Source organism: Lissotriton helveticus, chromosome 1_2 (assembly GCF_964261635.1).
Source record: "Lissotriton helveticus chromosome 1_2, aLisHel1.1, whole genome shotgun sequence".
NCBI lineage: Eukaryota > Metazoa > Chordata > Amphibia > Caudata > Salamandridae > Lissotriton > Lissotriton helveticus.
This window is the reverse complement of record NC_136058.1, coordinates 22,264,539-22,336,627: the sequence shown is the minus strand read 5'-3', so window position 1 is coordinate 22,336,627 and position 72,089 is coordinate 22,264,539.

Sequence of the window (72,089 nt, the reverse complement as noted above, 5' to 3'; positions counted from 1 at the left end):
ACAAGGTCTCTGGGTAAATGCTAAGGATAATAACGCCCAAAGGAAACCTAGAGGCTGGTTCTCCTCAGCATGTAGTAAAGTACATAAACAATTAAAATTGGCCTTACATATGCAAACCAGAAATCCGTCCTTGATAAGGTTTTTACGTAAGGAGTACAAAAAGGCACAGAAAGATCAGAAATGGCTGTTCAGAAAGGAAGCTTGGACAGCCATTATGGATGCCTCAGAAACCAAGGATATGACGGCCTTTTGGAGGGCAGTGAATGCTCCCTTTTTTAAGGATAACACAAAGGCTTGTCTGGAGATAGCCGTCACTGAGGATAAATGGGTCAAGCACTTTGTAGCACTTTAATCCCCAGTTGTAACTGTAAATGATCCAGTATGCGAGCCGATGTGTAAGGGGAAGGGTACAGTTGGATTGGACCTCAACTTCTCCTTGGAGGAAGTAACTAAGGGTATTAATTCAAGTCTAGGAGGCAAGGCACCAGGCCCTGATGGTGTTCCTGTGGATATTTTCAAGAGGAATACCCTGTTTTGGGCACCTCTGCTCTCCAGAACTTTTAATGCCGCATGTTCCACAGGTTTGCTGGGAACTTGGTACACGTCGATTATTGTCCCGATTTTTAAAAAGGGAGACGGAGCGAACTGTGCTTGCTATCGGCCCATATCTCTGCTCGACTCTACAATAAAAATAATTGGCAGAGTCCTACTAGATAGATTACATTTTTGGGCAGAGGAACACCATATTATTAGTGATCTTCAATATGGTTTCCGTGAAGGGATCGGCACCACCAAGCAGGCACTAAATGTATCAATTTTGATCGAGAAATATACCAGGGCAAAGGGTGGAAGACTTTTTAAAACTTTTTTAGACTTGCCATCTGCCTTTGATTTTGTAAATCACGAGAAACTATGGGATATTTTAATCAAATTAAGTGTGGATGTAAACATTATTAATTTTTTGAGGGAACTGTATAATGGGGCCAGTGCAATGGTTAGAGACGGAAAAAATGGGGAGTGTACAAGAAAGTTTAGTGTTACGTGGGGTGTGAGGCAAGGCTGCGTCCTTGCCCCATTTTTATTCTCTATTTACATAAATAACCTGGAGGCAACATTACTACAGGATTGTAATGATATGCCCATTGCCACAGCCCGTAGCATACCAGCTCTCATTTACGCAGATGATGCCGTTCTTATGGCACGAACTCCCATTGCCATGCAGACTATGATTTCTTCTTTTAGTTCATTCATGGCTAAACTTGATTTACAAATAAACTGTACTAAGACTTTTGCTATGAACTGTGGCGCTCACACTACTTACAAGAAAAAAACTATGTTCATAGAGTCAACCCCCTTACAACATACCCCAACCTTTGTTTACCTTGGGGTTATGTTTGATCAAACGGGTAAATGGAGTACAGCGATCCAAGCCAGAAATTTATTATTTTCTAAATCCACAATGGCCCTTAGGTACTTTAGCAAGAAGATGGGCAAAACGCCAGTTAAAGAGCTCTTATATATTTATAGAGCAAGTTGTGTCACGGTAGCTTTATATGGGGCAGGAATATGGGGTGATTCAAACGTTAGTAGCTTACAAATCACTGAAAATGTTTTCCTACAATATCTTGTAGCTCTCCCCAAGAGTATCTCTAGTTACACCTGCCATTTAGAATTGGGTATCCCTCATCTGGAGGATCTACTTAAAGTACAACCGATTCTTCTATGGCATCGTGTTTGGACTAATGAGAAGTGCCATCTAAATCGCGTCATTTTGGGGCATGTATTGAAATTAGATGGGTGGAAAAAGATAAAATGGTTGTGCTACATTAAGACGTTTTGTGACAATATTAAGCACCCGGAATTTTTCAGTGATCCGCTTTCAATGTTACATACCTCTAGGAAAGTATTGAAACATCTAAGCTTAAACTTTTTAGAGAATCAAAGAGAAAAAACTGAATTTTCTAAAAAGACTGTAACTGCCCATCTAATGATAGTCAAATCAAGGATAATCCAGCCTTACCTAAATCTACAAATGAAAAAACAAGAAAGGTTTTTGTTGATTAGATTTAGATTTGGTATTTTGTTCAGACTGATGAGCTTTCCTGCTGTAAATGATTGGTCCAGGAAAATGTGTAAATGTCAATGTGACAACATCTCTGTACAATCGGATATACATATTCTCTTTTTTTGTAAGTTCTATGTTGTATCCAGGAAAAGATGGATCATGCCTATTTTAAAATATATGAACTTGAGACAGTGTCGCCCTGTTTTTCTTGCTATACAACTCTTGGAGGACATTTTTTCAGTGGCCTCTGTTGCGGCTTTTTTTAAAAGTACTTTCTATTTACGTAAGAAAATGATTATATGAAATTTCTGGCATATGTTGTTATTGTGTAAATTGTTTCTTTTTAACATTATTAGTCACGATGATGTATTGTTTACTGATGTACTTTTATGGTTATTCATAATTATAACCGAATAAAGTCTTTGAACTGAACTGAACTGTGGGGAGAACACCAATCAAGAAAACAGTGTTCTCATGATTTCCCATGGAGGTTATAGAAGGTGCTCCAGAAGCTAAAATTGGAACATATTTTCTGTAAATTCACAATATGTTTCTTAGCCATATGAGAACAAAGTCTGACATTCTCAGTAATACATGTACTTCCAACAGGAGCAGCCTGTCTGTTGATTCCTGTGTGTCCTACTGCAGCTTCCCAGTGAGTTCTAAGGAACAACTAGAGAGCTAACAGTCTTAGTTATGGCAAAAGTATGGCACACCTGAAGTCATCTTGATTGACTCAAACTGGTAAAACATAAAACATTTAATTTAGAAAGGAACAAAATGAGCGGTTTCATTTTGACTTAAAAACTATGTTAGTGCTGTAGAAAGAAAAATTAGTACACATTTTGAGCGAGTCCTCTTCTATTTCTTTAAAACATTCTGAAATGTAGACTGAAACATGCACTTAACACCAGCAGCAAAAGGCCAGTTAGCTCCCTGGTTATCAGCAGTTTTCTGATGAGCAACTAGATTACTAACAATCTACATTTATGCTAAATGTGTGCCACATCTGACTGCCATCTTGATGGAGTTGAAGTGGAAAATTGAAAGCATTTTCTACTGAGGATACCACAGTAAAGGAGGAGGTTACGGAGCTTCATAAAAAATGAATCATCCAATGATGGCCACCAGAGAGAAAAGAGCCCAATTGAAGCATACATGTCTCCCAAATGTAGCCCACATACAGCCCAATGTCTGAAGTGTGCAAAACACCCACACAAATTGGGCTTTTTTATAAAAGTGCATTGAAGGGTTAACACATACTAACCATTCAGCAATTGAGTGACAAAAAAAGCAAGCATTAAAAATGCAATAGGTCCTTTCATTAAGTTAAAGCCATTTGTTTTGCTATACAATACCATTAGCAAAGCAAATTGCTTTAACTTAATCAAAGGCGAGGCCTATTGCATTTTTAATGCTTGTTTTAGCTGCTATTTGCAAACAGTGGGTGGGAGATGGCAGCCAGCAGTGCTGCCTTCACTCATCCATAACATCATGTTAGGTGCTTATTGGGGTTCTGGCAGAAAACATCATAATAGCTTACATTTTGTGTACTTTGAAATCACCCAACCCAAAAGGTGCACCATAGTCAAAGTGGCGTCTCTTGTCAGGCTTTGGCGTTTCTTGTCAGGTGGTTGGACCCCTCCCGCCCTCCCAGACTACTTAAGGGGCGGAGAGTCTCTTGCTCGCAAATTCATTTGTTTTCACCTTTTCCCCTGAGGCGGAAGCCGGGGGCTCTTTGCCAACCCTTGTGCTCTGATTTCGCGCTATTGATTACAAACAGCGTCTTTTTAAAAATTGTAGATATTTTAAATAGCCAGTTTTTATAATTATTGCCCTCACCTCGGCGCGAGAGTAGCGTCGCCTCGAGGTTCCACACAGGCTCCTCAAGTCCACAGCGCGGTGTCTCACGCGCTGACACATCACTCCACCCACCTCAGCAGCCATCTTGAGCGAGGTAAGGGTGGCGGTGTAGTGGTTGGACCCCTCCCGCCCTCCCAGACTACTAAGGGGCGGAGAGTCTCTTGCTCGCAAATTCATTTGTTTTCACTTTCTCCCCTGAGGCGGAAGCCGGGGGCTCTTTGCCAACCCTTGTGCTCTGATTTCGCGCTATTGATTACAAACAGCGTCTTTTTAAAAATTGTAGATATTTTAAATAGCCAGTTTTTATAATTATTGCCCTCACCTCGGCGCGAGAGTAGCGTCGCCTCGAGGTTCCACACAGGCTCCTCAAGTCCACAGCGCTGTGTCTCACGTGCTGACACATCACTCCACCCACCTCAGCAGCCATCTTGAGCGAGGTAAGGGTGGCGGTGTAGTGGTTGGACCCCTCCCACCCTCCTCCCACTTCCCCATGTATAAGTGCACTAGACCATCCCGCCCGCGCAGCGGGCGGGCGCAGCGGGCGCGCCGACGGCACGCCAAAGGCAAGCCCGTCTGCGCCCGTCCGCGCCGGGACCGGGCCGAGGGCCATACCCCCTGGTCGATTGTCCAGCACTTATGACCTCCCCTACTCGCGTACGACCCTATTAGAACTTAGACCACCGTCCGATTCAAACTGCCCAAGATTAGATCCCTCAAATACCTCACATGACCTTAGTGCGCCTTGCCCACACTGCAGCAATTCTATCCCTCTACATACATCTACCGCTCATCTTAATCAGTTGACCTTTATCAAAAGATCAATCATTTTTAATAGCACTCATTAACGCCCGTTCATTATGCAAACATAGCCAGGAAGTAGCCGACCTTATTATTGATAATAAGCTCGATATTCTTTTTGTTACCGAAACCTGGACTGACGAGTCATCAGAGCCAGACTTGGTCACCGCGGTACCTAGCGGTTATATAGCCTATCGGCAAGATAGAGCAAGGAAAAAAGGAGGTGGTCTAGCCATCATAGCCAGAGACTGCTTCACTGTCAGAACCACTCCTATTCCTTCTACCTTCTGCGAAGCATTGCAGTTTAGAATAAAGCTCTGCTCCCTTTTCAATTTCAAGGGAGAACTGATGTACCGCCCTCCAGGGACAAAGACTGGTTTCCTCGCTAACATTAGTACAATGTTGGAAACTTTAGCGACAGAAAACACATTAACAGTCTTAGGTGATCTGAATTTCCACTTAGACCAGGTTGACCAAACCGATACAGTCGCCCTTATATCGGACATGGAAAGACTGGGGTTAAAACAATTAGTCGCCACTGCTACGCACTCAGCAGGCCACACTTTAGACGCCATATTCTCTAATGTAGACGGTCTCCAAATAACGGACATTCTTCCAATGCCGTGGACCGATCATTATGCCATATTTGGTAAAATTACCACTAACACCCTTCAAAATAAGAAACCCGCCACAATAGACCAAGTCCCCTTCAAAGATTGGAAGAATATAAACTTAACAGAGCTGAAAACACAGTTGGACAATACCTGTCCAGTGGTGTCCACCGATCCTAATGAGGCTACACAACAATTCCATACCTGGCTTGCTCAGGCAACCGAGCATACCGTTCCCATTAAAACTTTGTCCAGGAACAGATCAAAACCGACTGCCCCATGGTACTCCGACGAGCTAAGACAGCAAAAACAAATTAATAGGAACCTGGAAAGGTGTTGGAGAAAAACCTATGATATGGCTAGCAAGAAAGTTTATAAAGATGCTCTGGCACTTTATAAATCCATGATTATGAAAGCAAAAAAATTATTCTACACAAATCAAATTGATCATGCTAAAAATTCTAGTAAGCGTCTATACAAAATTACTAAGACACTGGCAGGAAACGCCCCCGACCTTATTCCTCCTCCTTCACAAGCACTATGCGAGGCCTTGGCGAAATTCTTTTTCACTAAGGTGGACGATATTTTTCAAGCTTTTGCTTCCAAACCACCTACGACGAACATGGCTCCACCTTGCCCACATCTGACTAATGCTTTTACCAGTTTCCACACACTTACAGGTGACCACATAAAAACCATAGTCTCTACTATCAAAACAGGTTCTGCCCTTGACCCTTGCCCTTTTTCAGTTCTACCACCAGTCTTGGAATCTATTATACCAGTGTTGACACAAGTCTGCAACTCCATCCTGTCCTCAGGGAAGTACCTGAATTTGTTAAAAAAAACCCTACTGAAACCCCTTCTAAAAAAACACTGCCTAGATAAAAATGAACTAAAAAACTATAGGCCAATTGCGAGTCTACCGTTTTTAGCCAAAGTGGCCGAAAAGGCAATGAATTCCCAACTTTCAGACTACATTGAGAAACACCGATTGTTGGACGATTCACAGTACGGCTTTCGGAGATATCACGGGACTGAAACTGCCCTTATCAAGGCAGCCGATGATGTCAGGGCCATACGGGATCAAGGTGGGACGGCAATCCTAGTGTTGCTGGATTTATCAGCCGCTTTCGACACGGTTGACCATAATATTTTGGTCGATCGTGTCGGAAAGCTAGGCATTAGTCACTCTGCCAGAGACCTGCTCGCCTCCTTTCTCGCTGAGAGAACCTAAACGGTCACCCTCTGACCGTTCCAATCTGCTCAACTCACGCTGCCATGCGGTGTCCCCCAAGGCTCATCCCTTAGTCCGACACTATTCAATATCTTTGTGTCGGATCTCGCCAATGTCATCAGAGCATACGGGATGAGCCTAACATCTTATGCGGACGACACGCAGTTGGTACTGGCCATTAAGGGTGATGGAGGACAGGCAGCTCAAAACTTCAAAAACAGAATGATCGAAATAGGAGAATGGATGGCTACAAACTACCTTAAACTTAACTCAGAAAAGACTGAGGTAGTCATCTTTGGACCTTTTCTCCCAGTATGGCCTTCATGTTGGTGGCCACCGGCCTTTGGTTCACCCCCCACTCCAACTTCAAAGGTTAGGAACCTGGGAGTCATTTTTGACGAAGGTCTTAGCTTCATGGACCATGCAAACAAAGTTGCGACAACGGCCCACTACAAACTAAAAATGATTAGGAAGATTAGCCCCTTTCTTCCGGAGGCATTAATCAAAACATTGGTTAGCTCCTTAGTCCTGTCTTCCTTAGACTATTGTAATGGTCTATTCCTTGATGCTCAGGCCAGGGTCATAAAAAAGTTACAGTCCATACAGAATGCAGCGGCACGCCTGCTCTCTGGAACAGCTAAGTTTCAATCTATCTCAGAAACAATAAGACACTATCACTGGCTTACCATCAAAAACAGAATAAAGTTCAAGTACTTATGTATAGTCTACAAGGCACTTAACAACCAAGGACCGTATACTCTTAAGGATCAATTGAAACCTTATATTCCCCGCAGACATCTTCGATCCTCCTCTTTGCACCAACTAGTTATTCCACGATCGAAGACAGTGTCTTGGGGCGACCGCCGTTTTCTAGTGGCTGCCCCTAAACTATGGAACACTCTTCCTCAATACATCAAGACGAGCTCATCACTCCTCCAGTTTCGGAAACTTGTAAAGACATGGCTGTTCAATCAATGAGATCTTTAGCATAAGTAAGAAACATATGAACTGTTTAGCGCCGAGATGCCTTAGGGTATTCGTCGCGCTCTACAAATGTCAAAAATAAAATAAATAAAATAAATAAATAAACCTAAGAGGAAGGCAGCCACGTGCTTGCTTTTGCACTGCATCTCAGCTCTCTCTGTGCACCTTAGAAATCTCATCTTGGTGTGAGTATGTTGGACTTAAAATGTAGTTCAGCAACATCTCTGTACTTTATTTCAATATTTTCTTCAAAATACCACCAAATGAAGAAGGAATCATCTAGAAAAGCACTTCATTACAAATGCTTTTCAAATCTGCCCCTGATCTTGCTGTTTTTTCCTGGTATTGGGCAAAAATTGTTGCAATGTACTGCTAGCTTTCTATTTTAATATAGCGGCTACACACGCAGCACTGGGTGTGTTGCCCTGTCACACTGGAAGTCCTCGGAGTGAAATTCGGAGAGGAGCAAGTGCACCAGTGAGGCCACCAGCACCATTGAGGGAAACTACGCAACAATCAAAGGCACTTACTCACTGAAAGTGCAGTACGAGGGGGGGGGGAGACCTGCAAATGTGTTTGATGAGATACATATTCCGGTGCTCTCGGCTGGAGTAAGGGTTCATTGTTTAATATTTTGCATTGGCTTTAGTCGGTGTTTCATCACAGGAATGAACCGGTAGACAGTTTACACAGATGGCGAGGGCCGAGAGTCATGTGGGTTGTGTCAGGCGTGCATGCTGATGGATCATGTTGGAATAGGGTTTAATAAAACAGCTCCCTGTTTAGGCTAATGATCTCCCCACCCCAAGTAGTTAATCCGTGACATCAGGTGTAAAGGCTTAATTTTACAACAGACAATCAAGCTTAAAACGTCTATTTCTAATTGTGAGCACTGAAGTCTTCATTAAAGGGCTTATGGAATTATTGAGTGAGTTGTTCGGAGTACCATTACATGATATAACACAACAGCAAGTGTTAGCATTTAGGTCGTTGGACCTGGCTTTTTCTGGTTAAGTTCTCTTCAAAAGAGGGTGTGCAAGCTGTGCAGTAGGCAAGTATTAAACATACTAGAGTGTCACGTGCCACGTGACTGGGAATGATTCCAACCTTACTGCAAGCATATCCATTGTCAGTCTTTGCACTGAATGAATTGCGATTCTCCTATTAACATGACCAGAGAATCTGAATTTCATTAAAGACACGGAGGCTAACATTATGCATTAATCTTTTAATGCCACTCACAACAGCCGCTTACATCACAAAGGAATAATAAGAACAAGATGACATCATGACAACAATATAAGCCGTGTGCTGGAGCAGAGCTGCCTCTTTTAAATGCAGATGAACGAAGATAAGACCAGACAGGCTGCAACTTGGAAAGGCGATGAAGAATGGCTTGAAATCCTTCGTAGAGGGAGAAGGAAGCTTAGGAAGTCGTTAATTTGAATTATCTGCAAACAAAAAGAAGAACATCAAAAAACTGAACTGTAGAGGAACGGAGAGAATCATAAACTTAGCAATTACATTTGAAGTAGAAAATTCGATTTCGGAGTAGAATACACATTAAAAACTCAAAAGTTAATAATGTTAAATTGACCAGAATATCCTCCATCTAAGGGAGGGAAGGGGGGGATAATGTTAGCCTCCGTGTCTTTAATGAAATCCAGATTCTCTGGTCATGTTAATAGGAGAATCGCAATTTCATTACAAGACAGGAGGCTACATTATGCATGTTGGTAGCCCTGAAGAACAGCATCTGAAACATGTTCTATGGGTTTGCAGTAATGATGCGCAAAGGTAGAAGCATTAGACCAGTCTGCACAGTTTAGAATTACATTCAACTTACCACCGGACCAAAAGGATTTGCTGGACATAGCACTCCTTAGAGAGTGAGCTTGGAATTTAGAAAGATCAATACCAGCAAGGCTCATGGCCAACTTGACCCATCTAGCAATAGAGCAGGATGAGATGGGTTTAAATGGTTTGACATAGCAGATAAGAAGTTGATTAGTATCAGATGGGCGAAGGTCTTTCATTCTAGAGTCATATTCTTTCATGCAATTTACTACACAAAGTTTTTTACAAAAATCAAAACGAGGATAGAAAATAAAATCAGACACAGTCTTAGTTCTTCTGTGTATTTCAAACTTAACTCCAAACATATCATAACATCTATGAGATATATCTAGAGCTTTGACGTCGGAGACCCTGCGACAAGAAATGAGACATAAGAGAGAAGCAAGTTTAATAGAAAGACATTTTCTGTTAAGAAGGGAGTTATCAGGCCAGGAACAAAAGAGGTCAAGCAACAGTTTTACATCCCACACAGAATGATATTTAGGCCTGGGGGTCTTTTAAGTCTGATACTTTTAAGGACTCTACAAATAATAACATTCTTACCTACCGTCTTACCGTTGACAATAGAGTGTCCTGCGGAAATTATAACAGTTAATAGATCTATAGGAGAGGCCACTGTCGAAAAGTTCCACTAGGAAATTGACTATATTAATGATAGGAGCTTCCACGAGATCCAAGCACCAACTAGACCATTTTTTCCAGATGTTATTATATCTGTAGTGTGTTCCCGGAGCCCAAGATTCACCGAGGAGAGTGAGAGCAGATGTCGAAAGTCCAGACAATTGGTTAGATTGTCTGACACTTTCCAGGCAAGAAGGTTCAGGTTCCCTGAAAGAACCAGGTGGTGATCTTCTCCGTTGACATTTAGGAGGAGTCCTTGAGAGACCGGAATCAAGAGGGGAACGTCGCAAGAAAGTTCCAGAGCTGTGGGGAACCAAGCTTGAGACGGCCAGGAGGGGGTTATCAGGACGAGAGAGCACTGTTCCTGTCTCACTTTCTGCAGAACCCTCTGGATCATAGCAAAGGGGGGAAAGGCGTAGGGGTGGAGAGGAGCCCATGTTTGGAGGAAAGCGTTGACTGCGAGAGCACACGAGTCTGGCATCCAACTGAAATATTGTGGAAGTTGGGAGGACAAACGGCTTGCAAAAAGGTCCACATCGAAAGGACCCCAAAGGTGAGCTAGAGAATTGAAGATGGGCGTATTGAGTTTCCAATCGCTGAAATCTACTAGAAATCTCGAGTTCCAATCCGCTGAGAGATTGGATTTCCCGGGGAGGTATTCTGCCCTCAGGGAGATCTTGTGTTCTAGACAGAACATCCAGAGTTTCTTGGCCAGATCTGATAGGTCGGTAGATTTCGTACCGCCGAGGCGGTCTCATATAGACTGCGGAGACGTTGTCCATTTTCAGGAGAACGGATCTGCCCTGAAGACAATGTCTGAAGCTCATCAAGGCATAGAGCCCGGCCGTCATTTCAAGGAAATTTATATGGTGGGAAGCCTCCGAAGGGGTCCAAACGCCACCAGTGTCCTGATCGAGGAGACGAGCACCCCAGCCATGAAGGCTGGCGTCGGATTCTAGAACGAAGTCTGGAGTTGAACCAAAGATAGCTCTTCCGTTCCAGGCGTCCAAATTGTCCAGCCACCAAGAAAGTACCAATCTGGCTTGTACATCCAGAGAAACTTGGTCTCCGTACCAAAGTCCGGATCTGAGTGCTTTGGCTTTCACTCTTTGAAGAGCACGGTAGTTCAGAGGACCAGGGAAGATAGCTTGGATCGAGGAAGAAAGAAGACCAAGGAGCCTGGCTAACTCTCTGAGGGAGAGAGACTGATGTTTGAGAACAAATCTGATCTCTTTCTGAATTTTGGCAATCTTCTTGTTGGGGAGTAGGAGGAGGCACCTGGACGTGTCCATGGTGAAGCCCAGGAACTCCAGAGAATTGGAGGGTAAGAGGATGGATTTTTCCCTGTTTATAATGAAGCCAAGGCTTTCTATGAGGTTCATGGAGGTTTGTAGATCTTCTAGGAACATACCTTTTTCTATTGAGGCTTATGCTGCAGCCCTTTTTTGGGCAGCAGTAAAAGCAGCAATAGAAAAAGACATGTTTATAACATCCTGCACAGTGGTCATATTGTAATTGGGCTGTTGGGACTGCCAACTCCTTGTCAGTCCTGTCCCCAAAACGATGGGGGTTAGTCGCTCATCCAACCAACATCGTAATGAGGCCCTATGTATCTAACCTTCTAATAAACGAATTTATATGTTAGCTAAAGTAAGGCTATGTAAAAATCAAAAAATCTGTAGTAGCGAGAGAAATATTATTTGTACAACATTATCCCCTGGAAATTAAACAAGTATGTTAAAAGAGATCAAGTTCAGTCAATGCACTGTATTCTATGTGTGATTATTCTTCATAATTCTACTAAAAAATAAATTATAAACAAGTATTTCAAACATTCATTGCAGAAGTAGAAACCTTTTGCAGAGTTATGTGAAACTTATATTTAATAAAGAAAACATGATCATTGAAAGGTCAAGAAATTCAATATTGTATGCATTCTTCGGCACACCTTGTCAAACTACTTGTCAAGCAATGCTGTTTTAAACATTTTGAGGCCTAGTGCGAATACGTATGGCTACCTACTACAATTATACACAGTTTAATTACAATTTTGGTTTATGCACATCTGTATGCTAATATTGCATATGTATTCTAAGCAATGTTCCCTCTAATTATTTTCCTCTGTGTGCGGCAGAGGAAGGTCTCTGTGCGCTGCAGCCAAAGCTATGTGCGCCTAGAACCTGACCGCGCGTGTAGACCAGGGCTTTGAGTGGGATGAAAATACTGGGGGATCTTTCAAAGGGGCGTAAACGATGCAATTAAGGGTGTGGCTTAAAAGCAATTAACATAAAAATATGTGCATCGCATAGTGTGCCACCCTACTGATATTTTGCTCCTTCTCTCATTGCACCCAGATATATAATACAAGTAACATTACACCTACAAGATGCCAAGACTATTGGCTTCGTCAATGGTTGTTACATGCATCAAGTTGTATATAATATTGAAAATGCTTCCGCTCTTGTGGTTGGGGTTGTGGCTTAATACTCGAGCTGTTGATTTAGGAGATGGGTTTTTAGTCTCGGGTCAGCCTAACATCCTGTGATTCTGGGCAAATCAATTAATCTCCCCATGCATACAAAAAATATATAATAATAAATCATGTAAAATGCTCTAAAACATTTGGATTGAGTTTGCACTATATAAAAACTTGCTGCATTTCTTTTCTAAATGTGGGGTAGAAACCATAACAGATGGAGAAAGAATGAGTAAAATGGAGGGAAAGAGAAAGGGAGGGCAGAAAGGAAGAATGAAATATAGGAAATATGAAAAGAAGGAGAAACTGCAACAAGGAGAGGTCAATAAAAGGATGGATACAAGGGTGAAAGGTTTGAGAGATGGAAGTAAAGTTATATTTGCATGGGTGGGTGCATGTAAGAATGGATTGAAGGATGAATGTTTGGATAGATCGATGGAAACCTGGATGGAAGGGTGAAAGGATGGGTGGTTGATAAAAGGTGGGTGAAATGATGGATGGATGGGTGGGTGGATGGATGGATGGATGGATGCAATGGTAAAGGAAGGATGGATGGATTAGATGAAAAGACAGATGAATGGGAGCATGAATAGACAGATGAAATGGACCCTGGATGAAAGGCTTAAAGGGTGGAGAGATTAATAGATAGGAGGGATGAAAGGACCTCTTTTAGGGAGGACAGACCTTACTAGCTTCACTCTCCTGTAGGAATTTGAGGTACGGGTCGAATTTGGGGGGAGAGGGGGTTTAGTTTGCTATTTGCCCACAATACGTCTTCGACAACAGCTAAAGGCGGTCTATGGGCGAGACCTGGAAAGGCCTGGCTAGGGATGTGGCCTAAGGGCTAAAGCTGCTGACTTTAGCACCGGGGAAACAGGTTTGAATCCCAGCCTTGGCTCACCATCCTGTGATTCTGGGCAAAATCACTTAATCTCCCGGTGCCTAAAAAATAATGTGTAATATCTGGTTCTCTTGGAAAGTGCTCTTATGACCCTGGGCCATGCCTGTGCAAAAGAAAACAGCAAAAAATGAAAAAATAGCATAAACCCCTAGAGTCAAGTTAGAGCCAATCAGATAATAATAATTGAATACACTCCCTCTACAATTGTGTACTATGGGACTCATTAGCCAATTAATGCCAACTCTACAAGGCACTCTGAAAGAACAAACTCAACTAAGGGTTAAATAAAAGTTACCTGCTGCTATACTGCACGCTACGGATGCTGTATTACACATGGATAAATGATCGTGATGATCTGGTAAAACTCAGGTATCACAGAAGCTACATTAGAGATTTTTAAGTAATGCCATAGAAGGTGACACGGTGAGTGAGAATGTTCCTCTCCAGCAAACCCTATAAGTGAGTCAAATATGCCTGCAATTTTCAAAAAAAATTCAGGCTCCAAACGTACCCATGAGTCATTCAGTTTCAAAGGCCCAAATTAAGAGACTACAAAGCCATGTTAATATTATTCTAAAGGTCCCGTCAAGCTGTAAATCAATGTTTCCAAGAACACACCCTTGCTGTGCTATGAAAGGGAAGATCTGCTGTTGCTCTACCACCCTGTTGTTTAAAGGGGTTAGCCCCTGTGACAACCCCCATGCAGAATCTGTAATAGTTTTTGCGATGCACACAGGAAAGCTGGGTACTGGCCACCCAGTTGAAAATTAGCCCAGATGCTTAGAGTAGAGAGGGAAGCCCATTTTTCTTTATTTTTTAGAGTGACTGGGATGTTCACGAAAATGATGTGCATACGTTTCTTCAATATCGATCTTTGGACTGAGAGCCTCTATTCCCGCAGCCTCAGCCTTAGAGTCGCCGACGCAGCTATCAGTGAAGTGGGTGCCATTCTGCTCCATCATACATACTGTAGCTTCCCACTCAGCTCCAGCAGTCCTTGCTCCCGATTTAGGACTATCTGCAAGAGTGCACAATAGTTACTCCCTCAACCCATTCCCCCCTCCACCCCCCCAATGCTGCCCACAACAGCAAACCCGGACCCACTAGATTGATTCCAATATTTCCGTTAGGGTGCACAATCTGCCTCTGCTTCAACACTGGCCTACGAGCCACCTAGCAGAGTTTGTGTAACAACCTGCACTAGATGTGTTGCCGTGGCTCAAAAATACTGATGGCCCGGATCTCAATAAGCCCCACTAATCAAGAACTTACCAGGTGCTACAGCGTTAGGTCCAAGCAACCATCAACGACCCAGAATATGCTTATTCATGTTGTGTCCAAGAGCAGAATTCACAACGACAAACTAGACCAGGCTGCCACAGGGGCAAACATTTTCTTACAGAGACTTTTGTACAATTCAATTTCTAAAAACTTCAGGTATGAAACAGTAGACAACTACACAATTATAATAAAATAAATGGGACCAACTACCAGTTACAGTTTACATTCAGAGCCTTTACGCTCAGACCCAAATGTCTGGACCTCCAAGCACTTATTTGCTTCCATTCTTCGATCTGTAAAGCACAGACATGTTTAATACCCCCCCCCCCCCCCTCGAAAGGGCAAACCTTACAAGACACATCGGGGAACATGCTTATTGTTAAAGTGGCATTGGGGAAGACACATTTATTACGACAAACTAAACTATGTTGCCACAAAAGCAAACAGTTGTTTTCCTTCAAGTACATTTGTACAATTCTGTATACATACACACACAAACTAATATAAAGTATTGATGGTACATTCGAAAACTGCACAACTGAAAGAAAATAAATTGCCAATATAAAGTTTACACACTGGAATAATTGTGTGGACCTACAAGTACTTGATTGCTTCCATTCTTCAGATCTGTACCTACAGGTCTAAAAAATTCCCCCTAAAAGGGGCATAAACTTCTAGTAACCAGCTAACCTTGCTACTAGAGAGAACATGCGTTTGAGTAAAGATTAGCCACTTTTTGGGGGTAAAACCTAGGAAAAGTTAATTTCTTCCAGGACACTGGTAGTTAATAGGTAATCACTCAAACGGTGCAGGAAGCATGCTTTGCCACAATGGACCAAAAGTAAACGTGTTACTCAACCTGGAGGAGAGTGAAGACAAAAGAAAAAAAATAACTTTTACAGCCCTTCTCTTCCCTCCCGGAGCAGATTGAATATGCCTATACAACACAAGACTACTTCTTAAAGAGTAAAATGAAAAAAAAAGGGAAAAAAAAGTAATCAAAAACTGTCTCTGGAGAACCAGATAGAGTTCTTGGGCAGGTCAGACCAGACGTTGCAGAAATGGGCTTCAGGCAAGGCTGCAAGCGAGTTTGAGCTCCTGTTTGTAAGAAAGTAAAGTCGGGCACATCATCTGTTTCCATTCAATTGAGAAGTCTTGGTTGGTAAGAATCAAGCTGAAAAAAGGCTAGGAACAGAATTGCCCACATATCGTTTTAGCAATGCTATATTGGTTAACACTCAAAACCACCTATAACGTAGCACAACTAGGAATAACTGAAACGAGGCATCTACTCACAGTACACGGAGCTCTCAGGGACGAGATGCCACGAATGAGATTCAACGCTCCTCTTGCAAATAACCTGAATGGTTGCTACCATTTGGAACGCCAAACCAAAGACTCACTGTCACAAGCCCATTTTACCACCCACCAGAGACACTGGAATTGTGCAGTGGAGATCAAATTATGTGTTGTGCAAATGAAGCAAGTGTGCTTCACACGTCGTGCTTTCAAACTTGCTTTATTTCTTTTCTAAATACAGCGCTGCTGGGTGCTGATTATGGGCAATTGTGAAAATATTCCTGTTAATTGCAGCGCATGACGGGTGCTGTGATTAACGGGAATACTTTCACAAAGGCCCACAATCAGCACCCAGTCGCGCTGTATTTAGAAAAGAAATGCAGCAAGTCTGAAAGCCCGATGTGTGCTTTACACGTCCTGCTTTCAAACGTGCTTCATTTCTTTTCTAAATACAGCGCTGCTGGGTGCTGATTGTGGGCCAATGTGAAAATATTCCTGTTAATTGCAGCGCATGACGAGCGCTGTGATTAACGGGAATACTTTCCCAAAGACCTCAGGCAACAGGTAAATTGCTGTCTTTTGCCTCTCGCATTTTAAAAGCGGGCGGCGGCGAGAACGTTTGCGCGCTTTGCACAGGACACTGCGCGCTCGGTGCCTTAAAGGTGCGCGGGCCCGCAGCCGCGCAGGTTAGCGGGAACCCTGATTCTAAGTATATTAATTTGTGTTTTGCTAAAAAACTCTTCTTTGAGGATATGAGGTAATAAGGGTGTTTTAGGGTTTAGGGGTGGGTAAGGGCAGTGGGACGTAGCAGTGCTTTTAGGGATAAGGGGTGTGTAGGGATATGGAATGGTAAAGTTAATTTGAAAAAAGGGGGGGGCTGCCCCTAATTTATATACTAGTAGGTAGGTTTAGTTAGGACCATGTTTCTTTTGCAAAAACGTTTTTTTGGCTTCCTATATCTTTGGCATCGGCAAATCTTTACAACATTTGCCCAGTTGTCAAGAAAAAAGGTAGCTACAAATAGGATTTCCCATGTTAAATCCCTTGGAGCTTTGAACACCATTACAGCCCAAATCGCTGGACAGAAGAACACCAAATTTAGAAGGAATGCAGATTTTGGTTTTCAAATCACGCTTTCGGTTATTTGGTGTAAATCTGTTCAGTAGTTGTTGAGAAATGTAAGGGAAAGCAAATAAGGATATCTGGGCAGAGCCTAAGCAAAGATCTCATGGTGAGATCTGGTTGGCTGTCAGCACTTCAACCAGAAAGTGCTGGAAGCCATTTGGGCACAATATATATGATAGCACAACATTGAAATGCATTGTACTGAATGGCAGGTTTTGAGGATCACGAAAAGGAGAAATCATTTGTTGATGGTATCATACTTATTTTAGGAATTATGGTGTGTTTTCTATGGTGATTTACCCTGTGAAAAAGTCTTCTGTGGGGAGGACGCTTTTCCTTAGTGCTCACGCTGGGATCCAGTGCTGCTGAAACTTTCCCTGTTCTTGCCGCTGCTGCTCGCAGAACCCGCTTCGCGGGTCCCGCTTCGTGTGGGGGCTTTGATCATCATCAACATCAGTGAAGCCTGCTTGTGGAGTCTGTCGCCCCTCGCCTGAGGCTGTGACTGTGGGTTTTTGTATTGTGCAGGGCTGCGAGCGAGTTGCGGGCGCAGGACTCCAAGTCCCAGGAGCGCCCGCCAGACCCAATTGCTAGCACCTGGGCCGCTCTCCCTGCATGCTCCTCCCCACCATCGTACTTTAAAAACCTTTGCCCCTGGATGTTTTGTTGGGATGCTTTTCCTTAGTGCTCACGCTGGGATCCAGTGCTGCTGAAACTTTCCCTGTTCTTGCCGCTGCTGCTCGCGGAACCCGCTTTGCGGGTCCCGCTTCGTGTGGGGGCTTTGATCATCATCAACATCAGTGAAGCCTGCTTGTGGAGTCTGTCGCCCCTCGCCTGAGGCTGTGACTGTGGGTGTTTGTATTGTGCAGGGCTGCGAGCGAGTTGCGGGCGCAGGAATCCAAGTCCCAGGAGCGCCCGCCAGACTCAATTGCTAGCACCTGGGCCGCTCTCTTTGCATGCTCCTCCCCTCTCACACTGAACATATAAATATAACCATCTAGTCCCGCTGCGCGGGAGCGACCGGGAGAAGCCCGGGACAAGGGCGGGACCGTCAGTGGCCGAAGGTGGCTAGGCTCGGCCATCCCTCTAACTACCACTGTATTTGCCCCGGACTGTAGCTTTTTACCTTGACTTATATGATAGTAAGCCATGATAAATTATTATTATCTGATTGTTAGTACGTTTAACCTGGTTCCTACTTGTATTACTCCCTCATTGTTTGGATTTTATCTTACAACTAAATATATTATTTTTAACTTAGGATTCCTGTTTTAAATCCCCTTCCTAATAGTGTAGGTGTATCCATACTCGGCCCACTCGATAAATACTTTGCTAGAGCCACAAGAGATATTGATAGGGAGATAGCGTTAGCAGAGAGGCGGGCTGAGCGCCGTCTCTCTATTGAGTTTCTCAAGAAACAGGTACCCCTTAATCCTGAGAAGGCCGCTATGAGCATATTAGCACATAACACAACGTACTCCGATACTGATGCGGAATTGTTTAACACAGAAAACATTCCATTAATTTTTCAAGATATTCCGCCAGTATTAGAAGGTATGGAAGTAGCCGTGGACTGTAATAGTAGTGAATCCACAGTCGCATCCAACAATCTTATAGACCTAAATACCCCTTTATCTTTAGACTCAGCCCCTCACTCTATCAGTAACACTTCCTCTCCAGTGCCAAAGACTCAAACTGAGGCAGTCATGTTGCTGGACTCTCAACCTACTGCTGATATCAGCAGAGCACATGACAATCCATCAAGCAAGGGGAATAGAGGAGCAGTACGCTCCCCAGTAAGGAAAAGAAGGAGGAAGGGCGGGGTAAAAAAACGGGGCTGGAAATCTTTGGAAGGCTCCGCATGTAGCGGAAACTAAACATAAATCACCAAATGTAGTGGGAAAGAAGGATGAAACAGGGCAATCTACTTCAGATTGCAAATCAATTTCCAATGAAGGGCTCTTGGTGGCAATTGAAAGTCTTTTAAAGGCTCTCATTCTTCCACTTACCTAGAGGCTTAAAAGGCTGGGTGACAAAATGGATTGTCTTCTGTCGGAGTCTACTCCGTTAGAAAACTCCAATTTAATTATTCCAACTATTCCAACTGAAACCCGACCTATAACTAAACAACTTGCCAATAACCAATGTAGGCAACACATAGCTACTCTTAGACCTAATAATATGCCTGCTGATATAAACTCCATCAAATCAGGAAGCAAAATAGACACTACGGCCATAAAAGCTACAAGCGGAGAAAAGATTAAATCAGGGGTACAAAAACCAGTTCACACCAGCAGTTTACCTCCCACTAAGGCAACTTATACGGCCAGAGAAAAACCCAACTTCAGAAATATAGTAGACCTGCCCCCGGATTCGTCTAATTTTGTCATCATCTTAACAGGAGTCCCAGCCGTACCAGAGGGAAATGTAGAATCCAATATTAGCTTGAAAAACAAAGTTATCCACTGGCTGCGCACAAACAGACCATTACCATTACACCTGAATGGAGATATTGTCTCAGTGAGAAGGTGCTATTGGGTGGGTTTACGCCCAAAAGATATAGAAGGCGATTTGATCATAGTAAATTTTAGGGACCATAGAGTGGTCACATATATTAGTGACTGGTTTCCGGGTAGAAGTGATGGAGGAGTATCATCCCGAAACTTGACCTACTTTTACCCAGAAACTATGATGTTGCCCCCGTATAAACCTTCAAGGGGGCACGGTTTTGACATCCCTTATCGCTCTAAACAAACCTCGAACTTTGTCATCCCTACTTATCATAATAGAAATGTTATCCCTTTCTTCCCACCCAATTATGCAAACAGGTACCCAATTCCAATTGATAACAACTATCTTCCTACAGACCCAAAGGAATATTGGAACATTCCCTTATATAACATGTTTCATCCATTAACTGGTATGGACGCAAATGAATGACTGAACCCAACTACCCCTAAAGAGAGATTTGTTCGTGAATACACGTCAAAACCTCTTTTTTTAGTGGAGAAGGGCAAGTCTGTACCTGGGATTCCTCATGAAACTACTCTGGGGGATGTTTTGAAAATGAAAGTGATATTAAATGAGGAAAGGGGTGTAAAATGTATCGATCTAGGCGGAGAAATTACTGGCGGGATATCAATTGACCCTGATCCATCAGACAATTTATATGAGACTATCATTGATGATGATAAAGTGGAGGGGCGAGAAACTGAAATTCTGATAGACAGTAGGGTGTGTAGTAATCCCCAGTCGAACAAAAGGTCTTGTAAGCAATGGTCTATCACTTTTTGGAACATCGCTGGTCTTAAAGCAAAATTAGACAACCCTGATTGGAAACATTTTATTGATAAATGTGATGTTATATGCCTACAAGAAACTTGGGCAGTAAAAGAACACCACATATGCGGTTTTAAGACTATATCTATCCCTGCTATAGCATCTGTACATGGCAGAGCTAAAGGGGGTTTAAGTATGTATATTTCCAATTTCCTTATTTGTAAAAAAATTTAGCTGTTTTCCTATAATTGTTTTTATCATATTGTTGGGATTCATTTCGACAATTCAGCTTGTATATTAATAATCGATTTTTACAATAACATTCTGCCAGCAGATACATTAGTGGTGCTTAAAACTCTTAATAAGACACTCTACAGCATTAATAACAGTTCCCATAAACGGTTCATCGTTATATGGGGTGGTGATTTTAATTGCTCCCTGTGTAAAAGATCGGGATCCGGAAATTGTGGGTTAACAACTGATAGGGACATCACCCCTACACACTTTGAACACTCAACAACAGGGAATGTTCTAAATGAGATCATGTTTAAACATGATCTAGGGTTTTCAAATGAACTATGTCATACTGCGACCCTTTTTACCCCAACCTTTAATGGGAGAGGTTCACAGTCTATAATTGATTTCATTCTTATTTCCTCAAGCTATGGGCAGAGCATCTTAAGTTACAATGTTTTAAAATCTGCTCTAAGTGATCATTTTCCCATAAGGCTTGAGATAATGGACCCACATTTAACAGTGCATAAAAGAGTTGAGGCTTTCTCCAAAAACCTAAAAATTACTAGGCAAAATGGTTATGCCTTGAAATGGACTAGGGTGGTTCCCGAAGAGTTCCTTGGTAATCTAATTAACTCATGTAGTACCAATTTGTCTGTTTGTTTGGACCAGGGATCTGCTGATGCTGATATTATAAGTAATTTCAGCGAAATTATTTCCAGTATTAAACAAGGTCTCTGGGTAAATGCTAAGGATAATAACGCCCAAAGGAAACCTAGAGGCTGGTTCTCCTCAGCATGTAGTAAAGTACATAAACAATTAAAATTGGCCTTACATATGCAAACCAGAAATCCGTCCTTGATAAGGTTTTTACGTAAGGAGTACAAAAAGGCACAGAAAGATCAGAAATGGCTGTTCAGAAAGGAAGATTGGACAGCCATTATGGATGCCTCAGAAACCAAGGATATGACGGCCTTTTGGAGGGCAGTGAATGCTCCCTTTTTTAAGGATAACACAAAGGCTTGTCTGGAGATAGCCGTCACTGAGGATAAATGGGTCAAGCACTTTGTAGCACTTTAATCCCCAGTTGTAACTGTAAATGATCCAGTATGCGAGCCGATGTGTAAGGGGAAGGGTACAGTTGGATTGGACCTCAACTTCTCCTTGGAGGAAGTAACTAAGGGTATTAATTCAAGTCTAGGAGGCAAGGCACCAGGCCCTGATGGTGTTCCTGTGGATATTTTCAAGAGGAATACCCTGTTTTGGGCACCTCTGCTCTCCAGAACTTTTAATGCCGCATGTTCCACAGGTTTGCTGGGAACTTGGTACACGTCGATTATTGTCCCGATTTTTAAAAAGGGAGACGGAGCGAACTGTGCTTGCTATCGGCCCATATCTCTGCTCGACTCTACAATAAAAATAATTGGCAGAGTCCTACTAGATAGATTACATTTTTGGGCAGAGGAACACCATATTATTAGTGATCTTCAATATGGTTTCCGTGAAGGGGTCGGCACCACCAAGCAGGCACTAAATGTATCAATTTTGATCGAGAAATATACCAGGGCAAAGGGTGGAAGACTTTTTAAAACTTTTTTAGACTTGCCATCTGCCTTTGATTTTGTAAATCACGAGAAACTATGGGATATTTTAATCAAATTAAGTGTGGATGTAAACATTATTAATTTTTTGAGGGAACTGTATAATGGGGCCAGTGCAATGGTTAGAGACGGAAAAAATGGGGAGTGTACAAGAAAGTTTAGTGTTACGTGGGGTGTGAGGCAAGGCTGCGTCCTTGCCCCATTTTTATTCTCTATTTACATAAATAACCTGGAGGCAACATTACTACAGGATTGTAATGATATGCCCATTGCCACAGCCCGTAGCATACCAGCTCTCATTTACGCAGATGATGCCGTTCTTATGGCACGAACTCCCATTGCCATGCAGACTATGATTTCTTCTTTTAGTTCATTCATGGCTAAACTTGATTTACAAATAAACTGTACTAAGACTTTTGCTATGAACTGTGGCGCTCACACTACTTACAAGAAAAAAACTATGTTCATAGAGTCAACCCCCTTACAACATACCCCAACCTTTGTTTACCTTGGGGTTATGTTTGATCAAACGGGTAAATGGAGTACAGCGATCCAAGCCAGAAATTTATTATTTTCTAAATCCACAATGGCCCTTAGGTACTTTAGCAAGAAGATGGGCAAAACGCCAGTTAAAGAGCTCTTATATATTTATAGAGCAAGTTGTGTCACGGTAGCTTTATATGGGGCAGGAATATGGGGTGATTCAAACGTTAGTAGCTTACAAATCACTGAAAATGTTTTCCTACAATATCTTGTAGCTCTCCCCAAGAGTATCTCTAGTTACACCTGCCATTTAGAATTGGGTATCCCTCATCTGGAGGATCTACTTAAAGTACAACCGATTCTTCTATGGCATCGTGTTTGGACTAATGAGAAGTGCCATCTAAATCGCGTCATTTTGGGGCATGTATTGAAATTAGATGGGTGGAAAAAGATAAAATGGTTGTGCTACATTAAGACGTTTTGTGACAATATTAAGCACCCGGAATTTTTCAGTGATCCGCTTTCAATGTTACATACCTCTAGGAAAGTATTGAAACATCTAAGCTTAAACTTTTTAGAGAATCAAAGAGAAAAAACTGAATTTTCTAAAAAGACTGTAACTGCCCATCTAATGATAGTCAAATCAAGGATAATCCAGCCTTACCTAAATCTACAAATGAAAAAACAAGAAAGGTTTTTGTTGATTAGATTTAGATTTGGTATTTTGTTCAGACTGATGAGCTTTCCTGCTGTAAATGATTGGTCCAGGAAAATGTGTAAATGTCAATGTGACAACATCTCTGTACAATCGGATATACATATTCTCTTTTTTTGTAAGTTCTATGTTGTATCCAGGAAAAGATGGATCATGCCTATTTTAAAATATATGAACTTGAGACAGTGTCGCCCTGTTTTTCTTGCTATACAACTCTTGGAGGACATTTTTTCAGTGGCCTCTGTTGCGGCTTTTTTAAAAAGTACTTTCTATTTACGTAAGAAAATGATTATATGAAATTTCTGGCATATGTTGTTATTGTGTAAATTGTTTCTTTTTAACATTATTAGTCACGATGATGTATTGTTTACTGATGTACTTTTATGGTTATTCATAATTATAACCGAATAAAGTCTTTGAACTGAACTGAACTGTGGGGAGAACACCAATCAAGAAAACAGTGTTCTCATGATTTCCCATGGAGGTTATAGAAGGTGCTCCAGAAGCTAAAATTGGAACATATTTTCTGTAAATTCACAATATGTTTCTTAGCCATATGAGAACAAAGTCTGACATTCTCAGTAATACATGTACTTCCAACAGGAGCAGCCTGTCTGTTGATTCCTGTGTGTCCTACTGCAGCCTCCCAGTGAGTTCTAAGGAACAACTAGAGAGCTAACAGTCTTAGTTATGGCAAAAGTATGGCACACCTGAAGTCATCTTGATTGACTCAAACTGGTAAAACATAAAACATTTAATTTAGAAAGGAACAAAATGAGCGGTTTCATTTTGACTTAAAAACTATGTTAGTGCTGTAGAAAGAAAAATTAGTACACATTTTGAGCGAGTCCTCTTCTATTTCTTTAAAACATTCTGAAATGTAGACTGAAACATGCACTTAACACCAGCAGCAAAAGGCCAGTTAGCTCCCTGGTTATCAGCAGTTTTCTGATGAGCAACTAGATTACTAACAATCTACATTTATGCTAAATGTGTGCCACATCTGACTGCCATCTTGATGGAGTTGAAGTGGAAAATTGAAAGCATTTTCTACTGAGGATACCACAGTAAAGGAGGAGGTTACGGAGCTTCATAAAAAATGAATCATCCAATGATGGCCACCAGAGAGAAAAGAGCCCAATTGAAGCATACATGTCTCCCAAATGTAGCCCACATACAGCCCAATGTCTGAAGTGTGCAAAACACCCACACAAATTGGGCTTTTTTATAAAAGTGCATTGAAGGGTTAACACATACTAACCATTCAGCAATTGAGTGACAAAAAAAGCAAGCATTAAAAATGCAATAGGTCCTTTCATTAAGTTAAAGCCATTTGTTTTGCTATACAATACCATTAGCAAAGCAAATTGCTTTAACTTAATCAAAGGCGAGGCCTATTGCATTTTTAATGCTTGTTTTAGCTGCTATTTGCAAACAGTGGGTGGGAGATGGCAGCCAGCAGTGCTGCCTTCACTCATCCATAACATCATGTTAGGTGCTTATTGGGGTTCTGGCAGAAAACATCATAATAGCTTACATTTTGTGTACTTTGAAATCACCCAACCCAAAAGGTGCACCATAGTCAAAGTGGCGTCTCTTGTCAGGCTTTGGCGTTTCTTGTCAGGTGGTTGGACCCCTCCCGCCCTCCCAGACTACTTAAGGGGCGGAGAGTCTCTTGCTCGCAAATTCATTTGTTTTCACCTTTTCCCCTGAGGCGGAAGCCGGGGGCTCTTTGCCAACCCTTGTGCTCTGATTTCGCGCTATTGATTACAAACAGCGTCTTTTTAAAAATTGTAGATATTTTAAATAGCCAGTTTTTATAATTATTGCCCTCACCTCGGCGCGAGAGTAGCGTCGCCTCGAGGTTCCACACAGGCTCCTCAAGTCCACAGCGCGGTGTCTCACGCGCTGACACATCACTCCACCCACCTCAGCAGCCATCTTGAGCGAGGTAAGGGTGGCGGTGTAGTGGTTGGACCCCTCCCGCCCTCCCAGACTACTAAGGGGCGGAGAGTCTCTTGCTCGCAAATTCATTTGTTTTCACTTTCTCCCCTGAGGCGGAAGCCGGGGGCTCTTTGCCAACCCTTGTGCTCTGATTTCGCGCTATTGATTACAAACAGCGTCTTTTTAAAAATTGTAGATATTTTAAATAGCCAGTTTTTATAATTATTGCCCTCACCTCGGCGCGAGAGTAGCGTCGCCTCGAGGTTCCACACAGGCTCCTCAAGTCCACAGCGCTGTGTCTCACGTGCTGACACATCACTCCACCCACCTCAGCAGCCATCTTGAGCGAGGTAAGGGTGGCGGTGTAGTGGTTGGACCCCTCCCACCCTCCTCCCACTTCCCCATGTATAAGTGCACTAGACCATCCCGCCCGCGCAGCGGGCGGGCGCAGCGGGCGCGCCGACGGCACGCCAAAGGCAAGCCCGTCTGCGCCCGTCCGCGCCGGGACCGGGCCGAGGGCCATACCCCCTGGTCGATTGTCCAGCACTTATGACCTCCCCTACTCGCGTACGACCCTATTAGAACTTAGACCACCGTCCGATTCAAACTGCCCAAGATTAGATCCCTCAAATACCTCACATGACCTTAGTGCGCCTTGCCCACACTGCAGCAATTCTATCCCTCTACATACATCTACCGCTCATCTTAATCAGTTGACCTTTATCAAAAGATCAATCGTTTTTAATAGCACTCATTAATGCCCGTTCATTATGCAAACATAGCCAGGAAGTAGCCGACCTTATTATTGATAATAAGCTCGATATTCTTTTTGTTACCGAAACCTGGACTGACGAGTCATCAGAGCCAGACTTGGTCACCGCGGTACCTAGCGGTTATATAGCCTATCGGCAAGATAGAGCAAGGAAAAAAGGAGGTGGTCTAGCCATCATAGCCAGAGACTGCTTCACTGTCAGAACCACTCCTATTCCTTCTACCTTCTGCGAAGCATTGCAGTTTAGAATAAAGCTCTGCTCCCTTTTCAATTTCAAGGGAGAACTGATGTACCGCCCTCCAGGGACAAAGACTGGTTTCCTCGCTAACATTAGTACAATGTTGGAAACTTTAGCGACAGAAAACACATTAACAGTCTTAGGTGATCTGAATTTCCACTTAGACCAGGTTGACCAAACCGATACAGTCGCCCTTATATCGGACATGGAAAGACTGGGGTTAAAACAATTAGTCGCCACTGCTACGCACTCAGCAGGCCACACTTTAGACGCCATATTCTCTAATGTAGACGGTCTCCAAATAACGGACATTCTTCCAATGCCGTGGACCGATCATTATGCCATATTTGGTAAAATTACCACTAACACCCTTCAAAATAAGAAACCCGCCACAATAGACCAAGTCCCCTTCAAAGATTGGAAGAATATAAACTTAACAGAGCTGAAAACACAGTTGGACAATACCTGTCCAGTGGTGTCCACCGATCCTAATGAGGCTACACAACAATTCCATACCTGGCTTGCTCAGGCAACCGAGCATACCGTTCCCATTAAAACTTTGTCCAGGAACAGATCAAAACCGACTGCCCCATGGTACTCCGACGAGCTAAGACAGCAAAAACAAATTAATAGGAACCTGGAAAGGTGTTGGAGAAAAACCTATGATATGGCTAGCAAGAAAGTTTATAAAGATGCTCTGGCACTTTATAAATCCATGATTATGAAAGCAAAAAAATTATTCTACACAAATCAAATTGATCATGCTAAAAATTCTAGTAAGCGTCTATACAAAATTACTAAGACACTGGCAGGAAACGCCCCCGACCTTATTCCTCCTCCTTCACAAGCACTATGCGAGGCCTTGGCGAAATTCTTTTTCACTAAGGTGGACGATATTTTTCAAGCTTTTGCTTCCAAACCACCTACGACGAACATGGCTCCACCTTGCCCACATCTGACTAATGCTTTTACCAGTTTCCACACACTTACAGGTGACCACATAAAAACCATAGTCTCTACTATCAAAACAGGTTCTGCCCTTGACCCTTGCCCTTTTTCAGTTCTACCACCAGTCTTGGAATCTATTATACCAGTGTTGACACAAGTCTGCAACTCCATCCTGTCCTCAGGGAAGTACCCGAATTTGTTAAAAAAAACCCTACTGAAACCCCTTCTAAAAAAACACTGCCTAGATAAAAATGAACTAAAAAACTATAGGCCAATTGCGAGTCTACCGTTTTTAGCCAAAGTGGCCGAAAAGGCAATGAATTCCCAACTTTCAGACTACATTGAGAAACACCGATTGTTGGACGATTCACAGTACGGCTTTCGGAGATATCACGGGACTGAAACTGCCCTTATCAAGGCAGCCGATGATGTCAGGGCCATACGGGATCAAGGTGGGACGGCAATCCTAGTGTTGCTGGATTTATCAGCCGCTTTCGACACGGTTGACCATAATATTTTGGTCGATCGTGTCGGAAAGCTAGGCATTAGTCACTCTGCCAGAGACCTGCTCGCCTCCTTTCTCGCTGAGAGAACCTAAACGGTCACCCTCTGACCGTTCCAATCTGCTCAACTCACGCTGCCATGCGGTGTCCCCCAAGGCTCATCCCTTAGTCCGACACTATTCAATATCTTTGTGTCGGATCTCGCCAATGTCATCAGAGCATACGGGATGAGCCTAACATCTTATGCGGACGACACGCAGTTGGTACTGGCCATTAAGGGTGATGGAGGACAGGCAGCTCAAAACTTCAAAAACAGAATGATCGAAATAGGAGAATGGATGGCTACAAACTACCTTAAACGTAACTCAGAAAAGACTGAGGTAGTCATCTTTGGACCTTTTCTCCCAGTATGGCCTTCATGTTGGTGGCCACCGGCCTTTGGTTCACCCCCCACTCCAACTTCAAAGGTTAGGAACCTGGGAGTCATTTTTGACGAAGGTCTTAGCTTCATGGACCATGCAAACAAAGTTGCGACAACGGCCCACTACAAACTAAAAATGATTAGGAAGATTAGCCCCTTTCTTCCGGAGGCATTAATCAAAACATTGGTTAGCTCCTTAGTCCTGTCTTCCTTAGACTATTGTAATGGTCTATTCCTTGATGCTCAGGCCAGGGTCATAAAAAAGTTACAGTCCATACAGAATGCAGCGGCACGCCTGCTCTCTGGAACAGCTAAGTTTCAATCTATCTCAGAAACAATAAGACACTATCACTGGCTTACCATCAAAAACAGAATAAAGTTCAAGTACTTATGTATAGTCTACAAGGCACTTAACAACCAAGGACCGTATACTCTTAAGGATCAATTGAAACCTTATATTCCCCGCAGACATCTTCGATCCTCCTCTTTGCACCAACTAGTTATTCCACGATCGAAGACAGTGTCTTGGGGCGACCGCCGTTTTCTAGTGGCTGCCCCTAAACTATGGAACACTCTTCCTCAATACATCAAGACGAGCTCATCACTCCTCCAGTTTCGGAAACTTGTAAAGACATGGCTGTTCAATCAATGAGATCTTTAGCATAAGTAAGAAACATATGAACTGTTTAGCGCCGAGATGCCTTAGGGTATTCGTCGCGCTCTACAAATGTCAAAAATAAAATAAATAAAATAAATAAATAAACCTAAGAGGAAGGCAGCCACGTGCTTGCTTTTGCACTGCATCTCAGCTCTCTCTGTGCACCTTAGAAATCTCATCTTGGTGTGAGTATGTTGGACTTAAAATGTAGTTCAGCAACATCTCTGTACTTTATTTCAATATTTTCTTCAAAATACCACCAAATGAAGAAGGAATCATCTAGAAAAGCACTTCATTACAAATGCTTTTCAAATCTGCCCCTGATCTTGCTGTTTTTTCCTGGTATTGGGCAAAAATTGTTGCAATGTACTGCTAGCTTTCTATTTTAATATAGCGGCTACACACGCAGCACTGGGTGTGTTGCCCTGTCACACTGGAAGTCCTCGGAGTGAAATTCGGAGAGGAGCAAGTGCACCAGTGAGGCCACCAGCACCATTGAGGGAAACTACGCAACAATCAAAGGCACTTACTCACTGAAAGTGCAGTACGAGGGGGGGGGGGAGACCTGCAAATGTGTTTGATGAGATACATATTCCGGTGCTCTCGGCTGGAGTAAGGGTTCATTGTTTAATATTTTGCATTGGCTTTAGTCGGTGTTTCATCACAGGAATGAACCGGTAGACAGTTTACACAGATGGCGAGGGCCGAGAGTCATGTGGGTTGTGTCAGGCGTGCATGCTGATGGATCATGTTGGAATAGGGTTTAATAAAACAGCTCCCTGTTTAGGCTAATGATCTCCCCACCCCAAGTAGTTAATCCGTGACATCAGGTGTAAAGGCTTAATTTTACAACAGACAATCAAGCTTAAAACGTCTATTTCTAATTGTGAGCACTGAAGTCTTCATTAAAGGGCTTATGGAATTATTGAGTGAGTTGTTCGGAGTACCATTACATGATATAACACAACAGCAAGTGTTAGCATTTAGGTCGTTGGACCTGGCTTTTTCTGGTTAAGTTCTCTTCAAAAGAGGGTGTGCAAGCTGTGCAGTAGGCAAGTATTAAACATACTAGAGTGTCACGTGCCACGTGACTGGGAATGATTCCAACCTTACTGCAAGCATATCCATTGTCAGTCTTTGCACTGAATGAATTGCGATTCTCCTATTAACATGACCAGAGAATCTGAATTTCATTAAAGACACGGAGGCTAACATTATGCATTAATCTTTTAATGCCACTCACAACAGCCGCTTACATCACAAAGGAATAATAAGAACAAGATGACATCATGACAACAATATAAGCCGTGTGCTGGAGCAGAGCTGCCTCTTTTAAATGCAGATGAACGAAGATAAGACCAGACAGGCTGCAACTTGGAAAGGCGATGAAGAATGGCTTGAAATCCTTCGTAGAGGGAGAAGGAAGCTTAGGAAGTCGTTAATTTGAATTATCTGCAAACAAAAAGAAGAACATCAAAAAACTGAACTGTAGAGGAACGGAGAGAATCATAAACTTAGCAATTACATTTGAAGTAGAAAATTCGATTTCGGAGTAGAATACACATTAAAAACTCAAAAGTTAATAATGTTAAATTGACCAGAATATCCTCCATCTAAGGGAGGGAAGGGGGGGCTAATGTTAGCCTCCGTGTCTTTAATGAAATCCAGATTCTCTGGTCATGTTAATAGGAGAATCGCAATTTCATTACAAGACAGGAGGCTACATTATGCATGTTGGTAGCCCTGAAGAACAGCATCTGAAACATGTTCTATGGGTTTGCAGTAATGATGCGCAAAGGTAGAAGCATTAGACCAGTCTGCACAGTTTAGAATTACATTCAACTTACCACCGGACCAAAAGGATTTGCTGGACATAGCACTCCTTAGAGAGTGAGCTTGGAATTTAGAAAGATCAATACCAGCAAGGCTCATGGCCAACTTGACCCATCTAGCAATAGAGCAGGATGAGATGGGTTTAAATGGTTTGACATAGCAGATAAGAAGTTGATTAGTATCAGATGGGCGAAGGTCTTTCATTCTAGAGTCATATTCTTTCATGCAATTTACTACACAAAGTTTTTTACAAAAATCAAAACGAGGATAGAAAATAAAATCAGACATAGTCTTAGTTCTTCTGTGTATTTCAAACTTAACTCCAAACATATCATAACATCTATGAGATATATCTAGAGCTTTGACGTCGGAGACCCTGCGACAAGAAATGAGACATAAGAGAGAAGCAAGTTTAATAGAAAGACATTTTCTGTTAAGAAGGGAGTTATCAGGCCAGGAACAAAAGAGGTCAAGCAACAGTTTTACATCCCACACAGAATGATATTTAGGCCTGGGGGTCTTTTAAGTCTGATACTTTTAAGGACTCTACAAATAATAACATTCTTACCTACCGTCTTACCGTTGACAATAGAGTGTCCTGCGGAAATTATAACAGTTAATAGATCTATAGGAGAGGCCACTGTCGAAAAGTTCCACTAGGAAATTGACTATATTAACGATAGGAGCTTCCACGAGATCCAAGCACCAACTAGACCATTTTTTCCAGATGTTATTATATCTGTAGTGTGTTCCCGGAGCCCAAGATTCACCGAGGAGAGTGAGAGCAGATGTCGAAAGTCCAGACAATTGGTTAGATTGTCTGACACTTTCCAGGCAAGAAGGTTCAGGTTCCCTGAAAGAACCAGGTGGTGATCTTCTCCGTTGACATTTAGGAGGAGTCCTTGAGAGACCGGAATCAAGAGGGGAACGTCGCAAGAAAGTTCCAGAGCTGTGGGGAACCAAGCTTGAGACGGCCAGGAGGGGGTTATCAGGACGAGAGAGCACTGTTCCTGTCTCACTTTCTGCAGAACCCTCTGGATCATAGCAAAGGGGGGAAAGGCGTAGGGGTGGAGAGGAGCCCATGTTTGGAGGAAAGCGTTGACTGCGAGAGCACACGAGTCTGGCATCCAACTGAAATATTGTGGAAGTTGGGAGGACAAACGGCTTGCAAAAAGGTCCACATCGAAAGGACCCCAAAGGTGAGCTAGAGAATTGAAGATGGGCGTATTGAGTTTCCAATCGCTGAAATCTACTAGAAATCTCGAGTTCCAATCCGCTGAGAGATTGGATTTCCCGGGGAGGTATTCTGCCCTCAGGGAGATCTTGTGTTCTAGACAGAACATCCAGAGTTTCTTGGCCAGATCTGATAGGTCGGTAGATTTCGTACCGCCGAGGCGGTCTCATATAGACTGCGGAGACGTTGTCCATTTTCAGGAGAACGGATCTGCCCTGAAGACAATGTCTGAAGCTCATCAAGGCATAGAGCCCGGCCGTCATTTCAAGGAAATTTATATGGTGGGAAGCCTCCGAAGGGGTCCAAACGCCACCAGTGTCCTGATCGAGGAGACGAGCACCCCAGCCATGAAGGCTGGCGTCGGATTCTAGAACGAAGTCTGGAGTTGAACCAAAGATAGCTCTTCCGTTCCAGGCGTCCAAATTGTCCAGCCACCAAGAAAGTACCAATCTGGCTTGTACATCCAGAGAAACTTGGTCTCCGTACCAAAGTCCGGATCTGAGTGCTTTGGCTTTCACTCTTTGAAGAGCACGGTAGTTCAGAGGACCAGGGAAGATAGCTTGGATCGAGGAAGAAAGAAGACCAAGGAGCCTGGCTAACTCTCTGAGGGAGAGAGACTGATGTTTGAGAACAAATCTGATCTCTTTCTGAATTTTGGCAATCTTCTTGTTGGGGAGTAGGAGGAGGCACCTGGACGTGTCCATGGTGAAGCCCAGGAACTCCAGAGAATTGGAGGGTAAGAGGATGGATTTTTCCCTGTTTATAATGAAGCCAAGGCTTTCTATGAGGTTCATGGAGGTTTGTAGATCTTCTAGGATCTGTAAGTGAGATTGGGACATTATCAGAATATCATCTAAATAGATGATGAGGCGAATACCCCTGGCTCTCAGAATAGAGACTATCGTTCTCATCATTTTGGTGAAGCACCAGGGGGCGGATGATAGACCGAAGGGGAGGGCCTGAAATTGAAAAAGGCGATTGTCCCAGATGAACTGGAGGAAGGGCTGATGTTCCTTTGCCATTGGTATGGTAAAATAGACATCTTTTAAGTCTAATTTGACTAGCCAATCTCCTTCGAGAAGAAGATCCCTGAGCAGATGGATGCCTTCCATCTTGAAATGACGGTATACTAGATACTTGTTTACTTCCCGAAGGTTTATTACTGGGCGCCAACCTTTGTCCTTCTTTTCGACTAGAAAAAGGGTGCTCACAAAGGTCTTCTGAGACCAAGGAACTTCTATTATGGCGCCCTTCTTTAGCATGGACGAAACTTCTTCTTTGACGATGTTTTGATGATCTGCTGAAAGGGTTAGGGGTTTTGGAGTGGTAGTTTGGAAAGGAATCTCTGTGAAATCTATCTTGAAACCCCCAACAGTTTCTAGAACCCAAGGGTCTTGAGTCAAGGATTCCCAGGTGTGAATGAAGTGTCGGAGTCTGCCGCCGACCATTGGGGAAAGGAAGGAAAGGCACTTACTTGAGGAGGTGTTGTTGGAGGCACCGCGAGTGGGGAAGCCTCTTCCACGTGAACCTCTGCCTCTCTGTGGGAAGTACTGTCTGGTGTTGGAGGGATAGAAAGCTCTACCCCTTCCTGACGAACCTCTTCCTCTTCCATAAGTGAAGGGCCGGAAGTTACCTCGGCCGGAAGAACGGCCTCTTCCGCCGGCCTGTCCAAAAACACGCTTCATGTTGTTTTGGGCTCTATCCAGAGCTGTAAATGTTGCCACATATTTCCCTACAGTTTTAATCATGTCCTCCCCAAAGAGGAGGCCATTAGGTTTAGAGGATGGCTCCTTTTCAGCCAGATCCCCGAGTTTCGGGTTGATCCTGATGAGTACAGATTTCCTCCTCTCGATGTTTAGAGAGGAGTTAGCGTTTCCAAGGAGCACTATGGCTCTCTGGCTCCATCCCTTTATTAGGTTAGTGTCCAGGGGGGTAATGGAGATGTAAGATTCCTCAGCAAGGTCGAGGATCCTAGTGAGGGGGCCTAGAAGGTCAAGAAGACGATCTTGGCAAGCTTTAAGGGCTCTTTCCAGGCCCTTCCTAGGGTCCTTTCCTAGTTTAAATAGGAACTTAATCAGGTCGGGGTCTAGATTAGGTGTTTGACAGACCTTTCCCTCAATAAAAGGGCGAGAGCACTCCGATCTCATGGTATTACGTGATTCTCTTTCAAGAGAATTCCTCAGCCATTTGGTGACAAATTTGGCTACATGTTCGTGGGGGTACCACCTTTTACTGTTAGGGTGGGAGATGTTCTTGGGTGAGAACATTTCTCCGCCGAGGGGATCAAGAATTGCATCCTTTGAGGACGGGGATGAGTGCGCCTCGGATATATTATCGATGTCCCAGTCATTAGAGTCTTGTTGATCAAAGTCTAGAACAAATTCATCATCGGGTTCATGAAAGAATTCATCTTCTTCTGAGCTGGAATTTACACATGCATTGGTAATAGTTGCGTCGCTATGTACGCCCAACAAAACTGTGCCACTTGGGGCACCTAAGCCATGCGTGCCGCGAGGGGCAACCTTTCCTTTTGGGGCGCTTGGGCCTCCCGTGCCTTTTGAGGTGCTTTGACCTCCCATCTCATTTGAGGTAGTGTGACCTCTTTCAGTGCTTGAGCTATGCCTTGTTTTTTTGGTGGCTTTAGAGTGTTCAACCTCCGCTTCGGGGGTATTTACATCAAGGGGAAAAGGTCTTTTAGTAGCCATAACCTCACGCAATGTACTTAACATGCAGGATCTCATTTCCTTTTGAAGGAAAGATTTAAAGGCATCACTGTTATGGTTGGGTGAGCTTGCCATAGCGTCATCTGATTCTAAATCAGACATGGCAGGTAAGTAAAAATAGTAAGGTATGAGGGGGTTATTCCTTATTATTAAATAGATTAAATAATTATTAATGAAGCTAAAGCTTAAAGGATATGGAAGTTTGGATATGGATATAAGTGGAGTTAGGTAATAAATCACCTCTCTCCTTTTTTTATTTTTTTATTATTATTATATACTAAGAACCTCATTTTTTTTTTATATATTTTTTATCAGAGACCTAAATTTAACTAACTAAGTCGGGTATTATAACTAATAATACTTTTAAACCTAAGCTAAGCTAATTACCAGGTTTAAACCTAAGCTAAACTATTATCGAGGCAGGGAACAGCTGAAAGGTAGGAGCGCAGTCGGTAAAGCCTTGAAACGGCAACCAATGTGCTCGAGCTGCAGAATTTAGACCGAGGAATGGACCCTGGCAGATTTTGGAAAAAGGGGGTGGTGATGGACAGGGTTTCTGAATGATGCAGAATACTCTTACCAAGTCAAGAGATCATGGTTTTAATCCATCACCTGGTTTTTAGCTCATTGCACCATCCCAGCTCAGAACCTGGCTATATGCAAATTAGTCTGTTCCTGTCCCAGTGCATGATGAGAACAGGGCAAACCAAACTACCAAGCCAATTCTTATACTGGGAAGGAGACAAGCTTCCGGGGACCGGTTTCTGGCATCACAGCCTTCGTCGGCCCGGCTTGCTTGAATCCTGATGGTGCAATGAGCAAGGGACTCACGTCTGAGTATACCCTCCCACACATAGTGTGGATAAAATCGATTTTGCAAAAAGGGGGTGGTGATGGACAGAGTTTCTGAATGATGCAGAATACTCTTACCAAGTCAAGAGATCATGGTTTTAATCCATCACCTGTTTTTTAGCTCATTGCACCATCCCAGCTCAGAACCTGGCTATATGCGAATTAGTCTGTTCCTGTCCCAGTGCATGATGGGAACAGGGCAAACCAAACTACCAAGCCAATTCTTATACTGGGAAGGAGACAAGCTTCCGGGGACCGGTTTCTGGCATCACAGCCTTCGTCGTCCCGGCTTGCTTGAATCCTGATGGTGCAATGAGCAAGGGACTCACGTCTGAGTATACCCTCCCACACATAGTGTGGATAAAATCGATTTTGCAAAAAGGGGGTGGTGATGGACAGAGTTTCTGAATGATGCAGAATACTCTTACCAAGTCAAGAGATCATGGTTTTAATCCATCACCTGTTTTTTAGCTCATTGCACCATCCCAGCTCAGAACCTGGCTATATGCAAATTAGTCTGTTCCTGTCCCAGTGCATGATGGGAACAGGGCAAACCAAACTGCCAAGCCAATTCTTATACTGGGAAGGAGACAAGCTTCCGGGGACCGGTTTCTGGCATCACAGCCTTCGTCGGCCCGGCTTGCTTGAATCCTGATGGTGCAATGAGCAAGGGACTCACGTCTGAGTATACCCTCCCACACAGAGTGTGGATAAAATCGATTTTGGAAAAAGGGGGTGGTGATGGACAGAGTTTCTGAATGATGCAGAATACTCTTACCAAGTCAAGAGATCATGGTTTTAATCCATCACCTGTTTTTTTAGCTCATTGCACCATCCCAGCTCAGAACCTGGCTATATGCAAATTAGTCTGTTCCTGTCCCAGTGCATGATGGGAACAGGGCAAACCAAACTACCAAGCCAATTCTTATACTGGGAAGGAGACATGCTTCCGGGGACCGGTTTCTGGCATCACAGCCTTCGTCGGCCCGGCTTGCTTGAATCCTGATGGTGCAATGAGCAAGGGACTCACGTCTGAGTATACCCTCCCACACATAGTGTGGATAAAATCGATTTTGGAAATAGGGGGTGGTGATGGACAGAGTTTCTGAATGATGCAGAATACTCTTACCAAGTCAAGAGATCATGGTTTTAATCCATCACCTGTTTTTAGCTCATTGCACCATCCCAGCTCAGAACCTGGCTATATGCAAATTAGTCTGTTATTGTCCCAGTGCATGATGGGAACAGGGCAAACCAAACTACCAAGCCAATTCTTATACTGGGAAGGAGACAAGCTTCCGGGGACCGGTTTCTGGCATCACAGCCTTCGTCGGCCCGGCTTGCTTGAATCCTGATGGTGCAATGAGCAAGGGACTCTCGTCTGAGTATACCCTCCCACACATAGTGTGGATAAAATCGATTTTGCAAAAAGGGGGTGGTGATGGACAGAGTTTCTGAATGATGCAGAATACTCTTACCAAGTCAAGAGATCATGGTTTTAATCCATCACCTGTTTTTTAGCTCATTGCACCATCCCAGCTCAGAACCTGGCTATATGCAAATTAGTCTGTTCCTGTCCCAGTGCATGATGGGAACAGGGCAAACCAAACTACCAAGCCAATTCTTATACTGGGAAGGAGACAAGCTTCCGGGGACCGGTTTCTGGCATCACAGCCTTCGTCGGCCCGGCTTGCTTGAATCCTGATGGCGCAATGAGCAAGGGACTCACGTCAGAGTATACCCTCCCACACATAGTGTGGATAAAATCGATTTTGGAAAAAGGGGGTGGTGATGGACAGAGTTTCTGAATGATGCAGAATACTCTTACCAAGTCAAGAGATCATGGTTTTAATCCATCACCTGTTTTTTAGCTCATCTGTTGTGAGCCGCATTTAAAAGAGGATTGATTTGGTTAAAAGGTATGAAACATTGAAAACATTGTAAACCAAATCAATCCTCTCAGCAACAACAGATAAGTAACTCCTCTTCATTCCTTACTGCTGTTTAATCCAGTTTACCTTTTGTATTCTCATATGGTGCCTATATTTTGATATAATGTGCTTATGTTTTAATTCTGTGCTTTATTGTTCAACATGCTTACTTGTTTTTCACAATTATGGCACCTTTTAACCTGAATTTGCGGTGTGACTCCCCCACCCCTCCCTCGATCGCTGCGACTCCCTGCGATCTCCCTTCCCACCCTCCCTCGACTTCCAATTTATGGTTGTCGATCCCTCACCCCTCGCAGTAGGTTTTTCCCCGTTTCAGTGCGCGTCGCACCCCCTTTTCCTTTTTCTGCGCGTTGCGCACACTTTCCTACCTCTCCTCCCCTTTGACGCTCTACTCCGAACTGTTCCCCGTGCCCCCGGCGACATAGCGCCTCTCAACTCGTCGAGCCCGCGAGGCCCGCCATCGCTCCTCGTACAATTTCAATAGAGAGGAATGGCCCTTGGCAACAGCAACGCTACGCTGTGTATCTGCCAGAGTCCATTCCTCGGTCTAAATTCTGCAGCTCGAGCGCATCGGTTGCCGTTTCAAGGCTTTACCGACTGCGCTCCTACCTTTCAGCTGTTCCCTGCCTCGATAATAGTTTAGCTTAGGTTTAAACCTGGTAATTAGCTTAGCTTAGGTTTAAAAGTATTATTAGTAATAATACCAGACTTAGTTAGTTTAATTTAGGTCTCTGATAAAAAACATTAAAAAAAAATAATAATTAGGTTCTTAGTATATAATAATAATTTTTTAAAAAAAGGAGAGAGGTGATTTATTACCTAACTCCACTTATATCCATATCCAAACTTCCATATCCTTTAAGCTTTAGCTTCATTAATAATTATTTAATCTATTAAATAATAAGGAATAACCCCCTCATACCTTATTATTTTTACTTACCTGCCATGTCTGATTTAGAATCAGATGACGCTATAGCAAGCTCACCCAACCATAACAGTGATGCCTTTAAATCTTTCCTTCAAAAGGAAATGAGATCCTGCATGTTAAGTACATTGCGTGAGGTTATGGCTACTAAAAGACCTTTTCCCCTTGATGTAAATACCCCCGAAGCGGAGGTTGAACACTCTAAAGCCACCAAAAAAACAAGGCATTGCTCAAGCACTGAAAGAGGTCACACTACCTAAAATGAGATGGGAGGTCAAAGCACCTCAAAAGGCACGGGAGGCCCAAGCGCCCCAAAAGGAAAGGTTGCCCCTCGCGGCACGCATGGCTTAGGTGCCCCAAGTGGCACAGTTTTGTTGGGCGTACATAGCGACGCAACTATTACCAATGCATGTGTAAATTCCAGCTCAGAAGAAGATGAATTCTTTCATGAACCCGATGGTGAATTTGTTCTAGACTTTGATCAACAAGACTCTAATGACTGGGACATCGATAATATATCCGAGGCGCACTCATCCCCGTCCTCAAAGGATGCAATTCTTGATCCCCTCGGCGGAGAAATGTTCTCACCCAAGAACATCTCCCACCCTAACAGTAAAAGGTGGTACCCCCACGAACATGTAGCCAAATTTGTCACCAAATGGCTGAGGAATTCTCTTGAAAGAGAATCACGTAATACTATGAGATCGGAGTGCTCTCGCCCTTTTATTGAGGGAAAGGTCTGTCAAACACCTAATCTAGACCCCGACCTGATTAAGTTCCTATTTAAACTAGGAAAGGACCCTAGGAAGGGCCTGGAAAGAGCCCTTAAAGCTTGCCAAGATCGTCTTCTTGACCTTCTAGGCCCCCTCACTAGGATCCTCGACCTTGCTGAGGAATCTTACATCTCCATTACCCCCCTGGACACTAACCTAATTAAGGGATGGAGCCAGAGAGCCATAGTGCTCCTTGGAAATGCTAACTCCTCTCTAAACATCGAGAGGAGGAAATCTGTACTCATCAGGATCAACCCGAAACTCGGGGATCTGGCTGAAAAGGAGCCATCCTCTAAACCTAATGGCCTCCTCTTTGGGGAGGACATGATTAAAACTGTAGGGAAATATGTGGCAACATTTACAGCTCTGGATAGAGCCCAAAACAACATGAAGCGTGTTTTTGGACAGGCCGGTGGAAGAGGCCGTTCTTCCGGCCGAGGTAACTTCCGGCCCTTCACTTATGGAAGAGGAAGAGGTTCGTCAGGAAGGGGTAGAGCTTTCTATCCCTCCAACACCAGACAGTACTTCCCACAGAGAGGCAGAGGCTCACGCGGAAGAGGCTTCCCCACTCGCGGTGCCTCCAACAACACCTCCTCAAGTAAGTGCCTTTCCTTCCTTTCCCCCAATTGTCGGCGGCAGACTCCGACACTTCATTCACACCTGGGAATCCTTGACTCAAGACCCTTGGGTTCTAGAAACTGTTGGGGGGTTCAAGATAGATTTCACAGAGATTCCTTTCCAAACTACCACTCCAAAGCCCCTAACCCTTTCAGCAGATCATCAAAACATTGTCAAAGAAGAAGTTTCGTCCATGCTAAAGAAGGGCGCCATAATAGAAGTTCCTTGGTCTCAGAAGACCTTTGTGAGCACCCTTTTTCTAGTCGAAAAGAAGGACAAAGGTTGGCGCCCAGTAATAAACCTTCGGGAAGTAAACAAGTATCTAGTATACCATCATTTCAAGATGGAAGGCATCCATCTGCTCAGGGATCTTCTTCTCGAAGGAGATTGGCTAGTCAAATTAGACTTAAAAGATGCCTATTTTACCATACCAATGGCAAAGGAACATTAGCCCTTCCTCCAGTTCATCTGGGACAATCGCCTTTTTCAATTTCAGGCCCTCCCCTTCGGTCTATCAACCGCCCCCTGGTGCTTCACCAAAATGATGAGAACGATAGTCTCTATTCTGAGAGCCAGGGGTATTCGCCTCATCATCTATTTAGACCATATTCTGATAATGTCCCAATCTCACTCACAGATCCTAGAAGATCTACAAACCTCCATGAACCTCATAGAAAGCCTTGGCTTCATTATAAACAGGGACAAATCCATCCTCTAACCCTCCAATTCTCTGGAGTTCCTGGGCTTCACCGTGGACACGTCCAGGTGCCTCCTCCTACTCCCCAACAAGAAGATTGCCAAAATTCGGAAAGAGATCAGATTTGTTCTCAAACATCAGTCTCTCTCCCTCAGAGAGTTAACCAGGCTCCTTGGTCTTCTTTCTTCCTCGATCCAAGCTATCTTCCCTGGTCCTCTGAACTACTGTGCTCTTCAAAGAGTGAAAGCCAAAGCTCTCAGATCCGGACTTTGGTACGGAGACCAAGTTTCTCTGGATGTACAAGCCAGATTGGAACTTTCTTGGTGGCTGGAGAATTTGGACGCCTGGAACGGAAGAGCTATCTTTGGTTCAACTCCAGACTTCGTTCTAGAATCAGACACCAGCCTTCATTGCTGGGGTGCTCGTCTCCTCGATCAGGACACTGGTGGCGTTTGGACCCCTTCGGAGGCTTCCCACCATATAAATTTCCTAGAAATGACGGCCGGGCTCTATGCCTTGATGAGCTTCAGACATTCTCTTCAGGGCAGATCGTGGAAGGGGAATCGTGGACAACACTGCAAAGCGAATTTCAAAAAAAGTAAGGAGAGTGGGTCGAGGGGGGCTGGGCAAAGGAGCGACAACCATAAATTGGAAGTCGTTTGGGAGGTAATTGAGCAAATTACCTAAAAGGCATACAATGAATCAATACAGCATATAGATAACATATCTGTGATAGCAAGACAGTAAATAGAAATTCATTATAAATTCAATTAGAATAAGCAAATAAGCAATAGAAAAACTAAAGTAAGGCAGTAGAGAGATAACTTATCTGTTGTGAGCCGCATTTAAAAGAGGCAGCTCTGCTCCAGCACACGGCTTATATGGTTGTCATGATGTCATCTTGTTCTTATTATTCCTTTGTGATGTAAGCGGCTGTTGTGAGTGGCATTAAAAGATTAATGCATAATGTAGCCTCCTGTCTTGTATTGAAATTGACTGGTGCAGCGCACGGGGCTGCTTAAAACACATTTCCATTGTACTAATGAACTTCAGCTCCCAGTTTACGATAGTGTTCGCTATTTCTGCATTCTGTTGTGTGCTTGTCGCAGGTGCATACTTGACAGTATCTTGAAACAGGAAAGAGGCAGATACCGCTCACACTCACCCACGCTCTATACACACACACGGCTCACACACTGACCCACACACACACGCCTAAAACCCTGCTCACACAGGGCCCGATTCACAGAATGAACTTAAGACTAAATTCTAAACGTACTACTATTTGGTATCCACAGAATGCACTTACTACTTTCGGGATTCACAGAGTGAACTTACTACTTTCGAGATTCACAGAATGAACTTACTACTTTCGGTAGTCACAGAATAGATATAAGACTACTAATTTTACGTACGCACTCAGGCCGGAAATTCCAGCCCGGAGGCGGAGCTTCCGGCTTGGGGTCGAAGATTGTGGCCCGGAGGCGGAGCTTCCGGCCTGGAGGTGGGGATTTAGCCATGGCTGAAATCTCCACCTCTGGGCCAGAAGCTCTGCCTCCGGGCCGCAAGCTCCGCCCCCAAGCCGGAAGCTCTGCCTCTGGGCCGGAAACTCCGCCTCCGAGCTGGAATTTCCGGACCGAGTGCGGACGTAAAGTTAGTAGTCTTAATCGCATGCGTGCGGCGGCTATTTTTGCACTGCGCGGCTTTTTTCAAAAAGCCGCGTTACATGACGAGCTGAGCTCGTCATGACCGTGACAGCGGCACAACTCATATGAGCGCGGAAGGGGTTAAATCTATTCTCTGAATACCGAAAGTAGTAAGTTCATTCTGTGAATCCCGAAATTAGTAAGTTCACTCAGTGAATCCCGAAAGTAGTAAGTGCATTCTCTGATTACCAAATAGTAGTAAGTTTAGGATTTAGTCTTAAGTTCATTCTGTGAATCGGGCCCACAGTGATCCACACCCATAGGGCAATTTTGCTCACACTCACCCGCATTATATACACACACTCTCCTCACACGCTAACTCACACACATGCCTCCTAAAACCCTGCTAACACAGTGACCCACACACATAGGGCACATCCTGCTCACTCTCACTCATACTCTGTACACACACCCCGCTCACAACCTGACTCACACTAATAAGATGCATCCTGTCCACGCCTGTCAACACCCAACACGCATATTGCTCAAACATCGACCCACACTTGTGTACAGCCGCCTCTCCTGTATACCCACAAGCTTCGTGACCTGACACACCTGTGAAACGTCCTGCTTACAACTACCACAATCCTTTAAACACCGTAATTTCAGACTGACCCACACCAAGACGTATACACCTGCTTTATCATGCTCACATCGTAGTCTTAGCCCCAGCTCTGCACACTCACAATCATCCCACTAACACCAACAGACACTTATTCACAACATAAATAACATGTGCCCACCCACCAGCATCTAATTCATACTTCCAGTCCACTGTGCCCACACATACACACCCGGTTCACCCCCTTAGCACCATGTGCACATGCACCAGCACTCTGCTCGCACTCTATAACACCAACGCCCATTTGCTCTCACTCTTCCACAGGTTGTACCAGCACTGCTCACAACCTTCGGCACCTGTTCACAGCTGCCATCACCCTAGGCAGGGTACGCAGCCTGCTTACATCTCTGAAGTACTTAATGTTGTGAACTTCCAGCGTTATGTGCGATGCTACAACATATTGTAGGCACTTCAAGAGCTGCTTAGGCTCTCCAGCACCGGATGTGTTCACGCCAAGCCTACACAATGGATATGCTCTACGTAATCCTCCAGATGTGTCTGCAATGCATGCCTTCACATCACCCAGTACCACCTTCACACCAAACTCCAATCAACAGGTGAGCAACATGCCATCCAGAACTCTCTGCTAAGCCTCCTCACACCATCTAAAGCCATGTACATACCCTCCGTGCAGGCCCCAGAAGCGTGTGCATGGCCCCCACAACTTCCAGAGCCCTGTGCACACCCTATTAAATACCCAACAAGGGATACAGCCTCCAGAACCCTGTGCGCACCCTGTTCACAATATCTGGTGCGCTTTGCACGCACACACACACTAGACCTGGGGTACAGCCCTCAGAACCCTTTGCATGGCCTACTCACACCATCTAGTGACATGAGCACACACACACCAGACAAGGGGCAAAGCCTCAAAAACTCACACCATGGGGCACCCTGTGCACACCCTCTCACGCACCAGATGAGGGCTAGACGATGCAAAATTTGTAAAAGAAATAAGTGCCAGGGCCTTCATCAGGAGCCCACTGCAGCTTGCACCTCCTCTTGCCCCTGCCATCGCTTTCAGTGACAGTACCAACACAACTACTAACAACCACGCTCTTACAAGTGAGACAATTAGGACTTGTAAAGCTTTAAGAATGGCTTGGGTGGCAGGTATTAATTTTTTCTAAGGTCTGCTCCATTGTAATAGGAAACAACATGTGCTCATCTGTAAATTAGACAACGAGCACCGCCATGTGGAGAAGTGTGGCTCACTGGTTAGAGGCGGCAGACCCTGAAGCAGAGGTCAGACCCGGGACCAGGGTTCAATTCCCGACGCGACTATAGAATAATATTTTGTATCTGAGCTATTTTTTTTATCAAAAAGAGATCTGGGCGCCCAATCCAATTAAACGTACTTCCTGTAGTTGCCTGTTTGGGAAATAGCCTGCTATGCCGGGTTCCTTGTTGTCAAAATAGTCTGCTCTGTCTAGAACTGCCCCACAGCCTGACTACGCAACTGTCGTGCTGATGACGTGAAGACCACAGACTCCAAGGAACTGGCTCAGTTCAATCACAGGACACCTGCCTGGCACGTTCCCCAGATTGTACCCCTTCAGGCAGCGATCTTCTCCCTTTTAACGATGCCACTATCTCCTGCAAGAATAGTCCTCCTTACCAATGGGAGATGTCACACTGTCCTGCATGAAGTCCTCTTTGCCAATTAAAGATTCCACAGTGAGCTCTCTGCAATTTCCACCTCAGCCATTAGAGATGTCACACCGCCCTGTAGGCACCTTCCTCCTCACACAGTAGAGATGTCACTGCCCTGCATGCACAGTTTTCCTCACCCGTTAGAGATGTCACTGCCTTGCAGCACAGTTCTCTTCACCCGTTAGAGATGCCACTGCCCTGCATGCACAGTTCTCCTCACCTGTTAGAGATGTCACGTCGCCATTTAGGGACTTTCCTCCTCACACACTAGAAGTGGCATACCGACCAGCAAGCACCTTGCTACTCACTTATAGAAATCTCGCCCTCTCCTACAGAAAACTTTCAACTCACGGATAAAAAATAAAATCACACTGATCTGCGGTATGCTTCTTACTCGCCTAAAGAAGATTATACACATCCTTAGAGATGTTACACTACATAGCAGCAACATTTTTGCCCACCCTTAGATGTGTAATACTGTCCTGAAGAAACTTTCTGCTCACCCACAAAGTTGTACAATCCAGCAGAAACTTTCTGCTCACCCACAAAGATGTCCTGCCCTACAGCAACTTCCTGCTCGCCCACTAAGATGTCATACTCTCCTGCAGCAAATTTCTGCTCACCTACATATGTCATTCTGTCTTGCAGCAAGTTTCTGCTGACCCACAGAGATATCCCAGCAGACAAAAACACAATATGTATGCAAATTGTTAGAAAAATAATAACACAATTAATTCACATACATTGTTATTTCATCACAATGTAGGTATATCTTAATTAGCACAGAATTGCATTTATACAAAATATTTACAAGTGCCCCTGAGGGGGGGGGGAGGTGGTAACGTGATGGGAAGTGAGGGAAGCAGATAGTGACATAAAACACGGCCAAACAGCCTTAATGTATTATGTAATTACAGTCAAACACAGACAAAGAAGGCAATGAATCCAATAAATCAATTATGAACATGTCATGCTCCACTTGGTACATTAAATGTCAAGTTATTTTGGGGGGGGTGGAGCTGAAGGGAAACCAAAGCTGTCGACGTTTCGACCCCTTTTGAAAATGGCAGGTACTAATTATTTCCTTGCGGTGGGGTCTTCATCAGGACGGGGAGCGGGGCAGGGCACCTAATTGGTAAATAACGAATGTGTGTTTTAATATGGCATTAATCGATTTAAATTCACTAAAAATTAAATATTAAACACACAATGGAGAACACATACCCAACGGTAGTTCGTCTTGGGTGGGGATGGGAGAGAGGCGCTCTCGAAGCGAGGGAACTTTCGGTCCTATAGAATCAGAAAAAATATCATTGACGATCCCGATTATGGGAGATAGTCAAAATTTGACACTGGGTACCTGATGGTTTAGGTGAGCACTTACTCAATTTGTTGGAAAATGGACCATCGATGTAAAGTTCTGGTCGTAATACCTTTTTTTGGTCCACCCGTAGGTCGGACTCCTTGCGGGAAAAACCACTGTCAAGTAGATCGTCGTTTCTCAAATCACCGTCTGTGGATGACAGACATGGTTAGATTTGAGGAGAACCTAGTGGGACAGATCGGGGGTGTCTTAGCACACGGGGGCTCTCACTTACCAGAAGTAGGTAGACTTAATCCTTCCAGGTATACAGCGCGGTCAGCAATGGAGACCGGCTTCTTCCTGGTTGTTCTATAACCAAGGTAACTGGAGCACGTGACCGTGGTCGGCGCGCTCTCTCAATGGAAACAGAAACAGGACTGTTAGAACTAGGAAAAATGAATTACGGGTTTTTTCTGTGACCATGGTAACCGCAGTACATGACAGTAGTCAATGCGCTCTCTTGATGGAAACAAGAACAAGATTAATAGCGTATGAATAGGGACTATGGGAAATGAATTACGAGTTTGTTATAAATAGGTCATTGTAATTCATGTGATATTGCGATCATATTAAAATCATGCAGTTTTCAGAAATATCTTAAAAAATTGTTGTGAAATAGTCCTATAGACACAACCCTGTGAAAGCACTGTTCGAGATGGTATATGTATATTCAATAAAATCACATTTCAAATGAAAAATACAGTCGGAGACAGTGCAAAGAAACATGTAAGGCAAATCAAAGACAGTTGTATGCGGAGTGAATACATCATTTCAGCGTACAGTAAAGTACAGAGCAATAGCCTCATCAGTTCAGCGTGGCCAGTTGTGAAAAAGAGCTGTCATGTTCATTAAGGCCATTGTGAATGGAATCAAATTAAAACATCCATTTTAATTCCCATATATTGAGAATGTTTGAAATGTTACCACCCCGGGATTAACCATTTTTATGCATTCAGGATTTGTTCTGTTCTGTTGTAAAATATAATTTACGTCTAACTCCTCATCTGAAGTTAAATTACTATCAGGTGTGGGCTTAGGTATGGACGGTTTGTTTAAATCTTTTATCTTAGCAATGCCAAGACAAAATGTCTGTTGAACAGTGTAATTTAGGAACATCATTTGTTCTGGGATGATGCAGGCTCTGAACAATGCTTATAAACCTTGTACTTGCCAGTCTTTTGTGCCCCAAACTGTTTTTGACTCAATGTTGTCTTTCCAAAAGTCAAAGCCTAAGGTGGACAATTGAGCAGAAAAGGGAGCAGAATAAATGTGTTTAGTATTTGTCAACATACTTTTCATGCCTGTCTAATTCACATTTTTAAAGTAAAAACTTTCTGGTTTTGTGACATTAAAACCTGTGAAATATGGAAATTTTTTAAGAAACCTTTTAGAACTACCTATTGGAGGTGTTGGACAGTGTTCCCATTTATTATAGGTTAAAGCATTTCTAGGGTTTGCAGATTTATGCAAGTAATGATGGCCAAAATTAATAAAACAATACATTTCTTCATAATTTGCTGAACCTTCTAAGTATTCATGTTTTGTAAATGTTGCTGACATTTCTAAGTCTGCCATCATGCTATTAACAGTCTCAAAGTCCCAATAATCAAAAAATGTGCTTAGTGAGACGAAATCACTCAAGGAAACCTTAAATTGATGATGAATCATTAGCAGCTCAACAGGGCCATAAATGTCATAATCAGTTGTATCCCATTCTATTCCACCAGGCAGTGGTACCGCTGGTATGTTCACTGATGACAGGTCTCATTGCTCACGATGTGATGATTTGTTTGGCTTCAGGAGCAAGTTGATGTTCTTACTTGCTGTGTCCATTTTTATGTGCTTTCCATCTATCAGCTTTCTCAAACTTAACACAAGAATGAGCCATAGCAGGAGATAAAGTACACCTAACACAATCCAAAGTTCAACCCATGGTGAAACCAGATATGTATTTCTAAGCTCTTGACCAAGTTCCTTTACTTTTTCCTTGAAAGATTTGTTTGCTGGCGTAGTTTCAGGTTCACTGGGATCCTCAGAAAAGTTATCGAAGTTGATAAAATAGCCAGAGGCAGTTCTATCAATTGTTAGTATTGCATCCGGATTCTTTGAAATCGCTGGAGTTGCTTGTTCCCTTGACATGTTTCTATAGTGAGATGCTACATCATTGTAGACAGGGGTTTCTTGACGAACTGTTATTTGGGTTTCAAGAGGCACAAGTTCCATGGCTTTATTGCATAGTCCTTCTTTTCTCACTGCAGGTTTTCAAAGGTGATAAGTCTTTCAGTTCCAGTGCCTTGAGACCCTCCGGGTGAGTAGTGCGCTATATAAATGCTATGATTGATTGATTGATCAGTTCGAACCTGTTCGTTAGTAGCAAGATTTGGTCGTCTGCTACATCTTGGGCGTCCACTGAGCCTGCTAATTATTATCGGCCACATGGTGGGGTTTTACCAGGTCAATTGACACAGACCGGTTCTCGTTTTTTCCAGCAAAGGGCGACAGTAGTACTGTTCTTGATCCGTGGATTGCTAGTACAGGTACTGGTTTTCTGTAAGAAGGCCCAAATTCCTTCTAGTCCACTATTTACTCCCTGACAAGATCCCCAATCTTTGGAATCCAGACAGGTCTTGCTGGGACAGGTGGTTTTTCTTCAGTGGTCGTTGGCTTTTCACTGGTAGTGCTTAGACTTCTTCTTGTTTCATTTAAGTCCTGTAAAACTGCCAAAACGATCTTTGATATCAAATGGTTTTTGTACCACCACTGAAGTGTGACGATCGAGGTCTTAAACCAACATTATAAAACCAAAAAGGATTTCATATGGAGTAATTCCACCCAGAGAATTTCTTGGCAGGGTATTAAGACTACGTTGGACATTTATTAGATGTTTGACCCACCCATCACCCGAACCTAATACCCTAGCTGTTATAGATTGCATTATGTCACCTTTTTTTCTCTCCACAACCGAATTTCCCTCAGGATGGAATGGCCTCGAAAATCGCAATGCAACGCTCAAGCTGACCATGGCCTCCTTGTAAGCACTAAACGCAGGACCCTCTTCAGAATGCAGCGTGCCGATTGCGTATGTGCCGATAATGACTCGCAAATATTTTATTACAGTTTGGGCGTCAGCTGAGCGCTGAGGCCACATCCAAATGAATCTTGTCCTAGTAGTTGTGGGATCGCATTCGTATATGCTGACGTCTGCGTGTAGAAAGCCTGATGCTGTCTACCAATGGTGACTGCAAAAATAACAGTTGAAGGACAGAATGCAGAACAATGTCATACACTCACCCCAGTACAAGGATCTGTGCCTAAATCCATAGTTTTTTGCTCACCATGCCTTTCCAGTTTGAACCCAGCCATATGCAAATCAGTCTAGACCCTGCGCCCCATGGGAACAGTCCAGCCCGAACTGCCAAGCCTGGTCCTCCCTGGACTGGAAACAAGCATCCTAGGACCGGTTTCGGGCTTTCAGCCCTCTTCAGCCAGGATAGCTTGATTCCAGTGGCATGGAGAGCACGGGACTCACGTCTGAGCATACCCGTCCCACTCGGGGTGACAAATGCAAAAACAACAGTTGATGGACAGAATGCAGAACAATGTCATACACTCACCCCAGTACAAGGATCTGGGCCTAAATCCATTGTTTTTTGCTCACCATGCCTTTCCAGTTTGAACCCAGGCATATGCAAATCAGTCTTGACCCTGTGCGTCACGACATCAGTCCAGCCCGAACTGCCAAGCCAGCTCCTCCCTGGACTGGAAACAAGCATCCCAGGACCGGTTTCGGGCTTTCAGACCTCTTCAGCCAGGATAGCTTGATTCCAGTGGCATGAGGAGCACGGGAATCACGTCTGAGCATGCCCGTCCCACTCGCGGTGACAAATGCAAAAATGACAGTTGATGAACAGAATGCAGAACAATGTCATGCACTCACCCCAGTACAAGGATCTGGGCCTAAATCCATCGTTATTTGCTCACCATGCCTTTCCAGTTAGAACGCAGCCATATGCAAATCAATCTTGACACCGTGCCTCATAGGAACAGTCCAGCCCAAACTGTCAAGCCAGGTCCTCCCTGGGCTGGAAACAAGCATCCTAGGACCGGTTTAGGGCTTTCAGCCCTCTTCAGCCAGGATTGCTTGATTCCAGTGGCAAGGAGAGCACTAGACTCACGTCTGAGCATACCCGTACCACTCGGGGAGTCAAATTATTCTGGCTGAAGACGGCTGATAGCCAGAAACCGGCCCTAGGATGCTTGATTCCGGTCCAGGGAAGACATGACTTGAGGCACAGGGTCAAGACTGATTTGCATATGGCCATGTCTGAACTGGGGTGGCTTGGTGAGCAAAATAACGATGGATTAAACCCAGATCTGTGACTGGGGTGAATGTTCTGCCATTGTGCAACATTCCGTCCATCATGCTGTGTGTTTTGCTGTTCACCCTATGTGGGAAGGGTCTGCCCAGACATGGGTCCCGTGCTCACGATACCACTGGAGTCAAGCTATCCTGGCTGAACACGGCTGATAGCCAGAAACCAGTCCTAGGATGCATGATTCCAGTCCAGGGAAGACATGACTGACTTGGCAGTTCGGGCTGGACTGTTCCCATGAGGCACAGGGTCAAGACAGATTTGCATATGGCCATGTCTGAACTGGGGAGGCTTGGTGAGCAAAATAACAATGGATTAAACATAGATATGTGACTGGGGTGAATGTTCTGCCATTGTGCAACATTCCGTGCATCATCTTGTGTGTTTTACCAATGGTGTCTGTACTGGGCTGGCTACACTGTAGTCAGGTATCTGGTGGTGTTCAAAGCTATGATCTCTGTAGCAGACATCACAATTAATTCCAAATTTGTAAATGTGGAGACTCATCCCTGGCCACCAGTACATCTTTTCTAGTTCTACTAGCGATTTTGAGATCCCTTGATGTATCAGACCCTGCTGTCCCATATGTGCTTTGTGAATCAGAGTACCTCTCCGGTTCCTGTTTGGAATTACTCTATCCCCCACTCCAGGGATTCTAGCAAAAGGAACAGAGTTTGCATCAATTATGTATGTATACTCAAGTGGATAATTTAGAGGTAACTTGGCTCCACTGCCTTTGCTCGTGGCATTGACAGCGAGCATGGTTTCACCATCTATCGTTGTTTTCGAATGATTGATTGTAGCTACGGAAGCCGTTTGCACAGCTGCCTTCGCGGCTTCATCAGCCAATGAATTCCCTGCAATGTGAACGCCATCACGCTGATGACTCAGTGTATGAATCACGTGAGTCTTTTGTAGTTCTGACTGCAAAAAAACTACTTGTTCCCAAATCATTTTATGCTTGATTGTGCCACCTTTTGTGTCTTTAAAACCATTTGAACCCTGATCTGAAAGTATTCATTGTAAGACTGGATGCAGTAATACGAATCGCACACTATGAGTGTGGGGAATTCGCAATCGGGATTTTCCAGCGCCATCTTGAATGCTTGAAGTTCAGCTCGCTGAGCTGTACAGTCTCCTAGTGATTGAGTTTTTGTGACCGTAGGTCTGAATTTACGATCGTGCCAGCGACCTTTAACAATCGCGCACGCAGCACTGTAAGCTTGTTTGCCCCCAATTGTGGGTTGTGCTGATCCGTCTGTATATATTATACAGCCGTAATGTTCTAGAGGTAGAATTTCAGTAGGCAGAGGACATTCTTGTTCATATTGGAGAAAATCTTGTGTCTTCAAGTAAGGGTCAAAAACGTATTCAACGTCTGTTGCAGTAAGAGAATTAACCCATTGTATCCATCTTGGATGTAGAGCTTTTGCATTTGGAATGCTTGCCTTTGTCACTGCCTCTAAAGCAGGTACAGGTGTAACGACTTTTTATGCGTTTACCCTGTGCGAGGGCTCTCTCCTTTGGTTCAGCAGTTTGAACTGCTGTTAGAATCTTTTCTGTTAAAGTGAATTTCATTTCAGTTTGTGTGTACAAGTGAGATTTGTAAGCTATTGGTACCTTTTCACCTTTGTTAAAGGTTAGGTATGTGAATCCGCATCTCCCTGGGATGATTCAGATTACAAGGTTGCGTACATTGTTGCGTGTTTGTAAGTGTGTTGTTGCCAGCATGTCTGTTTGTACTGAACGCAATTTCGGTGTTTTTTTTAGTCCAATTAGTTGGTTTGAAATCAGGTTTGATTAATTCGTAGAGAGGTTTAACCCTTTCTGCGTAATTTAGAATGTAAGTTCTTCCGAAGTTTAGGAATCCTAGAATTCACTGTAAGTTTTTCAGCGTTTTTGGAGTTTCGAGCAGCGCACGTTTTCCTTAAAATTTTGCTGCCAGCCTTTTGCCTTCACTCGAAAGTTCGTATCCCAAGAATAGGACGTTGAGGTGGGCAATTCTTGATTTTTTAAAGTTGAATTTATACCCTTCTGAGGCGAACCCAAGTATTATGGTGTTCACCCTGTTCAAGTGCCTGTCCAAATCATCATCTGTAAGGTAGATGTCATCGACATAAGATAATGCCTCATCATCATACATTTGTAGTAACTCTGTTACTCTGGCTGAAAATAATCCAGGACTGTTCTTGAATCCCACGGGGAGACGACAGAAGTGTTGTTGTGTCCCCATTATTGAGAAAGCGGTCAAGTACCTGCTTTCTGGTGCAATGTTTTGAAACCATTTGAAATATCTATAGTAGTTTTATATTTCTTCCGAACAATATTATTCATCAGTGCTGCACTGTGTGAATTTTGTACTGCAAAAGTTTTGCAACAAGAGTTAAATGTCTGTAATCCAAAAGTAGACGTTATGTTTCGTCTGGTTTGGAGACTGGAAACAAAGGATTGTTCATTGAATAGGTGCATGTTTCAATCACCCCTTGGTATTCAAGTTGATCTAAGATCTCCCTTACTTGTTTTTTAGCTTTCTGCTTTACTGGATTCTGCCTTTGAGCAGTAGGTTAATTTTTCAACTGGATTTTATGGAGAGGAGAATCCTCATCCCATCCCACATGATTTTTCTATAATCCTGGAGCCTGGGCCACAGCCCATTTTCTGGCATAGGTGTATTTTTTATGAATAGGAATATGATTAGAGAAGGCTGGCATAATGATCTCTTCACCATGTGGGCACTCCCTGACAAATTCAGGCGGCCAGTCTTTTTCAGCTAGAAGGATGTCATAACCTTTAGATAATTTTTCCCAAAAGAGTGCTTTTATCTTCCTAGTTATATCTCCCTCTAATCGAAGTGTTACTTCATATAACTTATGGGTTACACTAACCCTGGTGTCGGCAGTTTCAACCTGAATGCATTCATTCAGATCCACTGTCTCCAGATGATCTTTCAGGATCCTGCGAGCTATGGTGACCTCTGCTGCGCTGTCCAGCATTGTCTGGGCCCACTCCCCATTCTTGAGTTGTGTCCTCAAGATCCTCGGCATGTCTGATTTTAATACTTGCTACCTTCTTTTTGGAGAATTGAGTTTTCTTATTTTTTGGAACGTGTTGGTCGTTTTTGGACTTCAGGCTTTCTTCTTTTGGTTCTGATCGTCCTCTTCTTTTGGATTTCTGTGAGGAAGTCTGAAAGGTACGAGAGGACCGTGTATCAGTATCTTGAAATCTATCAGGTTTTCTTATATATCCCTATTTTCAAAGGTTATATCTCTTTTCAGAGTGCTCCTTTTGAGGAGATCTACCTCTGGACTGAGAGCGCTTCTCTTTAAGAAGTGACTGTCTAATATTTTCCCATTTCTTTTTAGGAGTAGTTAGATTGTTTTTGATAAAAACTTTTTCAGGATTTTCTGTTAGTTCAGGTTTCACAGGTTTCCCTCCCAAACTATCTCTTCCTAGTTCTTCATAGGATTTTTCACAAATTCTGGCAAGTTCATACGGTTGCTCAGTAATATCAAGTTCTATTAATTTCTCGCGAATTGCCACTGATGCTGCTTCACCTTCAATGTTAGCTAATAGTATAGCTGAGCCCTGTTTGAAATCTTTCAGTAATTTAATTCCTAGATTCAGTGCCGGTTCTGGACCGTATTCATTTTGAATCTGTCTCAGAACGTCTGGTATTACCGCCAGAGACGGGACACCATGTGTTTTTGTATAGATTGAAGCAAAGACTGTACCCTAAGTGTCACAGTCCTCTACGTGGGGTGCAATTCCCATTGGTAAACAGATTGTTAGAATCCTGTGTTTCTCATGAGGTTTACTATCGGGAAATACTGCCTCTATTTGAGTAATTTTCTGGGCTAACCAGAATTGAATTTGTTCCCCTTTTGCGGGCAACTTACCGATTACTGACTGTATAGTCCGTGGTGTGATTTTGTTTGTGTTCCCCTGATGAGGGGTCTGCTGTGGAATTCTAATAGCAGGTTGGACTGTTAAAGTCTGCATGACACATTGTACCAATTGTCTATGTATTTTAATGAAATGTTTTAGCTTTGCTAACAGTTCTACATCTGACATTCTTTCAATGTTAGGATGTGGTGTATAGCTGGCTAGTACCGGCCATGTAGCTCCTGGTCTACCTAGTGGAGGGAGCCTGGTAATGTGATTTTAATGTTGCACGGCGCCATTAAACCAGAGCTGATGCTCTTGGTAAGTTAGTGTAATTTGAACGTCCTCGAAAGGAACGTATTCCGCTGGATGTTCCTCCATTTTGTAGAAGTGGAACACATGTGTTGTTGGATTTGCCTGTGGAAAGACAATCCATGAATAGAATACCTCTGTCTGCCGAAATTCATGTGCCTCTATGACGAATATAACCGTACCACCTCTCGGTGATAGGCCGTTTTCTATAAGCTTTATAGCTATGGTTTTTCTCACATTTTCCGGGATGATTATAGCATACGGGTCAATATGTTGGAGACCTGTAAAGTCTAAACCCGATAGGGTATTAGTGCCTGCAGAGCTACCGTTCTCTTTGTCGCTATCTTGCATTTTGTTGCAAGTTTTGCAGAGAAGGTATCAAGGAAATAAAGATAAGGTGCACAATATTTTGGAACACTGTATCCTTCAACATTGAACGAAACCAAAAACTAATACATAGGATTTTTCGTCCTACTGAGTTTAAGGCGAATATTTTATCCTTTAACTCTCGCCAGACATCTATTGGAGTTTTTACGGGATAAACTGGGTCTCTGTGAAAAGCACGACTGAGTTACTCTAGTATCTAGCGTTAAATTAGTGCCTTACCAAGCGTTGGGCGCCATGTAGTGTAGTTCCTAAATTCCCAATAGGCTCTGCGCATTGGAATAATATATCCTATAGATTAGACGTAGGACTGAGGTCGATTAGGTCTCTATCAAATATACTAGACTTAATTGTGTGTGCCAGCTAGCTCAGACGTCACTAGAAACTTTCTCAAATTCACAAGAAGGGATTAGTCTCTGACAACCGCATAAACATGACAACTTTGTATCCCCAAGATAAAACATATCTTCAGAGTCGTGGAAACAATAAATATATATTTCACTCAGTCAATCGTGCATGCTTCGTTTCACTAGAGGTGCAGAGAAAGTTGAAAGACGGGCGTTTTCAATAAAAGTATTTATTGAACAGTCTTCTTTCTCAAGCATAAGAAATGAACTGCTACAATAGTAAAACAGTTTGTAAAATATAATGCATACAGTATAAGTAGTAGAACAAAACACTGTAAAAGCATTGTATGGTTCCTAAACCATATATAAATACGTACATAAATAACAGAGGCTAAAAGTACTCAACTGGTGCTTCTAAAATACGCCTAACCTGGTGTACCTAACCTAGGCTTAGTACGAGGGAGGTGTAGCATAAATGTAGTATTCTTTTGCCAAGAATCTGCCCCAGATTTCGCTGAGGGTCTAATCAGCTCCGTACCTTAGTTTAGAATAGAGAAGGCTGGTCTCGGGACTCGATTTCCCAACAACCCTGCAAGGTTAGCTTGGAAACACTGGAGCTGGATTTCTCGGCAGGAGAAAGGACAGCGTCTCTCTCAGTGCGTCTGCTGGAGGGTCGGCTTCCTTCAGCACTTGCAAGTAGATAATTGAACTGCTCCAAACCACCGTGTGTTTGCTTGGGCGAGTGTGGGCATATTTAGACCTTGAAGGTGGCGAGTTTGACGTACAGTTGGACATAATAATGTCATCAAAGAGTCTCAGTTCTTTGAAAACTCCATGAGTTCTTGCATAAATCAATACTCAAGCAAGGGGAAGTCCCTGACTGCTGAAGGCCGGTTTTTCCAAGAAATCGTTGTGGATTTTTGGAACTATTGGAAGTAGCCCTGCCGTATTTGGATTGCATGAGCTATGCCTAATATGGTTATGATTTCTCTGCCTATATAAGGATATAGTGATTTATACCTATATAAGGGCATGGGTCGGGAAACTTACAATAGGGTCCTAAAATTATACATAACAGTATGAAAAGTGACAGTTTGTTTGATGTGCAGACTAGGTGTGTGAAAAGCTGATTCTCAATCTGTTGCTTTGAATTAGTATGTTATACATTTGCTGCTTACTACATGGTGTAATTAGTAACCCTGGGCGAAGCACTACGCTACGCTCGCGGAGTTTGCGAAGTTTTCGCAACTTCGCACTACGCGAGCTGCACGTAGCACAGTGCGAACATGCGTAGTGCAGCGTAGCATAGTGCAGCGGTCATTTTTTGCTTGTTCGCGGTCCTGAACGTCATGTTCGCGACCGCGAGCAAGCAAAATGACATCCCGGCGAGATTCTCAACGCAAGGAGGTCCAGTTTCTCATTGTGAGTGGTTGCGCATGCTCGCGACCGCTCTCAATGAGAAACTACCTGTTGGCGTTGAGAAAGCTGCCGCTCGAGTAATAATCTACTCGAGCAGCAGAAAACTACAGCTCGCACTGTGCAAGATGCCGGCTTCAATGCTTGCACAGTGCCGGATGCTTGTCCGCACTGTGCAATCAAGTTCTCTTTGTTCTTTCTTGATGTATAGCTACTCTTGCTGCTCCAAAAATACAGAGCAAGCAGAGAATTGCAGCCCTAACCCAACAGCGTAAAATGCAGGCAATCAGGGCCAGGTACCTGTGGCTTTTGGCCTTGGAGGATGAGGCAGAAGCTGCTGCAGATGCCCCAGCCAGGCCACAACAGCAACCCCACCACACCGTTGCTGGTGTCTAAAGGTGCCCGCTGGTGCTGCATTCATAACACCTGAAACAACGACACAGGGTCGTGACTCCTGACCAGTAAGGCTGAGCCCAAGATTACTAAACAACAAAACAACTGCCAATACCAGACACCACTTGATTATTTTTTAAATAACCTATATGAAAAAAACCATACAGGTCCGTTTTTTGATTTGCGTCACTAGTTTATTATTTTATTTTAACACTAGTGGGAAAGAAAGATTTTTTTTGGTTTTCTGAAATAAACAACTTAATTATAGTGTATATACAAAACACAAATGCAATAGAATATTTTACAGAAACATCATGATATACAATACAATTTACAAAAATTGCAACACATCCAAACTTGCACACTGGCCAAACCATTAATCCATCTACACTCATCCAACACAACAGTACAAATCCCAAAGGTCTAATGTCAAAAAGAAAAATGTATAGATTGATTTCTTTATATGTACATATATACAGTATCACATTCCAACATATTAACCAAAATGTAATATAAAGACTTGGACTCTTTTTGAATGGACCTATTTAAAGAAATTATTTCAATTTTTGACAAAAAGAACCAGACAACCGGTCGACGCGTATAGGTTATTCAAAAATAATCAAGTGGTGTCTGGTATTGGCAGTTGTTTTGTTGTTTAGTAATCTTGGGCTCAGCCTTACTGGTCAGGAGTCACGACCCTGTGTCGTTGTTTCAGGTTTTGTAGCGGACGCTGGTTCGCGAGGTCGGAAAAAGGTTCAAGTGATCCTTTTCTTTTCTTCTCTTCCCTCACACTTTTTGATTAGGTCAAGGGACCTTCTAATAGGTGGTCTAGTGTGTATACGTTTACTAACATTGTCTTAAGTGTTGTATTTTGTCTTGTGTGTTTAAGTGTTATGTCTGAGAAAGATACATTCTCTTATAATGAGGATCACATTCAAAAACTAATCAGTGCACCTCCTATTTTTGCCTCTGCTACACTAAGTGTAACAGCAAAAACCCAAAATGAGTCCGACAAACTAATCAGATTGCGGAAAAAACAAATAAGGACAGACCTTCATGGTCACTTTTTACTTTTACATCTACGAGCAGGCACAATACCGTCTGGCTTACAAATTAGAAGCACCCCAATGGTGTTTACTGATGACCCTGAATACTAAAAGGGTTTCAGTTGTATTGAGACGAAATGCAGCAGAGACTTAATGGTGCTTACCATTGAGACGGCACAAAGACTCTCTATAAAAGAACTGGCTGAGATTTCAGCATTAGAGGCGGCAATCCAAACCAATCAACTAATTACGGATGCCAAGGGCCTTTTGGAAAAAATAGAAAAAGAACTATTGGAGTTTAAGGACTACACAGTAACACAAAAAGGGAGTAAATTTGATTTAGACCAAAAAAACTTCTCACTAGAATCTGTCTACCCCTATTTACAACCGGATTTTTATTCCAGAACAAACCAACGTCGATTTTTTCAGGATAATCAGGGTAGATCACGAAATAAGTTTTTGACCTTTTCGGATACTTCATCCTCCTCTGCAGGGGGTGAATCTGATTCGAGTGATACAAGAGGTAATCAAAATCAGAACCCCAGAGGGAATCAACAGATTCAACCAAATACATCTCAACCTTTTTTATCAAGAGGCCAACGGAGAGGCAGGGGCCGCAATCGTCAAAACTATCAGCCATGGGAAATGCGGACACGACACCAACATTACAGGAGTTAGATCAATCACCTGTATTTAATTTATCTAACCGAAATTTAACATCAACAGAAATTTCGGTCCTAAAGAAGGGACTATCATATGTCCCGGTTCGCCCGACTGACTTCACAAAAATGAAACTAGAAACCATGGAATTCTGCAGAAAAATCAGGCTAAAAACATTCTTTGCTGAGACAAATTTTCAGACTTCCGCAGAAGTAACGGGCTTCCGCAATAAATCTTCATTCATTCCACCTGGCTCTAAAATCCAAAAGGGGGTAATTGCGTTTGAAAAAACATTACTATCAGGAATATCTTCCTTAGAAAATAAAAAATATTATGTTAATTATAACATATCAAAAAAAGAGAAAGATGCCATCTTCTCACTAAAGAATGATCATTCTCTGGTGATTAAGGAGGCTGATAAGGGCGGCGCAATAGTCCTTTGGGACATAAATAAATATAAGGATGAGGTGAAACGTCAACTGAGTGACCCCAGATGTTACAGGTTGATCAATAAAAATCCAGTGGATGACTTACAACAGGAACTTTTTTCTATTCTTCAGGAAGGGTTTGACATGGGTATTCTTGGCCCCAAGGAATTTTCATTCCTGCAAAACAAACACCCAAGGACACCTTTGTTTTATGTCCTTCCTAAACTTCATAAGGACCAAAGTAATCCTCCAGGCCGCCCAATAATATCAAGGTGTGCATCCCTGATTGAGCCAGTCTCAAAATACATTGATTTCTTTCTGAAACCATTGGTGGAAAATGTCCCGGCACACCTTAGGGACAGTACAGATTTTCTAAATCAGATAACATCTGTCCCATTTGAGGAATCAACACAGCTTTTGGTGACAATGGATGTTACTTCATTGTACACTCAAATACCCCAAGACCAAGCTTTGGAGACACTTACCTATTTCCTCGATCAAAGAGAGCAGCCAACACGAGTTCCAACTTCCTTTATTGTTCAGCTTGCCAAATTTGCTTTACAGAGAAATTATTTTTTGTTTGACAAGGATTTCTATTTTCAGACCAAGGGGGTGGCCATGGGCTGCCCTTTTGCGCCGGAATTAGCGATATTATTCATGGGCCTGTATGAAAAGAAATTCATTTACAATGATAATCCATATTCAGAGCACATCACAAAATATCTTCGATTCATCGATGATGTCTTTATCATTTTGTCAGGTGCGCAAGATAAATTGGAGGAATTCATGATCTAGATCAACAACAGGACAGAAGACATAAAATTCAGTCACTGTTCATCCAATAAAACCATTACATTTTTGGACATAAAAGTGTATGCATCTGAAGGTACATAGGGAACAACATTATTCAGAAAATTCACAGATCGGAATAAGGCTTTATACTATACTAGCCACCATCCCAGAAGCCTGAAAGATAACCTCCCTTTTGGGCAGTTTCTACGTATTAGGAGAAATTGTTCCAACAGGGAGGAATACTTCCATCATGCAACTGAACTTGTACAGAAATTATCAATTAGAGGTTACCCAAAAAAATTGTTAAAACATACTTTAAAACGTGTATGGTGGATACCACATGAGACCTTGCTCCAGAAGAGGAGACATTCAGAGCAGAAAAGAATTGTCTGTGTTACAACGATCAGTCCCCATGCAAATCTATTGCGGAAAATGGTGACCCAAAATTGGCATTTGGTAAAGGACTTAAATAGTGAGCTTAATGAAATCCCACTTTTCGCTTTCAAAAAAGAAAAGAGCATTGGACAACATATCGTTAGGGCATCTTTGCCCCAAGCAGAAAAAACATCACTTAGAGGAATGTTGGGACTGCTTCCAATTCAGGGACATCATAAATGTGGGAACTGTTTATGTTGTTCACAAACAGATGAAGGATCGGTGTTCACTTTCAATGGCATATACTGGAAGCACAATACATTCACCAATTGTCTCACCAAAAATGTGGTCTACGGGGTCATGTGTCCTTGCCCTAAGTTGTACATAGGGAAAACGACCCAGGAGATCCGGCATCGGATCACGCAACATAAATCCAGACTCAGAAAGGAGACACCGAATGCACCTTTGGTGCATCATTGGAAAACTCACCAACATAAGGAGGAAGACCTGAGGTGGACCATAATATCGAAAATTGAGAGTGACACTCGTGGAGGCAACACAGAAGAAAGATTGAATCAACGTGAAGCAATGCTAATCATGAAATTTAACACTGCAACTACGGGACTCAACGAAATCTCGGAAATCATGAGGGTGGATATATAAAACCCTTCCATTTCTATAGATCCTGACGCCAGTATTCAGATGCTACTTTCTGGCTTGAAGCTGTAGCACAAAGGTTTTAGTCCCGGTTAATATTGGACCTATACTAGACTTAATCATGTGGCAACAGGTCCATTTTTTGAGGATGAAAGAGTCAGCTGACTTGGTCGTATATGTAACTGCGTATTGGATTAGGCAGCAATTCTGCCCCTGACTAATGTGTGATATTGGCAGATTACTATTAGAAACCCTTAGCTTCCTAGATCATGGGGTCCCTCAATGGCGTTTTTCCAAATATCCTGTAAATATAAATAATTAAATGCCGCTCTTAGACTCCTGGAGGTGACGTTCACATGAAGTTTAATTAACTAAAGAATAGCGCGGACTATTCGAAAGTGCCTCTGAACACTGGTAAAGTGTTGATTAAGTTTTTGTTGACCTCTCCAATTCAGTTGCGGTATTGCTTTAAATCCCTTCTTTAACATCACGGAACATGCGATCACGTGACCGCGAGCGTGTCCAATAATAGCGTTGGTTGTTCAACCAGGCTTCCGCATACCAAGCAACTTCATTACGGATGCGGGCACGGCCACGATCGGTAAGTGAACACGCAGACGTTTGCTAGTAAAAGCATTTTCAATCTGCAGGGATTATTAGTAATTCGCAATCCCCCATTTCGTTTTCGTTAAGGCTCGGGTGATTTATTCTGTCGAACGCCGAAGACCGAGTGTAATTGAACACTCCTTTCTAACGGTGAGCGTCCTGGCGAGGTAATCTAACTTTGCATTTATAGAGGGAGTAAGGATAATAAGCTTCATATATATTTCTTCTCCCCACAGACAATGTAATTAATATTTCTTGGCCAAAGTAAGGCCATTTTTGCCTTCCCTGTAATGACCCTAGTTTGAACATATGTAATGGCACCTTAACTCAGTGTGGTACATAAGTGTATGTTATGTCTTCCTACTTACAGCTGTCTGTCTACTGTATGCCATCTACAATTGGAGTGCTTTATTCACTGCATTAAGGTATGGTTAGAGGGAGCCATGTGAGCTGCAATTGTTATACTGGGAATGGATTCTTGAGTGTAATAGTCCTAATAAATGTTTGTTTGTTATTGTAGATTGTTGGTCCTGAGGAGAACTCCGCATTGGGGAGTTCGAAATGCGTCGACCGGTTGTCTGGTTCTTTTTGTCAAAAATTGAAATAATTTCTTTAAATAGGTCCATTCAAAAAGAGTCCAAGTCTTTATATTACATTTTGGTTAATATGTTGGAATGAGCTACTGTATATATGTACATATAAAGAAATCAATCTATACATTTTTCTTTTTGACATTAGACCTTTAGGATTTGTACTGTTGTGTTGGATGAGTGTAGATGGATGAATGGTTTGGCCAGTGTGCAAGTTTGGATGTGTTGCAATTTTTGTAAATTGTATTGTATATCATGATGTTTCTGTAAAATATTCTATTGCATTTGTGTTTTGTATATACACTATAATTAAGTTGTTTATTTCAGAAAACCAAAAAAAATCTTTCTTTCCCACTAGTGTTAAAATAAAATAATAAACTAGTGACGCAAATCAAAAAACGGACCTGTATGTTTTTTTTCATATAGGTTATTTCAAAAATAATCAAGTGGTGTCTGGTATTGGCAGTTGTTTTGTTGTTTAGCATTCATAACACCAGCACTGCTTCTCCCCCTCATTTCTGTCAGTTTGAGCACCGTATCATACGAAAGCTGGCAGATATTGAAGCCAGGCAGGAGAGGATGGACAGGCACCTTGAGAAGATACTAACCCACCATTAGTGCTTTCTTCAGCCCCTTTTTTTAATCTTTTTTTGGGTGGGTGGGAGTTGGGAGCTTGTTGGGTTTTTCTGTTTTTATGGACATTTCTTGGACAGCCACGGCCGCTGCAGGTGAGAGCGGTGGGGCAGTGGGGCCAGGTGAGACGACCAAGAGGGAAAAATTATTATTTATTTTCCCTCATGGTCATCTCTCAAAATCCCCCCTCACCTGACCCCACCGCTCTTACCTGCAGCGGCCGCAGCTGAATAGACATTAGTTGGGGTTAGGGAGAGGGGTGGGCCAGTTGTGGGTTTGGTTTGGATTTGTTCAGGGAATACATTTTTAATAAATTTAAATGTTATGATTATGAATGATTTGAAAAAGAAATGGTGGGGTTATTGTTTGTTTTACTTCACACCGCAGCCAGTTTAAAAAATCTGCTGATAGTGTAAACGAAATAGTGATGCGGTACCATCCATTGTCCTACTACTCTCTGCTCCTAGTCTCAGCAGTCTGCTACTATTTAATAGTATTCACCCCTAAGGACTTGAAGGGGTGGGGGGTGAAATTACCATTTTATAGAATGATTGTCGTTCAACAATGATCAATCAATCACAGTTCACTTCTCTTACTTAATTAGATGTAGCAAGGGTTTCCCAAGGTACCATCATGGCGGTGTAGTAGAGGCAGCATGCCTTGCTAGCATTTCTTAAGCAAACTTATCAGACCTGAAATGAAGTCCGACTCCCTCCTAGGTGAAGAAAAACTGTAGGATAAGGACTCGGAGATCTGGGGATAATTCATCGAAAGGGAAGTTAACAAACTGAAAAAAAACTAGGTTAATGCTGTTAATATTTGTAAGCTTGATGACAGTCACCAGAGACTAGACTACTAGAACAGACTCAGTCTCAGACACAAGAAGAGAGTATGATTTATAAGCAATGAAAAATAGAATTAATCAGAACAATGTTGAGCTACTATGAACTGTATGAAGTGGACAAGCTTAACCGTAGACACAAATTAATACAGAGCCTGAATAATGATGCTGGCAATGAGATATTCCTCTGAAAAATAAACCATACACTGTGCTGGGGTGGATAATATAATATATACTACCAGTGTGGACTATATGATCTTAAGAATAAGATTATCCTCACCCTGCACTGAGTTATGTTGCTTTCATCACATCCGCCCCACCAAGTGTGTGCTCAATTAATGGTGTAAATTGTTAAGTCACACCTCATTAAATCACACAGCCTGGGGGAAAAGGGTTAGGGGGTTTTATGAATGGTTTGGAAGGGGGCTTTGAGGGAAAGGTCTGACAAAGACAATCGCTACACATGGACAACACTCATCTTGGCAGTCAACTATCATTATTTTGGGAGGAAAAGGAAATGCATGCATGATGATGAGTGGTACTAGACTAGTACAGGGCAGTATATTAAATAGGCATTTGTCTGTCTGCCCATAGAGAGACCCAAGTTACATACATTATATTTTTGTTTTGTTCTACTGGTCTTAGAAAGAGAGCAAATACAATTCAAATATCTGTGGGAGTAAAATAAGCAAACTTAAACAACACACACAGTCGTAATGATTGGAGAGAAAAAAATTATACTGTGTCAATTGGGAGTTGCGTCTCTGCATTCCTATTGGACTGTCTGCCCATCAATCTTTGGTACCTGGAGGATGCAGTTTGGTATGGTAAGTGTGAGTTGTTTTTCCGGTATGGCACAGGGTAAAGGGGCTGTAGATCGAAAAACAAAAAGGGTATTACAAAATCAATGAGATAAAAAAAGTTAAACTGCATAAGGAGTGCGACAAGAAGACTTTCAGATTCAGCATGGCCAAATCAGACTCTTTTTCTGGCAGTTACCTCCAACAACAGGCCAACCCCACGCAAACTCAACTTAGCTTCAAATTTGAGGCAGACAGCACTAAGCACACATACATAGTATGCACCAGGGCTGGACTGAGAACCGAAACTGGCCCTGGCAAAATGCTCAGACCCCCCCCCCCCCCGGATGTGGGCGAGCTGTTTGTCAGGGCTGGTTTTTGGTTTTGGCTGGTTTTGTTACAGGGGGCTGATATTGCTGCTATGCTACAAACCCAGCCCCCAGTAATAAAAACGGCCCCAGGGTCCCATAATCGGCCATCACCCTTGCGGCCCAATGGAGAAATAACCAGGGCCCACTAAATCCAGTTGGGTCCTGATATATAAATAGCAACATAGCATTTTCTAAATGAGGTAAAGAATCAATGCACTGCTGTCAGTCACACCACACTCTCTGTCCACCTCTACACAGACAAGTAGGTCTGGTTTGTCTCTTTTTTTTTTACCTTTAGGCCACTTCAAGTCATCATCAATCATCTAAATTAGTGGGTTTCAGTGAATTTGAAAGCTTCCATTGTCTTCTGGTGGCATCTCTCTAAGTAGTCACGCTCACGCCCTGAGTTATTCCATCAATCATCTCTGATCCTCCTGACCTGACTCTGACTGTGAGTCGGGTGTCCAACTCCGAATACGTACCAACAGTGTCCCATTCTGAGTCCCGAGTGAGTCCTCCAGACTCATCTACTCCCGACTCAAAATGCAATGGATCGGCCTGTAGTAGTAAGTTTTGTTATTGAACAATGAGAATGAAAGATTGACTTGAGTCACTTTGTAGAATATTAATTCACAACAAACAACAATCACTCAGGGTGCAATGATTGCCATCCTTTACCTGTTCTTCCGGGGCTGTCTCTATAGGTTAGGAATGAATAGACAGATCGTCCAGGCACATGGTTGGAGGCAGGCACACATTTGTTAGAATTCTCCATCCAATGTCTTGCTTGAGGGAAATGGATTTTAGGCGAGTAAGAAATGGACTGCACAAAGTTGCAACAGTGATCTGGCAATGAAAGAGTAAGACGGTGGGGATGAATTTGTGAACCAGAAACACTGTGACATACACAAATAATAAAGTAAATAATGATCCTTAGTTATATCTTCTTTTTTTGTTTATGGGCGTCAAAGTAAGAAAGAAAGTAACTGTAAATGAAAGAGCCCAGTTGTCAAGGAAGTAGAGCTCATCCTCAAACTCGCCCAGAAGTAGCTCACCTAACACACTAATTCTATGACCTGAGTCGCTTTCATCATTTTTCTGCTGTGCTACTTCAGGTATGGTGTAATCCGGTGGTATAAAGTGCAATTTTTTTTTTATCATGGTTAACCTCGCCACATTTTGGGGTGAGAGAGTAGTCCTTCTCGCTATCAGAACAGCACCAGCAGCACTGAAAACATGTTCAGCAAAGACATTTGCTACAGGGCAAGCCAGATAGATTGTCACCAGACTGTTGAGCTCTGGCCATTGGCGCCTTTTTCTATAACCAATACAGCAAGGGGTTTTGATCAAAGTAGACCTCTGTTGGGTCATCCAGACAGGCCTGGACCATCCACTCAATGATCATGGGTGCTCTGCTTTGCTCGGCCTCTTTTGCCTTTGCCTCAGCACTGGGTTTAAGCCCTGCCTGTGGATTTTGGGGCAGTTGATCCTGTTCTTGTTGTTCTTGGTGTTGTTGGTGGTTTTGTCTGCTGTGAGCAAACCACACTTTCCTGAGGCTCTGAACTTGAAGTTGAACTTAAAGCTGGCTGCTCTGCAATACTTATAGTGCCATGGAGGAGCGGGCCTCTAATTCCCAGCCATTCTTTTTCTAGCTGACTGGCTTGCACACCTATCCATGTTTTGTACCTGGCAACATACTAGTCTGAAAAAGGAATGAAAATGTGCAGTAATGGTTTGTCCGGGCATCAAGAATTGTGACACAAATGTAATGGTTGCATAACACAATGCCTCTTTGCACACTTGTGTTTTCAGATAAGCGAAGGGTTAAGCTGTCCAATAACTCATATGCTTCTTTTTTCCTCCACACCTGCGTACATTGATGACACCTCTTTTAACTGTTGTTGCAGTTTGTGCAATAATGGGATAGCTTGGCCAATTGTACAGTCCTCCTTGCTGACTTCACGTGTGAAGAGCTTGAAAGGAAGTGGCATCTCTGTCAAGCATTTAACTAGGCTCCATTGGTCCACCTCAATGAGCATGCCTCTCACATTAGCATGCCCTTTTTGCATGACATATTCATTGATTGGTCTGTATTGCTCAAACAGACGTTCAAGCATGTAATGAGTTGAGTTCCAATGTGTTGGCACCTCCTGGATGAGTGCTTTAACTGGCATTCTATTACCACTGTGAATGATCCTCAGCTGCTTCCGGACTTTGAAAGAATGGCTGAAATGTGTGCAAATTCTTCTGCAGATTGTCAGTAACTTGCTGACTAGGTCTTCTTTTTAAAGAAAGTTTTGAACAATTATGTTAATTCAGTGCGTCAAATACTGGACCCTGAAGTAGCCCCCATCAGCCATGGCCTTAACTATATGATTGCCATTGTCCGAGGCAACAAAACTAATGGTAATCCATCTTGGGCACAGCCATTCAAAGATCTTGCTGTCAAAGACTTCCAAAATCTTTGCAGTATATGAGATTTCTCTATGGTGAACATGGCTACAGTTGCATATTTCCAAGTAGCATTAAACATCTCAGCAGTGTCAACAACAGCTGCTGCAGATATATTTTATCTAACCCCCACAAAAGAGATCCAGTGTGCAGCGATGCACATGTATCAGTTGCTTGCAACTGGTCCACATGGCTGTGGTCAGGTGGATAGTAGGGACAGCACTCTGCTGCAAAGCTTGTCAATGCAATTCCAGCACATCATGATATAGTGCTGGAACAGCAACTCTAGTGAAATAGGACAGGCTGGGAAACTTCAATTTTGGGTTGATGGCTGTCACAAACTCACTCATCCACCCCTTCCATAAAAGAAAAAGTTAGGAGGTCCAGCGCTAACATTTTAGCCATCTTCGCGTTGTACAAACATGGTGTTGGGTGGTTGTTTTTGTACTGCCCCTCTGACCTAAACATGCTGAGTATGGTAGCCTGGATTGTTTTCTTTTCTGGTGCCACAGATGTAGGTGACTTCTTGATGCCAGATGCTTTTAGATACAAACCACATTTTTTCGTTGCAGTACTCTCCTGCCTGTGACCCCTTAGTGTCTCAGCCTGACTCTTGTGCCACAGTGATGTTGCTATTGAGGATGTGAGGTACCACTGCACTGCTGGGGACAGGGCTATTTTGTGTACCAGAGAAAATGTCTCCCTCTTGTTCACCATCCACCATGATCGGATCTTCTACTTCTTCATTCCCACCAACAACAATGGGTGCAGTTTTTGGGCCGCTGGGGTGCTCCTCACACTGAATCAAGTAGTGTTTTTTTTAATGGGTTATTTGGCCTCCGGCACCATAGTTTGTACCAAGCTTACCCCAACTAACACCTTGTCCACAAATGGACCATATAGCAATGTTCACATCCTTCCTGCTAACCAAAAAGAAATCACAAACTGGGGAGATCAACTTTCTGGAGCTGCTGGTGCCACTTGAATGAATGAATGAATGATGTAAGTTTTGTCATGCGCAAACTTTGCCCAATGGGCCCAAGGCGCCTAAAACAGAAAATACAGCTCGCAGATCAACTCAGCAGTCCATCATTGATAGGCTTTGATAAAATACCACGTCTTCAGGCCTTTTTTAAACAAATCAAATGAGGGTAGAGATTTAACCTCAAATGGAAGGGCGTTCCAGAGCTTAGGAGCAACAGCAGAAAAGGCTCTTGCTCCCCATCTGGCTAGACGTGTACAGGGCACTACCAGTTGAAGTAACCCAGCAGATCGAAGAGATCTAGTTGGGAGATAACGGAAGAGCAGGGACCCAAGTGCATCATCCGGACCGGCCGCGAGAGCTCTATACGTAAGACATAAAATCTTAAAAGAGACTCTGTGCTGGACCGGGAGCCAATGAAGGTCTCTCCTAGCCATCGTGGCGGAGGATGCCAGGGGAAGGGCCAGCACAAAACGCGCTGCCGCATTCTGCACTATTTGTAGTCGGTGGATAAGACCCTTGTTGGACTCCGCATACAAGGAATTGCAATAATCAAGCCTTGAACCAACAAGAGCAACTGCAATCTGCTTGCGGGCCTGGAGAGAAAGATAGTTATGGATCCTGTTTAGGATCCTAATAACACCCCAACAAGTGGCCACAGTCCTGTTTACTTGGAGCTTCATGTAGAGTGAAGTGTCAAAGACCACGCCGAGATTTCTGGCTGATTGGGAGGGGGTGGGGCAGGTGCCAAGAGATGAAGGCCACCACTCGCTTGACCAGGCGTCTTGGTCCTTCCCAAAGACGAAGACCTCTGTTTTATCGCCATTTAGCTTTAGGGAATTGATGATCATCCAGTCTGCTACATGCTGCATGCATGTCCTAAAGGCAATGGCAGATATATGGACAGAGGAATGAGCCAGAGACACCATGATCTGGGTGTCATCGGCGTAGGACACCACCTCCATCCCCTGCGATCTTACTAGTCTAGCAAGGGGGGCCACATAGATGTTAAACAAGGTCGGACTAAGGGCCGACCCCTGTGGCACCCCAAATTGCAATGACTTAGCAGGGGAGAGAAATTTCCAAGCTTTACTCTCTGTTCTCTACCAAGGAGAAAGGAGTTAAGAAGATTCAAAGCCGGCCCAGTAACCCCTGCCTCCCTAAGCCGAGATGTTAAAATGGCGGGAGACAGGGTATCGAACGCGGCTGTGAGATCTAGTAGGACAAGTACCGTAGTTTGGCCACTATCCACTTTGCGTCGGATGTTATCAACTACAACAGTGAGTGCGGATTCGGTACTATGATGTTTTCTGAATCCGTGCTGTGTGTTATCCAAATACTCACTGGTCTCAAAAAAAGTGGAGAGATGATAGTTGAGGTGTGCCTCCAGTATTTTTGCAGGGGCCGGGAGCAGAGAGATTGGCCTGAAGTTTTTAAGAAGGCCAGGATCCAGAGATGGTTTCTTTAGGAGAGGCTTCACGATAGCCTTCTTCCAGACAGATGGAAAGGAACCCTGAATGATAGCCCTGTTCATGACTTCCAACAGGGGAGGGAGAATGCTGTTTCTGCACTCCTTCAGTATTTTTAGTGGTAGCGGGTCCGTGGAGGAGGAAGATTTAGTCCTATCAAGTAGGAGGTTCAGTCCTTCCAAAGACAATAAAGGAAATTGCCTAAATAATTTGGAAGGGCAATCACCCAAGGTGTCTAAGCTAGCTATAGCCGAAGGAATATCCTTATCCAAGGAGTGACTTTGAGCTTCTAAAGCGATGTGGATGTCCGCGATTTTACTGTGAAAGAAGTCAGAGATGTTATTGCAGAGATCCTGGGAACTAACTACAGGATCAGGGAGTTGAAGAGAGCACAGTGAATCAGCAATTTTGAAAAGTTCCCTAGATGAAGTTAGGGAACCTGTAAGATTGGTAAAATACTTCTGCTTCTCCACTATGACTCTCTGTTTATAGTCCCGTAAAGCGGACTTATGGGTCTCTCGATCTTTCGGATCCCAGGATTTCCTCCAGCTTCTCTCACTGCTCCTACAGCCCTGCCTTAAGAGTCTCAGGTTTTCAGAGAACCAGGGTGCAGTGGGTTTCTGTCGTGCTACATATCGAAGGGAGGCGGGGGCAAGCTTTTCCATAGCATTAGTAATGGAGTCCGTAAGTTCTTGAGCTGCCTCATCCGCGTCCTTCAGGGAAAGAGGTTCCAGAGTCTGAATATAAGAAGCGATAGTATCGTCAGTGATATTTCTGAAGTTTCTCCTAAGAATAAATGAGGTAGTGACAGAATTAGCTAAAAGGGGGACTGAAAAAACAAATTCAAAAGGTACAGCAAAATGATCTGTCCAGACCAAAGGCAGAGGTGAACCAATAGATAACCTGGAGTCACTAGAGAAAATCCCATCAAGGATGTGGCCAGCCTTGTGGGTAGGACTGCTTACCAACTGAACAAGGTCAATGGCTCCGAGTGATTCAATTAGTGTCAAAGTATCCTTTGAGCTAATATCATCAAGATGAAAATTAAAATCACCCAGGATAGTAAGATGGGATTTTCCAAGATAGGGTTCTAGGATTCCAAGTAAATCTGAAGAGAAGTTCGCCCTAGGGCCAGGTGGCCTGTATATGAGTATCCCAGTGAAAGAGACAGATGGAGTGCACAATATACAGAAATAGAATGCTTCAAAGCAGTCTCCAGGCCTTAAAAGCGATTTAGTAGTACAGGAAAAAGATGATTTAAAAAGAACAGCAATTCCTCCTCCTCTACGAAGTGGTCTGTCCTGCCTATGGAAAGAATAGCCATCAGGAATGGCCAGGAGTAGATCGTGTCCGGAAGACTCCAAAGCCCAGGTCTCCGTGATAAAGACCCAGTCCGGCTGTCTCTCTTCCACGAAATCGTGGAAGGCAACACTATGCTTGATCAATGATCGTGCATTAATTTGGAACCCAGTTTTAGAGACCGGGACAGAAAGACATCCCGAGCGTGGATGATATCTTTTAGGTGTGGGGACAAGGCAACGAAAGGAAGCCCTACATGTAAGACATCGCTGAGACTGTAGGATTCCTTCAGGAGAAAAGCGATGAGAACATCGTTGCACTGATGGTCTAAAAGCCATGAGTTCCAACATGGAGTATTGCCTGGATACCTCATAGAAAGGAAAGGGGGAGCCCGCCAGGTCCAGCCCGCCCTGCAGCACGTCCTCAGCGCGGACGGGCGCAGACGGGGTGAACTCAGGCGTAACTCCGGCGGAAGTCCGGCGATCCCGCTGCGCGATGACGCTGCGCGTAGGCATGGCTCCTTTTTATGATGGTCGAGCCTCCTGAACGAGGACTAGACCGCGAAGTGGCTCAGCCCTCACCCAATATGGCCGCCAACGAGACAGTGGCGAGGGACCCGTGAAATGCGGTGCTTTCCGAATTACCGTGCAGGTAAGAGTGACAGCGTGCAGGCAAGCGTGGTCGGCAGTATTAAAAACAGGGGAGAATTGGTCCAAACAAAAATACAACCTAAATGACAAAAACGGGGATGATTAAAATCACAGGAACTGCACAATGGTAAAGCGCTGCAGAAGAAATGCGCTAAGCTGAAAGGGCGTTCGCCTAGGTTTGCCTCCTATTTATGCTGGTCGAGCCTCCTGAACGAGGACTAGACCGCGAAGTGGCTCAGCCCTCACCCAATGTGGCCGCCAACGAGACAGTGGCGAGGGACCCGCGAAATGCGGTGCTTTCCGAATTACCGTGCAGGTAAGAGTGACAGCGTGCAGGTAAGCGTGGCCGGCAATATTAAAAATAGAGGAGAATTGGTCCAAACAAAAATACAACCTAAATGACAAAAACGGGGATGATTAAAATCACAGGAGCTGCACAATGGTAAAGCGCTGCAGAAGAAATGCGCTAAGCT